The sequence below is a fragment of the Micropterus dolomieu genome, linkage group LG06 (assembly GCF_021292245.1).
Source record: "Micropterus dolomieu isolate WLL.071019.BEF.003 ecotype Adirondacks linkage group LG06, ASM2129224v1, whole genome shotgun sequence".
NCBI classification, from domain to species: Eukaryota; Metazoa; Chordata; class Actinopteri; order Centrarchiformes; family Centrarchidae; genus Micropterus; species Micropterus dolomieu.
In genome coordinates, this window is record NC_060155.1 from 16,452,404 (window position 1) to 16,524,492 (window position 72,089).

The window sequence follows — 72,089 nt, forward strand, 5'->3', positions numbered from 1 at the left end:
TTTCAATGTCTAAAACTACATTTTTGCAGGGTGGTGGCCAGACGTCACACCAATGAATTTTGATTTGTTTACTGAAATCAGCCACTTTGAAATGGTTCACTGAAACGTCTAAAGGTGAATGTTAATGTGACAGCCGCAATGGAACTGGTGCACGGCACAGGAGTGCAAACACAGTAGGAAACAAGAGCACAGAATTTCTCAATCTGTTTGTTCACTCAAAGCAGCACTGCATGGGGTTTGCAAGGCCACTAAATCTGGTACATTTATCCAATAGGTTGCCAGATTGCGTCTACTGAAACGCTAAACTTGTGGAACATGTATACTATTGTTTTGTTTTCTTCTTTATCAATTTGATTAGTATATGATAACAGTTACATGACTGTCATTAATTTTTATGTCAAAAAGCAGTTAGCACTTGAGGCCTGTGGCACTGCTTCTGTATGTGTGTGCTGCCACCGAGGAACGAGGAATGAGTCAGTTACAGCATAATCTGGAGGGTATTTTAGTGCCTTTATATCTGTTTAGAGTGCATTATCTCTTTGTCATATTTGAATAATGTCTCAATTTATGGTTTCATTTCTCGTCTGAAAACTGTATTTGGTTACCCCTCTTTTGAAGTAGAGGCAACTCTGTAATAAAAGAGAGGCAGCCCTGTGTATTTACGTTGTCAAAATGGCCTTTATTCTTATTTTAATCTATTTCCAACCATTCAAATGTGTAAACAGTGGGCGGGTCACACTAAAAAGTCAATCTGATAGCAAATCAGATCACAGTTAACATTTGGTCAAACTTCTCCTGTAATGCAGTTGGTAGGGATACCTGTGAAGGTAGGTTGTTTGGAATCTGCGCGGCTTGGGGAATACTGGGAGAGATAGTTGAATATGCATCGATATGACAATGCTGTGATCAACAGTGTGGGTTGATTGAGACTAAGTTTCTCTGATAAAACAATCAAGTTGAACCATAAGGCACAATTTGCCGTCGATGCATGCATCAATGACAGTTTCATAGGCCAATGACTTGGTTTCAAAGTGACCTAGTTAAAAAGGTCCAAGGAACTGGGGTGAAGACATATCAGCAGGCCTTTTGTTAACTAATATCTCCTTGTTATCTATTCTCTTCCTCTCCCTGGAGAAACAAAACAAGACTGTGAGGAGGATCTAGGATGCCGAGCATCTGTATTATGGAGATTTGAGCCACCAAAGCATTCCCTCAAACATGCGTTGAGATCACAAATTCCAGCCCCGCTCACTGCATCACAACCTTGTATTGTCAGGGCCTCCCTCCTTGTCTGCAGTGTTACCCTTCTCACTTACCTCCACTTCCCAATTTATATGTAAATCCCCTCTTCCTTAAACAATGAAATATGCACATCTATCCTTTAGTGGGAGAGACCCAAAAACCTAAAATAAACAGCCTGAGCCCTGACATAGAAAGCAGCCATGTGAGTCACTGCAATTAAGTACTTTAACTGTGGCCTTGTGAAAACACCTAATGGCACTTAAGAGTGTGCATTTTCTACCATCTGCGGCAGTTTGTGACAAAAAAAAATATCACATTGTACATGTTGAAACAACCAAATCTGGCAATATAAAATAAATAGGAACACGCTCTTACTTCCTATTCATCCATCCATTTTTGTGCTTAACAAGTGCCAAGTACTGTAATGATGATCTCACCCCCTTACATTTCTTTGACAAATACAGTTAACAGTACTATAACACTATGATGGTGCACCAGAGAAACACACCAAACATGCAAGAACACAAGACACAGAAGCAACTGCGCTTAGTATGTGTATATGCATTTACACACATCCACACAAAAGCATTCACTAAGGGTTGGCAACTTCATGAATTCCCTATATTTTCCCTCCATGGAATTCTCTACTGTAATGATCAATTACTGATACTTTCATTAAACATTTATCAACATTAACTAATTGCCATTTCTTAGTTTTTAATGATTAATGACCCCACATTTACATGGAATTCTTTGTTTGATCACACAGAAAAAGTCGGTGTAACGGTGTCTGTTAAAATTTCACTTCCATAATCAGCAACAAATGTGCCTCTTAATGCATTTGTTTTTTCTTTTTTTATTTGAACACCTCTGTTTTCCAGAGAGGGCTTTTAGTGGAACTGTCCAAAAAAGAAAAGTACATTAAGTATTGGCAAGATAACCCCATGCTGAGGTTCAGGGCTTTGAGAAAATAAATTGATAAGAACTTCTAAGACCTTGCGAGCTTCATTTGATGCCCTACTGCTGTGAGGTGAATGGCCAAACAATATTCTGACAGATATGTTTTTAAACTTTTCACTTTGGATAAAACCCTATAGCTCAAACTGCAGTGTCTGTCAACAGATGGTGGTCAAAAGTGTTCATCAACAATTGTGTTTCACCACTTCCAGAGAAGATGCTCACTTTTAAAGTAAGGAGTGTAAATGTAAATGCTCCGTACTTGTATAGCGCCTTTCTAGTCTTTTCGACTACTCAAAGCGCTTTTACACTACATCTGCATTCACCAGTCACACACATTCATACACTGAGCCTAAGTGCTCAAACGGAAACTAACATTCACACTCACTCATACACTGGCGGAATAGCCGCCAGGGGCAAATCGGGGTTCAGAATCTTGCCCAAGGACACTTCGACACGCAACCAGGGGGAGCCAGGGATTGAACCGCCGACCTTCCGATTAACGGCCAACCCGCTCTATCTCCTGAGCCACAGCCGCCCTGAGTGTAACTGTGGTAATTATTCAAAATGTGAGTTAAGTTCCACTTGAGCCTAAACTTAATGGTTGTGTGTGGATTTATAGTCTTCATTTACATGGTCATCTTGACCACAAATATCAAACCCAACTATATATTCACATGATGTTGTGCAATTTAAGACCTCATTTACACTTGTAGAATATTTGAATAATTGGCTGAAGAGCAGGGACTGGTGTGGTCCGGATGCTCTACGGAGCGTTAAACGATGTTGAGAGGGTCTGCCGTGGTGTTGAGCTAATACAATTTGTTTCCTGCGCCTGTGCCGGTTTGCTATGCTGGATTAATTTTCTGCTTTCACCGCACTCCCTCTTTCCATCTGAAAGGGGGTAAGCCTCCAACCACCAACAGAAACGCAGAGACCAGTGTCGGCTAGGCTCAGCAGTCTGTTTTCACACACTGTACGAACACATGCGAGGGCACGAGCGCGCGCGCGCGCACACACACACACACACACACACACACACCTCTGCTGTGTGTATGGTAACCGATTTGCCAAACGCTCCATTGCTCAAGCACAGAAAAGGATTAATGTGTTGGCAGCTGGCCCTCTAGATCTCAGTTCACAACGCCCACCTCCCGTACCCTTCTTTAATACAAAAACACATTCTCAGCATCATCTCATCTACATTTGCCTCTTTGTCAGCATTCATTCTTAAGGGCAGACAAAGAATTGTGCAGCTCAGATGAGGAGAGGTGCAAATGGATAATGCAGGCTGAGACGTCAGATAAAGAATCAAGAGCTGCACGGCGGAGGGGGATTTAGCAGGGGAAAAATTCATGAGTGTGTGAAAAGGGGAGGGTGTGGGGACAGGGAAGCGGTATCGACTTAAAAAAAAAAACGAGATGAGAAATCAGGGGTAGGTGGACACAGATTCAGACGGAGGGCTCACAGATGAGGTGGGCCTCTGAGAAACCAGGCTATGGAATCAAGGTGAGTGTGTGGGACAGAACCATGGTGAGCGGGTCAAACCCATTTACCTCTTTGTGCCATCAGAGGAGGCTCTTGTGGCACAGACGGCAGGGGGGGCAGTTATCAAATTGCAAATCTTAAATTCACTTTTGAAATTAACAACTGAGGGGATATTATTGACGGCACCAACCACTCCATCCCATAAAGCACTGATGTAACGCACCTCTGGGGATCAGCATTGGCTTTTCCTCTATGAAGTATTCCCAGGGTGATTTATGACCAATTTATCATCATATTTATACACAATATTTTACAAAAGTATTTATTTAAAGATTATAGCAGTAGAGATTAGGGGCTTTTATTGTAGAATGACTTACCACTGGCTATACACTTAAATTATACAGTAGCACCCCCTGTGGCTATAGTAGCTCATACAGCTCGATTACTGTTTAAGTGCACCAAAGCCATACAAAATGCTAAAAAGCCAGTTAACTGCTGCTCAACACAATATAATTTACATCTCCTCTCCATCAGGCTGATATACTATTATTTTCTTCTTTCATATGGGTTTAAATAACCACATATTTCTGTAGTATGTAGGTGTATAGGGCCCATTTCTTGCCCTAACTCCTCACTGAGCAAAACACAAGTATTTCTCCTTGATTGCTACTCATTATCATACACTTATGGGTTGAATGAAGGATGGAGAGAAAAAGAGAATGATTTGATCCTGCTGGATACCTCTACCTTTAAAAGGCTACTTATGTGAGATCACGCTTTTTGGAGTCTTTTGACATTCAAGTAGCTGGGTCTTTTTCTTCCTGCCTCTGCTCTACTACTCTCTAAAATACATTTCTACACTGAGCAGCTGACTAAACAGGACCCACACATAGATGGACCCAAACACACAAAAATATCATTCGTTAGTGCTATAAATTACTCCTCTTACCTCTTTGGCTACAATGTTTACATTTGAAGTTCAGTTCAAGGATACCAGTACACTTAACCTGTAAATAACAGCAATGTGCAAGCATCACACAGGCCTTTATCAGAGCTTCAGTTTGCAGTTGGGCTATTTTATGATGCCCACAAAGTCAGTAATAACTAAAATTGCATATACAAATATGTTGTATTTCTCTAAATGGCTTATTTTCCCGTTACTTTGAAAAGTCTACTGAGTGTAATGCATTGTCATAACACACTAAAAATACCTACAGCAATCATCACACATCCCTTTATAACATATATCCAAGAGCTCAAATCCAGGATATTCCCGTATCTGTGAGCCTCGATGGGCCTTTTTACACATGTATCCATTGCACTCCAAAAGAAGATTGAAATGGTGCTTTAAACTTAAATTTTGCACTTTGCTCCTACATTTCACAGGTACTCAACCTCTTAGCTAAGACCCAAGTTATTAATGTGCTGTGCTCAGCTCGTCACACACTCGCACATACAGTTTTGTGTGAAGGACGTTTCATAAAGCAGTGCATTATTGTTATTAGAGAATGGGCGCTGTGCCCAGTTGCTAGTGCTGGGTTGAGCGGAAGCAGTCATTAAAGTTAAATTGAGCAATATTTTCTTTTGATGCTTTGGGAGCTCATGTATGGTGGATTCATATTGGCTTGGCACTACTCATTTATTTGTTGCATAAACTCAACTTTATTTGCTTCACCCATCTGAATGAGTTCATCACTGGGACACTTTAATAAACCTGATGCATGATGCTAAATTGCTAACTTATTAACATCCCATTGAGGTTTATTAGTTGAACGTAATTTCCGATCTAAGGGTTAATTAAAGGTTCAGCTGTATTATTCAACACAGCAGAGGTTTGAGGAAAACCAAGATAGTTTGAAAAGTAAAACAAATACATTGAAATCTGCTTCCACATGAACATAAACTGATGCAGGGACATAAGTACAGGTGTACTGTATGTGTGGAAACAGCAGCATCGTCCGTAATCAAACAGTTCCTACAATATGTAAGTTTTCATCATGAGGCAGAAATGTGTATTGTTGCTCTCCACCTCCTCCTCAGTTGGTCAGGTTCACTCTCCAACACTTGCCAATCATGCTGCTGTCTACTTTGAAATAGTCTATAGCCTGAGGCAGAAGTAACTGGTGTATCTAAAGCCACCACAGGCTCTGACAAAGCAAGCAGACAGTCAATACAAGCAATTGTAGTCTAAAAAGAAATACCAGTGCTCACCTACATTTTTGAAAAAGCATTGTCTGGGACACATTCTGCTGTGCTGTAAAGCCTTTTTATTATTGCTTGGAATTTCAGTATTGTGTCTGGTTGAAGTGCAATCTTGAGTTTTTTGCATCAAAAAGTTTACATATGTACGATCTTTGAAAACCTATGTACTTCTTCATTTTATACTCTTTTAAAAACTTTGAACAACAAAATGTGAAAATACATTTAAACATTAAAATCTCATGGATGCAAAGAGGTTTCAGATTTAAAATAATCCATCATTAATGTTGCAATATCTGACCTGCTAATAATACTAATAGCATCTTCTTCATAGCCACTATAGACATCCAGAATATCAAGGAATCAGAGAAAAGCATGTTTGTATGACAATAAAAGATCTGGATACAATGTTCAAAGATGATGTCCTGTTCATTCCAAAGAAAGTTGCTCAGCCGGCGCTTTCACCTTTTTAGGCCCAGAGCATGTGCATTAGAAACCTTCCCTGGCTGAACAGAAAATAGATACTGCCAAAATAATCCACTGATATAATGTTCTTTATCTGTTTTAAATTTTTAGTAGACATAACAACTTAGATTTTAATAATAGTATTTGTGTTTCTGACACTGACAAGTACATTTTCATGACTGTTAAACAGTGTTTTTATATTGCTGATACAATTGCACTATGGCCACTCTGTCAATAAAACTGCAAAAGCCTGGTGGTTCCCAGGGGTTTAGTGAAAAGTAAATTTCAGAACACATGAAAATGTCCTATTCATCAATTTTCATTTGGATGTTGTGTATTGTAGGTTTAAGTCTGCTTTGCTGTTTCTTATATGCCAGTAGAATGAGGGATCACCTCTCCTATTATCCATTCAGTCAAAGACTGGCAAAGCAGTTAACTGCATGGCTCCTCTGCCCCTCATGCTTTGATCTTCCCTTGGCATTCTCTCAGCCTCAACCCTGTTTTCATCGGTGTGCATTAGCTAACAAAAGAGAGTGAAGAGAGGATAGATATCTCCCTGAGAACGGAGAGATCTCCACCTAGGGACTTCAAAGCAGGCTTTGAAGTTGGGCAGGAGACAGCAGCATCCACAGAAGAGAGGAGACGCTCCACTGTCCTACTATGCTGCGTAATTTACTCTTGACTGTTATTCAGTCTACTTAGTTATTGAACGAGTTGTGACTCCTCCATAGTGTTTTCCGCATGCTGATAATGTCTTTACTAGAACCTGATTTTCTACACAGGGTTGTCTTTAAATTTGAGCACCAATCTCGAAATATGTCAAGGCTGCTGTCATTTCATCAAAGAATAAAGAGTAGCAGTGACAAAATAGAAAACTTTTTTTTTTCTTAGTTTTTATTTATAATCTTATAAAGCAGTTTGAAACAAAAGTATTTGATTCTTGATACCTGAAAAATTAACAACATTCCCATTGTTTAGAGCTAATCAGCAATTGTTAGCATGCTAACATAAGCTAAATTAAGATGGTAAACATGGTAAACAATATAGCTGCTAAACACAGATATTAGCGTGGTTGTACTCTTATAGACTTGAAACTTAACCGTATTAGCTAAATTATTTATTGGAGTCACTTATTTATTGTATGTAAAGCAGTAAAACAAGCAGAAAGAACACTCACTGATACATTTTCACTAACTTAGTGACTGGCATAGTTTTCCGTCTCCCTTTTGACCTCACGTCTCCCTTCCAACATTAATTCAAACACGGCTAAGACAGTTTGTTTTTATTCTTTGGAAACCAGGTATAGTTTTCATAATGACCCTGAAGATGACAATGATGGTGATTACTAAGCAGTTGTTGATGCTCTGCCAGAGGTCTATAATTAACCTGGGCATTTTATTTCAACGTTTCGTAAATTTTTCTCTGAGTTTAGTTTTTATTGGAGGTCTAAATCCAAGGTGACATTTTTATTTATTGTTTTACATGCTGTTTCATAATGTGGGTTTTTTGTCAATCAGTTTTATAAATGCATTGTGTTGGTGTTGCCTTTTCTTGACAACAAACAGAAAAATATGTCTAATCTAACCTTTGGGCCAAACACTAAAAACAGATCCAGCACCCAGGTACCGCTGGGTTTTGAATAACCTTTGCTGTTGCTCCGTGAGAGTGTTTAGGGGTTCTGTTTTAAGTAAAGCTGGAAAATAGCTGAGGTGCCTCCATAAACCAATCCCAGAGGATGTCTTTCTTTCTCTTTAGCTCTGGTTCCACCTCCACCTTTCTCCCTCCTTCCTCTCTGCCTTCCTTCTTCTCTCTGTCAAAGCAATAGGGCAGATATTGATTACCTCTGAGTGTGTGCTATACCTAGGAGTCATATGCATCTTACCATCTTCACTTTGATTTACCACACATCCCTGTTTTATCATCAGTATCACACAAGGCAAGACATCTCACACAGAGATGTTTTCTTCTTTAAGGGAAAGGGAGTTCTGGCTAGAGTTATATCGCGTATACACAAAACTGCCAGTCTAATGTGAGGTAAAACACTTTCGTAATTACAGCCTAAAGCCTCAATGTTATTTTATGCCCTCAAATTTTGGTAATTTATTTGGAAAATGATGGTTGAATCTGCAGAGGAAATACCTGTTTGACACCTTTGCAAAAGGATTGCAACAGACGCAACAACCAAACAAAACAACAATACAATAACCTGATGGAACAAATTAAAATTACATTGATAAAATTAGTCGAAATCAACAGCTAAGCATGTTTGCACTTAAGCCATTCAAGCCAAATAACACAAAAGAGCATTTTATCTTTGAATTTAATTTAGAAGTTTGGAAGAAGCAGAAGTGATTCATGTTGGTTCAGTGATTAACATGGTCGTCTCACATCAAAAAGGTCCTGGGTTTGAAGCCACTAGCCAGTATGAGCTTTCTGGTGTACTTGCAGGTTGGGTGGGCTGGATACTCCAAATTACCCATAGCTGTGAATGTGTAGTCTGTTTATGTGTTATTTCTGTGACAGAGTGATGTCCAGCATTGAGGCCAGGTTACACCTGCCTTTCACTCAACACATGCTGGGAAAGGCTCCAGGCCCCTGTGACCCTGGACAGAATAAGTGGCATAGAAAATGTGCAGGTGGATGAAACAGAAAAAAAATTGTTGGTGGTACCCCAAAACCACATAATTATTGTATATCAGAAACAAGTATATTTTTAGCTTTCTTATATAAAGTGTTTAAAGATACTGATATTTCTGTTTTCAAATATCCAGCATGAAGAGATTGTGTGCATTTGAAGGGATAGTGGAAACAATAAAACCTGGATGTCCTTCTTAACAAGCAATAAGCCCGGAGAATTAGTAAAGATTTTCTTTCGTGTTTGTTCTGAGTCTTATTCCCACTCGGACTACAAAGACATGGTTGGTTCAGCCTAGGTGTTGATGAGCCATGTCATCCCAATTAGGCTAGCACCAAAAAGCAATCTGTTTTCAATTGTTATCTGAAGAAAATAAGGGTAGAAAGGCAAGACAAAGCACAGAGTGAACCAGAAGGAGGTGTTGATAAGCAGTGGACTACTGAACAGAGAATCATTCATCTAACATGTGCTACCACACAGTGTAATTATGCTGATTGAAGAAAGGAGTTTATTTTGCCTGTGCACAATTTGTTGTTGAGTGTCAGTATTTTGAATATGGCCAAATAAAACATTCGACATTTCTGACTGTTTCAGAGGAATAATCAGCTGGCTGGCTGGTCACCTTTGGCTTTAAAAACATGTCTTTGACACTGTAGTATCTTAATCTAATGTTAATGTAATGTGCACTATTATAGTGAATATTATTAATACATGTAAGATGAACAATTTCCACTTCATTATTATTAAGGGTGCATCAATCAATATATTTTCTATTAACATTGTATGAAAGGACTATGTTGTATGTGGACATGACAACATCCATCTTGTGGTGTCTTTTAAAAAAAAATGTAAAACAATAAAGTAAAAGGACATTGAATGACCTGTGGCCATGTCAACATGTGAAATGGTATTGTGCAGCAAAATATCAAAGAAATATCAAGAATGTGTATGGGTCAATATGCATCTTTATCATACTAAATCACACTTTATGAACTAAAAGAAATCAAGTTTCAATTAGTTCAATCTGATATATTTCAGCTTCAGTTCCTTTAAAGTCAGTTGGTTTTCAGATCATCCAGCAGACTTCTAGGGCTTAAAGGGTTCCATTAAGTGTAAAAACTTTTAACAGCTCCATCAATCATCACGCAGATCTGATGGAACTCATCAATCAGAAGCATAACACATCAATTCATTATTTCCACTATACGTTCTATAGAATATAGAATATATAAAATAGCTTCTTGTTGTCTTTTAGACAACAACGCTGATAATTGGCATGAAGTGAATATCCCCTCCTTGAAATCTAAAAGTATTAAAATAGTGTATGATCATGATAAATGTAATCCTTTTCATCCAGTATTCTTCTGTTTTAAAAGAGGTAACATGTTCTTTACTTTTCCTGCCTCATTTTATTGTTGTTACTGTTTCTTTGGAATGGTTGGAAATTTGCCTGCTTAGAAATGGAAAACAAAGTGACCACTGCCGTTTCCTTCCATATTATTTATGTACTGTACATGGCTGTATATATTTTTCTATCTTTTGAGAAATGTCCTTGTATTTTATTTTCAACCTTGGTCTCACTTGCAAACACAGAAGCAGGCCAGATGGGTACTGGCAGGATTAGGTTTCATTTATGTATGTGAGCCATTTCCACTTTGGCCTTGACTAAGGTCTCCAAAGATTATAAACCTTCAGAAATAGACAAAAGATACACTCACGTTATGCACTGAAATTAATTACAAAGTCATTCTGGACGGTTGCCACTGCACTTCTGTGAGTGTGTTTTTAATTTCTCCTGTCCTCCTGGCAGAGTGGAATAACAAATAGACAATTTTGCATTCACAGCTTTGCTCCCTGTCATATAAACATGCACAAATGCACATTTTAATAAGGTAAAGGACAGGTTAAAATGTTGTATGCAGAAACCATATACAGCATGCATAGAGCAATAGCCCTTCTCAAGAATTACCCAGTGTCTAAAGCCCTAAGGTAAACCAGAAAAATATGCATTATTTTCTTTGAATTAATAGTTTGTAATGCATAAACAAAGACTGTGTTGAAAGAAATACGTCATTGATGCCATATTGCAGACACTCATGCTGATGTGCACTTAGTGGGACCTCAGAAAGCCACAACCTTGAATATGCAATCTAAGTGTAAACATAGAGGCACTTTGTACCAACGCTAAAGCCTAAACAACACTTGTCACCTTCCTTCCAGACTAAGCAATCAGTCTGTACTTGAATGATACAGCAGCCTTTAGAAAATGCCTCAGGTGTCACCTCCTTTCTGGACAGTTTTAGCGCATATTTTGGGTCTGCCATGAATAAATAATGCAAAGCTTTTATGACAGTGACAGCGAGGAGTCAACCCATGGTTGAGGGGAGAATGGGAAGGGTGTATGTATGTATGTGTGTGAGAGATACAGAGCATGCATGTTTGTGTGTGTGTGTGTGTGTGTGCGTGTGTGTGCGTGTATCTGTGCATGTGTGCGTGTCTGTGTGTATATGTGTGTGGAGTGTTTAGCGGATGCAGCTGGACTGGATGTATTATTGATGTGCTGTTAGCACTCCCAGGGAGTTGCAGTCTCATCAGAGTTTGCCAGAGGATTAACAGACTCAAAAAATCAAACCAGGGAAACAGAGAAAAGGCACGGAGCATATCCCTCATCCGAATCCTACGCCCCCCCCCCCCCCCCCCCCCCCCCCACAGAAATGAGCCATCATTCAAAGGCAAAAGGCATTATCTTCATATGAGACATCTGGCTGGGTCCGACACAGTAGAACTACCGATTAGTTTTGATTTTAGTTAACAGCCTGCTACTGTGGTACAGGTTTCAAATGAAGCCACATTTGTAAGGACTTTCCACATGATTACACATTTGGCACACTTATGGTTAACCATTTCTAGTTGTATGTGCCTAAATCTCTTGTCCTACTCCAAACAGCTACGCAATATGGCTGCACACACACACACACACACACACACACACACACACACGTACAATCAGTGATCTACAGTACAGATCCAGCCAGTGTATCAGTGAAGGCCGCGTTCCCGCCCTGTTTCCTGTCATCTTCTATTATGGTTTCATTAGGCCAGAGAGAAGCACAGCCTGTGCATGGATAGATGGAGCATCACCATTCCTTTTCTAACTCACCAATCAGGGCCAGACAGGATACCAGAGGGACTCATACATCCACCTGCATCACTCTCTCTCTTTCCTTTCCCACTTTGCTCATTTGTCTCCCACACATCCGTAAAGCCCCTTGTGATTGTGATTTGTAATATTGGGCTATATAAATAAAATAAACTTGACATCCCCTCAATTTATTTCTGCATTTTTATTTTACATAAGAATCCTGTTTGCAAGCCTACAATACATATAGATGTTTTTTTTGTTCATTTGGTGGCAAGTAATTTGATGAGGAAATATTATCTTTGTTCACAGTGCAAACTTTGCAATTTACAACAATACTGCAGCCGTGCTAGCATCTCTGTGAGGCTGTATTGTGAGCTGCTCACAATGCTCAACATGACAATGCAGATGTTTAATAAAAATTATGTTTACCATCTTATATTAGTGTGTAAGTATGCTAATATTTAGTAATTAGAACAGAGAAGGAAGTGCAGCTTGGGCTAAAAGATATTGACATTATCATCATCATCATCACCTCATGGTGGCACTAGAGGAAAGGTCATAAGATCACCAGAGTCAGTAGGCTTCCTCCTGAGTGAAACATAAATGCCTGTACAATTTATCATGGCAATCTTTTCAGTAGTTGCTGAGATACTTCAATCATGACTGAAGTGGAGGACTGCATGGTTAGAAATGCTTAATTTGTCATTCTCTTCTCTTAGTTTTTGTGAGGGGGTGGATCTACCCTACCCTGGTAGCTGACTAGTACCCTGGTGATGACCTTGAAGCAGAATTTGTGTATCTAATGAGAGATGATCAGGGCTAGCAACACATTGTTTTTCTTAACTCGTATTAAGCATTACCATCAGTTATTTTTTAAGATACTTGCCTGTTTGAAATGTATGTGCGCATGTGACGATGTGTGTGAGAGCATATATATTTGTGCACACACACAGGCAAAAACACCCATGGACAAAACTGACTGTGTGTGTGTGTGTGTGTGTGTGTGTGTGTGTGTGTGTGTAAAGCTCCAAGGTGTCTCAGCACAGCAGGAAAAATACATTCAGTGCGGGGGCACATTCAAAAGGTTGACACAAAAGGCAGATCTCAGCCTCCTGCCAGGCCCAACTCAAGTAAGCTTGGAAGACCGAAAGACTTTAGAGGGTGGGGTTCAGTGCTGCGAATCCATCCTGAACCCACATTAAAGACTGACGATGCCAGACCGCACCAGCCTTGAAGATCAAATAGAGCAAAGATGCAAGCTGTGAACCAAGAAGGTTTTGCCATGCTAGTGTTTAATTATTGACATTTCCAGCCCTGCAAGTCAATTTTGTCAACTCAGCAAGAGAAACACACTTATATTTTGCTTTAACCCAATTAGTTTAATCAGACCAACTGCAGTTTGATGAGCTAGCTGTAAGTAAAGTAGAACTGCAGTGATGTTGGATGAAAGATACTAACACTGTATTTACATATACTTTGAAACTATGAACAAACAAAATGGAGGAAAACAAAGTTGTGTGTGGAATCCTTTTGATAAGCTGTATTCTGTCAGTCAGAGTACTTAAGTAAGATATTGCAGCTTTTGTGAAATAATTCTCCATTATGAATGATTGAAATGGCAGCGTCAGAGCCTTGGACACCATAGATGCGATGTATTTCCCTCAGTTCTTTTGATGGACAGCTGACAAGGGTTTCCTCACAGTCTAGGGGTCTAAGAAGCCCACACCTGGGTATCATAAATGTAATATAATTATCTGAGCTGTAAAAGACTGTTGTACTCTAAAGCAAATCCCATTAAGGTGCTATGCGTTTTAGACGTGTGCCTTTATCCCACCATGCAGGCTCAGTATGTGGCCAGCTCATGTGTCATTTCCCATAGACCGCAATCTGACTGACACCCAGGGAGATGGCAGTTCCCTCCCACAGCTACTTTTCCAGCTGAGAGCAATGGGGAATGGAGCTATAGAGCTATACTTCAGTTGTCCCACAATGAATGAGTTTGCAGCAGCAGTGGAGGAGTTGGGAAACGCATTACTTCAAAAATGTTTAAAGACCACGGCTAATAGGGGACTAAAAGAGAAGGTCAAGCAGGATAAATATATCTACAGCCTGCTTTGTCATGAATCTTGTGTCAGACCTTGCTTCCTATGCAACCATTAACCACGTTCAACCATTGAGCAAACTGAAGATGTTTGGGTTTTTTTTGACAAGTTCTGGATCTTTAAAGCCACTCATATACCATTGTATATGGTATAAACCTACAAATCACCATCAATGTAGGGATTCCCTGGCAGGGGTGCCATAGAAAGGACATTGACACTGGTGGTAGGGTGGTGGAGGCAAAGTGGCATACACTGGAATGACAACACAGATACCTATTACTGTTAGTAAGCTAGTCCCTATATTAAAGTTATATTGAAATACTTATATTGCTACTGCTATATATTATCCGGAGAGAGAAGTTAGTCGTTTTTCTCTGATTAGCCCTGTGTTTGGCTCCTATGTGTATAGGTGTCTGCCAGCTATAACCACCTATAAAAGGAATCACATATCACAAGAGATATATGTGAGCAGAGGGGCATGGGCAATGTCTCTCTTACCATGGGAAATACGTTGGCTAAATATCAGCAACAAACTAAACAGCTTCTATCTATTAATTCCTTCTCATGGAAGCTTCTAGACCTCAGTGTATATGGAAGCCTCATTCATCAATCAAAGCATTCTTAAACAAGCATCCACAAAGAGTAGCATCTGTTCAACTGAAAAACTCAAATTCAACTGTGATGAATGAATGTTTCTAAGAAAATAAGACAACAATCTCAACCGTTTGGCTGAACAGAGTATGATATATCTGTTGAGAGTAAATTGCTTAGTTTTGTTCACATTTATTGATTAGATCTTGAGTTTTACAAATGACATTGATTTTATTTGAACAAAGGCAAACCCATTCTTATTTAAGTATTTCTGAGTTGGTTTGGTGTCATTATGGCTGTACTACAAAGAATATATCTTAGTCAACAGACAGCATTCAAATATTGATTCTTAATATTTGTCCATTGTTAAGCAACCTTGGCAAACAAGTTGCAGCAGTATTTTGACACTGCTAGGAAAACATTTCACAGCGGCTGTCGGACTTACATGATGTAACCATATACACAAGGGCTCAGGTAGTGAGCCACAGTTGTCATTTCATCCATATCTAAGGACACAGTGTAAGAAACCTTTATCCCTACAACAGTTAGCCATCTGAGCAAAAGCAGGTTGCCTTGCTCTTGTGTATAGGAACTGAGATATGTAGGCAGGTGTGTTTCACTCTATGGTATTATGCTCTGTTTTCATGCATCTGCTGTGATGGACCTTACTGTCCCTGAAGTGAGAAAGGGCAAATTTCCAGCCATCATAAGACTTACAAGTATTCTTCCCTATAGTGCACTGTTTTCTGAAAACTTCGCAGGATCTTTGAGCATGATAAAATGTATGGGCAATTTCTTTAATGTAAAGACCCCTATAGTGAACTCTGTAGCTGTCCTTAAGATCAAAATAAAAAGAACCATTACAAACCATCGATGGAAACGTCCATTTACTACAGCACGATACCATCCCACTAGAAGAAGAAAAGGCTGACAAATAGCCTTCCAGCTAAAGCATGGCTTCTGTTGAGAGGACACTTTCTATTATTTTCTTGAAAGTTGAATGTGTGTTGTTCTCAGCCATATAAACCAAATGAATCTTAGGAGTCAGTCATATTCTGAGAAAATTCTGGCCTCCTTCTCTGTGAGAATGTCGTCGTCCAAGGATATTGCTGCCAAGAAGGATTTCAACAAATATTATTTGTAAGTCATTCAAAAGAAGTCATATGCTCAGAAAGACAGTGTGTGCTGTTATGTTAGGTGGTTAACATGACTGTCTCATGCACTTCTTAATACACTGTAGATGACTGCAAGTTTCAATGTGTATCATTGAACAACTAGAGTGCTGACAAAACTCTGTCATTCTCTGTGGATTATATCTTAAAAGACACATTTGTGGTTCAGTCTGCTATGAGTCAAATCAATACAGGTACAGTACAAAGGTAAGCACTGTGTTCTCCCTCCGTGACTTTATTTTCCTCACCACCAACACAGCTAGCAGAAAAAATTGAAACAATTTCACAGACAAAAAGGTCACCTTCAAAGTATTTACTGTTGTTGCAGTGCTACTGATTTTGACCAGTCGATGCGGTTTCAATGTTTGGCAACATAAGCAAAGAAACTTAATGCTATTTATAAAAGTTGAGAGATTTACTGTGGTTTATCGCCCCAACTACAAATGGCTGAGTTAGAGAAAGTGTGCAATCTAACATGTCTCTGGGGCTTTTAAGGTGACTGTTCAGCTATGCTGGCAAGATAACTCATCCATGCTAACCACATGCTTATTGTCAATCGGACAATGTTGCAAAAAGGAACCTACTTTTGTATTTGAATCACTGCCCCCATTTTGAACCCGAACTTTAATGTGTTTGCTACATTTCTTTTTGTATAACCCTGCACTGACACCAGTCTATCAGTTTTATATAGATTAAGTTCTGTAAATGTACTCATGCACTGAAAGATTTACAGTATGTTCCATTAATGCAGTTTGCTATTACAGTTCACTGCTGCTACTGCTACTTGACACAAATCAGCCTCGAAAAACTGGAATCATAGAATATGTTGCAGCTCAGTCATGACAATACAGTGTATATTTGGTTTTATTTTTCTACCTTTGCCCATTTTGCTATCCTCCTGAAAAAAGGAAGAACAAAACTGTATAAGAACCTTCCAAACTGTCAGACCTTAGTGACCTCTATCCATGCCAAACTGTTTATCCTGCATCTGCATCAGCTTAACCTTGTCAGTCTCCAGCCTTATTATCAACTCTGCGTATTCCATACATTACTAGTGCATGCAGATGGAGAATGTTCAGCAAACTCAGTCAAGCATAACTAATCACTCTTGCAGATTGGTTCTTGGTTTTGACAGGTAGCTCTGGTGGCTTGAGTGTATGATTATGTGCATAAATATCAATGTGCGCACAGGTTGCCATTGTCCTCACTGGTTCTGTAAAAACAGACTCAGAGGCAAGGTCATGACATTAACCCTAATTTTTTTCCTACCTGCTGGACATATGTTTTAAGTTTCCAAAAAACAATGTGAGAAGTACTGGAAATAATAATAATAATTTACCCACCTCCATCCTCTCTTTATAGGAGATTTACAAAGACTTCTAGTGTTTAATGTTTTAGGAAGTAATCATTTAATTCAGCTGCAGCCCAATCATCCAGCAATAATGCTTGATTCTCAGATATCCAGAGTAAAATAGGGGAAGACTTGAAAGTAACAACAGTTAATCTTTTTTATTTGTTGAATTGATTTGATTAGACACAAAGTGATTGTTGAGGGACCTTTTCCCAGAGTTTTGTGTCAAACACCCAAACCCAGATGCAGATAGAGTAGAGCTGTTGTCATAGATGTCTTTACATACAAGATAGAGGCTGTTGCTGTCTGTCTAGTCTTAGGCAGAGACTCTGTTCCAAAGAGAGACATTAGTCTGAAAGTCCGTTTTTCATTGCAGAGTGGCTCCTCTTAGTATGGCTCCAGCCTGACAATTCAATCCACTGTTCATTTTCATTCACTGAGTTTGGCAGCAAAGCCACATCTGAATGCATGGAGTGGTTTCAGCAGCCCAGACTGTAAATGAGGCCCAGACATTGGTGTACATCACACAAAGACCACTGGGAGAAAACTCACAGATTTCAATTATTAAAATGCACAAGGAATTTCTGAGGTCTCATACTTTTGTATGTGGGTGTATCTATTTACAGAATAAGGAAGCTTGGTCTGCCAAGATTTTGTAAAAAAAAAAAAAAATAGTCATGGGTCTTTGGCTCCTGTTATGTTGCAAGTCAAATTGATATTCTTAGACTGAGAAAGTATATGCCTTACAACATTGTATGTTCTTTGTTTGCCTCATTGTAATAAACTTTTTTTTAAAAAAGAAAAAGAATACATCTTTTCTTGAACAGAGCTCCCTCAGTGCCTTAATATCACAGAGATAATCTTTGAGTGAATTTGACCCAGTAACAGGTCTGCTGCTGCAACAACATAACAAGACCTTTTCATTTCCTTCTGTTATTCAGCTCTTCTCTCTTTTACCAATCTTCAATATATTCTCTAACAGCAGTCGATTTTCGATGTGACTTTAATCTTAACTTACTTAGCTTGTCTGCAGGGAGGAGCCAAAATAGACAAATAGAGGAGCTAATGTGGGGGTCCTATCATCATTACACTCCCCCTGAATCCTTATGCACTACTAGATGTAGAGGTATGGCTGAGTTCTCTGAATGCCCTAAAGGTAATCAACAACAAAGTGCAAGATATTGTCAGTCACCTGCCAATATAGAGCTGGTCAGTCACATGGAACTGTGATTAAACAGTGATTTTCTTCATGTTGACCAGCCATGATAACAGCTGATTTGCAGCATCAAGCAAACTGATAATTTTCTGCAATTTTAAGCATGGCTGCCTTATGTGATTACTATTAAGCTGTACATATTAGTAGTGCTGGGCAACGATTAAAATCTTTAATTAATCGATTAATCGCATTGTTATGCGCAAAACATAATAATGCTTTCTAAAGTAGTGTATTGCCACTTCTAATTTAAATGTACTGCTATATACACAAAAGTGCAATAACATGTGGTTTGCAAACACTTTAAACAAATAAAGTTCTGTTTATCAGCAGTATTCCCTTTACACATTAGCAATAAAATATTTCTTGTAAATCTCAACTTAAACATTAATGTAATCAAATCAAATATAAAACCAAAGCTATTTGCCACTGCCAGGGCATTACCTTTTATAGCTGGGAACAATGGGAGCAGCATAAAGAGTCTATGTTCAGGAGCAAGTGTCCTGTAGAATGAGGTGAAGTGGTCGCCCACTGCCGAAGTTGAATTGTCTTGAACTTTTTGTATGCGGAGAGACTGATCCTCGCTATTTGTGAGTTTCCAGAATATATTACTGTTTACTAAATAGGACATCAACAGGAGGGAATTTGCATGGCAGAGCAACCCCCGTAAAACTAGATGAAGGTCTATCAGGTAAAGTTATGTAACGTTGGCCTATAATTTTAATTTAGGTTACAGCTATGTAGCAGACAGAAGCCGTTGCTGTTCACTTGCGGAGTGCTGTCTGATCACCGGAGCAAAGAGCAACTCTGCGGGGCCAAGTGTCTACGCTGTGATTTTAAGAAAATTACTAATGTTCCTAACATTCCTAATTCCCCAATACTAATTTAATTTAATTTATTTATTTATTTGATTGGGACAGTACATGTTAATGAACAAACATGGAATACATGCATGTAAACATGTCGGATTGTAGCTACAAGCTAATTTCCATCCGTAGTCCCACATCAGCATGCAGTGTGTAGCTATCCACTTCGCTATGGCATTTGATTGCTTTTCTTGCTTTTATTTATCTATTTCTCCCACACACTGCATCCAGTGTAGTCTGCCGAAGCCTCCTTCCACTGCTTGTTTGGGTGGGTGATTTGCAGGCTGATCAACATCCCATCCATCCTGTGACCAATTAGTTCAGATTAATTAATGCATAATAATGCAATAATAACGTGTTATTATGTCTTTAGATTATTGGTGGTGTCTGGGGGGAGGGGTCCCCAATAATGTGTGTTTTTAAATTAAAAACAATTGTAGTGTTGAACTCTTGTTTTTAGGGATGGGTATCTAAGATTTTATCAATACTGTTATTGGTTCTTTTTCATTATGGAACGTACTGTTTTAAAAATATATTAATTAAACTAAAGAATACATTTAGAACAGGATTAGAACAGAATATTTTAAACATAACTAAATGTTTTTTTTCAAGAGTAGCAACAGTAATGTTTACAACAGCAAAGTCTATTTATATTACATATGCTTTCTACATGTTCACATGCTTGTTCAACAGGTGTACTAATCAGGTATGGGCTTTTGTTGCACTTATTTACAGTAATGAGCGTAGTTGTCGTCAACTCGAATAATCTTCACATGGTTTACTGTCTCCACCCTTCTGCTGCTGACCACTGACTTTGCTCCATGTTTGTGTTTATGTGAGCTCACACTGAGCAGGAATTTTATGATTTTAGCATAATCACGGGAAATATAGGGTGCGTCGATAGTGAGTTTACTGCGTCCTTTCAGATTTGAATGTGTCAGAGACGCAGGGTGCGTGGGCTACCTATGAAAATCACTCAGATTCCAGCATACCTGTAGCCGCATGACAACGCTGACACAGAAACGCTGCTTTGGGGACTAGTATCATGGACCATGCAAAGCCTCTCTATGAGCGGTAGATGAGAATCACATTTAACTAGGCGTGTCACGGTTGTGAGGTATTGGTACTATTAGTGTTTTGTGCTTCATGTTTCCTGTTTGACTTTGTAGTTCTCTGCCGCTAGTGTTCTTGCCTTGTTTTACTTCCTGTGTTTGCGGCCTCACTGATTGTCTGGTGGTTTCACTTGTGGGTCATTATGTTCTGCTTCCTGATATATTTAAGTGGTTTGCTCCCTTCACTCTGTGCTGGTTCATTGTTTGTTACATACATTTCTCTCTTGTCTGTGAAGGTTCTCAGTCATCCAGGTTGTAGTTATCCAAGGGTGGATAAAATCAAGGACTGGACTTGGTTGAAAATACGTTTCATTCCTCATCAAAGAGACTTTTTCAGTTCTGACTGACTGGTAGTGAAACTCAGCTGGAAAGTGTGTTTTTCCTCTGTATGTTTTTGGCTTTACTTTTCATGGACTACTCTCGTTTTCAGATGTGGATGTGTTTATTTGGACTGCCTCCATCAGAGCACTTGTAAGTTTCACCTGGTTTCCTAAAAAACCTCACTAACTGCACTTCTTCTAAAACCTCTGTTACCTGTGTTAAGCACTCAGCTGAATGTAACAGAAAAGCCCGGACTGTGCTTGTGATTGTTTACTTATTGTGTCGGTCAAAATTCGTCCATCTGTTTCTGAGTTCATAAATGGCCCAAAAAAGGGTGACGTTGACCTTTGACCTTTTGGGTAAAAAATGTCAAATCACATCATCGTATCCCATTAGACATCTCTGAAAAAATGTTCCATAATTACAGCATCAATTCTTGAGTTATGGCCAAAAATGTGTTTTGTGGGGTCAGAGTAACCTTGACTGTTGACCTTTTGGGTTCACCCTTGAGTCCAAGTGGATGTACCTTATTTAAAGGCATTCCTGAGATATCGTATTCACAAGAATCAAACAGATGGACAGACAACCAGAAAACATAATACCTTAGGACACGGCTGTTGGAGGCACTATAAAAGCAAAAAAAAAGAAGTTTGTATTTGTATAAATAACTCAGAAGTAACTTGCCAACCATCATGATATTATGGTAATTCTAATTTAAACATGTAAAAGTGAAAATTAGCTTGATTTGCTCTGAACTGATGATTTCAGCTGTAGATCATCTGCTTGTAGGTGAAAACACAATCAGAACAATAAGAATAAACTGCACTAAACGATGAAATCACTGATTCACTAGACTGGACAGTCAGTCACAGTACTCTCTGAACAGCCTCTGAAAACTATTCAGCATGCTGAATCGGCTGGATTGCCTTCAAAAGGCTTTGTGAACAGTTCTGGACACCCTGCAAAAACTCCATAAATGGTAGGGCATACATGGTCCATTGTCTGACTGTGGCCTGATGTGTCAGGGCCATGGACATATTAAGAAAACGGAATACTGTGTTCCAAGATGTTTCCTGTTCATTCCTGTGAAAGTGGTTCATTTGGTTCATTCACCAAAGGCTTTCAGGCTTCTGTAGGTTTCTGCAGTTTTCTGTATTGTTGGGCCCACGGAGCATGCACACTAAAGTCTATTCCCAGCTGAATGGCTTGAGAGCATGTGCGTTAGTGACTTCCTCTGGCTGTGCAACCTGACTTCTTGTCGTCTCCCCATACACATGAATGGCATGAAATAAGTCAATTTGGTCTTTTGGTGATGCTCAGAAAATGTGCTTTTGCAACCTTTACTTTTGTAATGCGAAAACATAGACAGAATGAAGTATTTGATAATAAAAATGGAATAAACTGTAAAACACGGAATATTGTGGAATCTGCCAAAATGTGGAAGCAAGTTATAAAAATTGGGGCTTTCTCCTAGCATTATAAGCGTTTTCTGTACAGCACTTAAAGGGGCATTATGGAGTTTCCAGCGGCCACTAGCAGTGCTGTTTTAAGATTGCTACCAGGCGCTCGCTTGAACTCATGAGCGTGCATAATCCAAGACACAACCACTTTCATACAGAAATCCTGCAATAAATGCAGGAACACCAGCATGCAGGCTGTGGATTTTCACTCAGACATGTTCAGGCTCTGTTACTTCAACGTTCCCATCTCAGAGGCAGATCAACACCGGCTCCGTAACCTTACTTCCTTCAGCGCAGCCAGCCGCATATTGGCACAATCCTACGGGAAAAAAGGCCGGACAGCAGCTGTAGACAGGCAGGTAGACTGCTTCACACAATATACTGGAAACTCAGGTAAACCACTACTGCAGCGTTACAGTAAGAGTTTTATCAACTGTAGGTTGAACTAATCCATGATCGTTACATGATCACGGTACATTTACTGCATTTAGCTGACGTGCTACATTGGTAGCTCGCCTGCTGCTTTCAGTAACTATCTTTACTATCTCTGTATCGGGTTCACCGAGGGTGGGGCTCAGCACCTCCTGTGAGCACACCAGCACGCACAAACACACCGTCATATCAAAGTCGGTGCGCAAGCAAGAGCTCATCACTCAACAGGGCAACCACATCGGCAGATGTAAGGCACGGGTTCGTTGTAGACTTAGCAGCTGTGAGTGATACGTGAGAGTAGCCTACATTAGACCCACTTATTACAGTGTGTTCAGCAGCATGGAAGCTATACTGCAGAAGATCTGCAAGAAGAAATGATCAGTAATCAAATATGATAATAACCTATTTATTTTTACGATTCTGCAACAATGAATGAGGCCACTACGCAAGAAACACGTCACAACCCAGTGCTGTTCCTGGGGCTGGGGTTACAAGTTATGCTGGGGAATAACAGTATAGTCAGTGTAGATCCTTACAAATACTGTAATACCGGCCTGTTTGTTTGTTTGTATGTGTGTGTGTCTGTGTGTATTTATGGGAAATCTATAAAAGCAAAGCATGGCACTCTGAGGAAACCTGATTAGGTTTGAGTTGAGCTCAGAAATCAAAATTAATTTAGGAGATGCTCCAGCTCTCTACCATTACCTGATACAGGCTTTCTATTAGTTGCTAGTGCACTACTGATGTGAGGTTGAGGTATGTGAAGTGATTAACAACCATAGCTGTATCATGGGGAACATTCCTCATTGTCATGGTATCTGAATGCAGGTTACATGCCGTATAGCTAAATAGGACATTACTCAGGCTTTAGCGAAAAGGTCCAGACAAAAAAATATATTCTATAGACATTTTCTTTTTTAAGCAATCAATGATTGTAGTCTGAGGTTATATGTTTTAAAAGTTAGTCATTAGGGACTAATGGATATTCATGACTCTCTGCCAGTCATTCATTAGCCAGACATAAATCCATCTGAGAGCTGTGTGTGTGTGTGTGAGTGAGTGTGTTTGTTTGTGTATATGGATGCATGCATTCACATATGCACTATACTGTGCTTCTGGCATGCCGTGACACATTTGCATTATCCCATTTCCACACAGGAACTGGGTTTGAGAGAGACATGCTCCTTTGTACTTTAACACAAGCACCAATGGGACTTGTGTTTTCAGCAATTCTCTCTTATCTTCTTTTACTCTTTGTGATGGCATGTAGAGTGACATTTTCATTTGCTAAACTTACCCAAGTAGCACAAGGATATAGCTCAGGTGTTTTACAACAGGTCAAATCCATAAAAAAGGGTTAGAGATAACTATGAAAAAGGTGATCTTCAAGTCCAGTTGCCCTTGACTTTAACCTTTGTTGGGTGACATTGTGATATTTATTTTATCAAGTTAAACAGTTATAGTTCACTAATAGGGAACTAAAACGCCTCAACAACCTAAGGCTTGTGCTCAGCCAAGGACAGTTTGCCTTTGGACTGGACTGTGTTAAATAAGAGCAACTTGTGTTGATGTTCTAGATAAAATAAAATATTTTCTTTGTAAAACTCACTTTCTACCAAGGTTTATGCATGACACATTCTTTGATTATTTGTGGGCTTAGGCAGACATAAGTTTTGAGCTGTGGCCAAATATCCCCTAGCCTTAACATTAAGCTCAAAAAGCCAGTCTTTACTCCAAAGATTCATGATTTTCAAAATCAATCTGTTCAACTTCTCCAGTGGGTATAAAATGTAGTTAAAGATGGATGAGAGATAGCCATGGATATGATATAGAGGGATATTCGGCCAATCCCAGGACACCCATTTTTCTTTTTTTTTTATCAAAACACGAACAAAATACCCGTCTCCCACTGAAAACTCACAATATTATGTCCCATGTGTCACTCACCTTCAGCCATCATTATCCTTGCACCATCTCAAATCCAAACCAGTGTTATGACCTGATGGTTTCCATTCCAAAGTAATGTCCATTCAGCAATATGCTATAAATCTCCTCTGGAACATCCAGTCTATATAAATGACAGATCATTACCATTAACTTCAGAACTAATCCTTTCATATGGAAATGTATTAAAATATCTCTCTACCACGAGGTAGATGAGGGGTTACCTAGATCCATTTAAGCAGAATACATTACTTTACCAAGCAATTAATATTACAGACAGGAAACTGACACATGAGCAAAAAATTCAAGAACAATAAAGTTGAATTTAGGGCTGAAACGATTCATCGATTAAATAGATAAAATTGATTAATAAAATGCATCGACGCAAATTTTTTGCGTCAATGCTTCGTTTAATCCATTTAACTATACAGCACAGTGTTTCACAGGGACATTTATTACTGTCGCACATCGCGCTTACACAGTGAACACAACGTGATTATGATGGAGCTGTTTGCAAAGTGGAGGAAGAGACGGAACATAGCGAGGGACAAGTGTCCAAAGTATGGGATTATTTCAAGCTAAAGAAAACTCTGTAATGTTACCGTCCATCCAACGTAAAACAAAACTTATGCCGCCTCAGCAACAGCACGACGGGACCTGATCAGAAAGCCCCGAACTGCACCTTTTAACTCACCTCCAGCTCTCTCTGTAGCTCAAACAATCCTCCCAGATTCTTTGTCTTTATAGTTGCCATCTTTATAATAACAAACAGCTGTTTCGTGTGCAGGATCGCTCAGTTCCCGTTTCTCATTTCCCGTATGTTTTCTTGACAAATGTGGTTTGGAGACCAGCATTGGGTGACACAGCCGCTATCAGCTCCTGTAGTGTGTGACCCCCTGTCACCGATCAGTCACGTAGTGTGAACACCTATAACCTATAACTTGTACTCGGGTGATGTTTTTGTTTGTAAAGCAGCAGTCTGGTTGTTGGTCTGATGTTTGCTGTATGACACTATGAATTTCCGAGCAAAAGTACTTCTTAAACGACGCATCACTGATTCATTGAAATAATCTATAGATGCTTTGAATACGAAAATCATCGTTAGCTGCAGCCCTAGTTGAATTAAGAAGAGAAGAAGTCTGTGTTAGTGTGTTTGGTAGGTGGGATGGAAGTGTGGACTGGAGTGAGGTGGAGTGAGATGGAGTGAGACGGTGGGAGCAAGAAAAGTTGTGGAACAGCAAATTTGCAGTAAGCTAATGAGTGTACCAAGGGGCACATTAGTTATTTATTTCCTGAGCTTGTTTCGTTAAGAGAAGGGCACAGCAATTAGCTTTGAGGAGATGACATCCCTAAGCGCCCTTGTGCTCGGCTGCGAGGCAACACAAGAGCCCTGTCTGAAATGCTAAACAACCTGTAGGGTCTGGTGTGAGGGGGACGGGAAATAGCGTCACACATGTGACCTGGCATCTCTAAAGCAGCGTGGCCACCTGGAGCTAAATTATGTGGGAGTGAGAGAAAGAGATAGTGGCTGGCTTGAAATCCACCGCAGCTGAAAAAGAGAAAGGTTATGTGGATGGTGACTCAGCTTTGCATATGAAACAGAGTCTGACATTATTTTTTCTCATTTTTACATTTTTCTCTCTCTTCAAATCTTTAAATGAATCTGAGTTCAGTTGAGAAAAAACGCAATTATGTTTTCTATTAGCCTGTGACTTTTATTTTCTTAGCAATGAAGAAAACTATTAGTGCAGTCTTTTAGATTGCAATTACTGGCTCCAGAAAAAATATATATTGCGATCAATAATATGTCATTAAAGGAAAAGATGAGGTTTGAGGAATGAAAGTAACAGAGCCGGAGCTGCAACAGTATGTGTAAGGTCCCATTTTCAAGCAAGCCCTTAGACACCAAGGCACATACACACGCACATTTCCCCAAAATGCACTGTCGTCAGGTCCATCTTGTGAATGCCATCAATAAATAATCTGACTCTTTTTTTAACGCATTTTTAAGAATACCAGGTGATGATATTTTTCAAAGGGAACACATTCAGTGCACCTGCTGATACACACAGAATATGCCAACATAAAAAAAGATCAAAGGAAAACGCCTCTTGTCTTCCACAACAGAAATTCCTATTTGTGCACCTTCATTAAAGGAGGCGATGTGCTCCAAACAAGAGAGGATGGAGCCTCGTTTGAAATGTCAGCCTTCTAAGATATTAATTGGAGCTGAGGCCCTCCAATCAAGAGAACAAAACAGTGTGTCCACAGAGGTGAGTGGTAATGAGCTGTGCTTCTATGTGGGGGGAAGTCTGGCTGATTGAAATTACACAGCAGTGTCTGACCAGACCGTAAACATAGTCATTTAGTCCATAATCAGTGCAGCATCATCCTAGTTTTCTCTACAGTGGGATTCCAAGATAGGGAGGTTTAAAATAGTTACAGTACATTTAATATTAAAATCATCTCTCCCAGTACAGTAAAAATGTATATGGAATTATATTGGTTTGAATTGTTTTGTTCAACCCAGTACATTTGAATAGCTGGCCAATTTAAATGAACCCTTGCTGCGTCAGCCCTAACTAAATAACTTCTAATATTGTTCTAACAGTAATTCATGAAGCACAATTAAAACAGCAGTGTTCAAGAGGTCTAAATGGAGACCAAATCATTACGACCTAAAGGTGACCCCTGGGACAACACATCTATAAATTACATTTAGTTAATAATGCTAAGCTTTTAAAATGTGTCACTTCAAATGTACTGCAAAGAGCGAAAAGTACCCAATATCCAGTAATCCAGTAGTAAAAGTGCTTTGATTTGATGATTATCGTTTTCCGGACTTATTTATTGAACGGGCTGCATTTGTTTCATGAAAGCAATGATCAAATAGGAAAAATTCCTTCCTCACTCAAATCCTCAAGACAATCTAGTGCTTTGTCCTTGTGATTGTTTTTTGGCTTTTTATTTAGTCATAAAAATAAAGGAAGAAAAACTCTGGCCTCATTACCAACTTTTACCAAGCATGCAGAATGCAGCAGTGCCTGGAGGAAGTGGATTGCACACACGCTGAAATTAAACAGCCTGACACAAACTCTGAGAATTACCTGGACAAACAAATGTACAGGCTTCTTGTGCTTACAGGTAAACTTTTATGCGTGCTGATTAAAAATGATCTATATATGATGTGTTCGCCTGTGTGTTTGCAAATTTGACTACATGAAAGATGAGATAATCTCCTGAGAGGAGTGGTGCTCCAAAGTGAAGATGCCGTTCCTATGATTCTGTTGGGGATAATGCCCTGCCTTATGAAGCAATATGCTAATGGAAGTATAAACACACAGGAGCATATTGGCTTGTCTCATGTAAAGAACAGTGACTCTTGCTCTTTTTGAGGTTTAAAAGCAAGAAATTTAGAGAGTACTTCACTTCTTTATTTCTGACTCCTACTGTATGTGTTGCATAAATTCTGTGTGGCAAAAAACACTATGCCTGAGCAAAATGTTACAACTGCTATGCAATATGACAGAGAGTCCAGCCGCCCACTCAGCCTAACAACTTCAGAACACAGTGCAACAAAACAGAGGTGAGAAAGGAGTGAAATGTACTCACCAAACTTTTTGATCCTTAATTGGCCACTAATAAGTCTTGAGTTTACTTAACAATTTGCGTTCTTGTAAATGTGAAATTACACCACTGAATACAGGTTTTGCTCATAAGTTGAAGAAGATGTGCATGCGACAACAAAATATATATTTAAAAGTAATTTATTTTGAATGTGTATGTTGAATATGTTTTTTGCTGATTTTGCTCTTGCATGTAAAACACCACATGCAAAAATGTGCATCATTTCTAGTGAAAAGACTAATTTCTGATGAATTATTTTGATTGCTTATTTTTGGCAAATGGTATACACATGCATGGTATAAAATGCATTGTTCACTCAGACACCCTTCACAAAGGTAATGCAAAATAATAATAATAATAATAATAATAATGTCTGATGGCTACATTTTTCCTTGTAGGCAGGGTAAACAACTACCAACACACATCTTTTCAGATAAAACTTCACTTTTCTGTGTCTGTTGGTTTCCTGTTTTGTCTGCCCTTGGTGTCCTGGTATTACTTTAATTCCTGTCTGCATCTTCCCTGATGATTCCTAATGTGTCCCACCTGTGATTAACCATGCATGCTTTTCAGTCTATACATTTTGTCCTGGTGTTCCCTTAATGTTTGCCAGTCAGTCTTTTCTCTTTGCATCCGCCTGAACCCCTGCCTGTTTGCCCGCCGTCTATGTGTCTTTGGATCAGAGCGGGTCCTGACCTCCCTGAGGCCCTAAGCTAAATTCTACTATGGGGCCCTCCTACCTGACTTGTGAGCCATGTAAACAATTTGGCATTGCTGCACAGTCACACCTGACACTACAGTGCTCTCACTACAATCCCCCTTCTGACCCCCTCTGAGCTACTCGCATCTGATGCTGGCTCTAAATCTCTGGCTGTGCTCCTACCGGATGAGGCTGCTTGTATTTCACCTTTGTCTGTGGGCTAAAGAAGTCTGTACTGGGTCTGTGATAGTACTGGCTGAGGCTAGATTTGGATCAACTGTGCTTATACTACGATTCAGCATTTACTCTACTGACAAACTTAAGCATAGCCCCTGTAAATTATAGATAACAATACTTGCTAGATATTAATGTTATCAGCTTCATCAGGCCCATTCAAACTGGCATTTTCAACACATTTTCAAGTATAAAATACTATCTAGGCTACTGTGACTTGACTGAATACATACTTATTTACTGAGATGTGCATTCATATTGCCCATTGCTTTCCATCCTTGCAATCCTTGCATTAGTCCAGAGTGGTAACAAAACCTTGACTGATAATTAATAATAATAATAATAATTCTGTTGTTTTAAAATGTGCGCCTATGAGGAGCACAATTATCATTTCCTACTTGACGTGCGTAGTGAGCGTGTAGGATGGCGCAGCTGTAATTTAGGTTATTATTTCTCATCTGCCTGGCACCCTGTAAAATTGCTTGTTCTGTTTGTCTGTGGACTTTGGACTTTATGTTGCCCTTTTGGATTAAATGTTCTTTGTTGGATTACCCTGTTTCAGCTGGGTTGCTACGTCTGGATTGTCTTAATATTACAACAGTAAGTCGTACACTTTCTGTTTTTCCAATTAATAAATCAATAAACTCTACTCGCAGTGTTTAGTGTCTAAAACCCGTTTCCTGCTTGAGCTCTCAGCATCTTTTGTGACACTTTTCACCAGTGATGAGGGTTTGAGTGAAAGAACATATCATTTCTTCGTGTGGACTAGACTTGATGTCGATCGGTGACCTCCTTGGGATGATGTGTCCTTCTGTGTCAATACTTCATGTTCGGAGATCAACCTGCCCATACTGTCAGGTTGTGAACTCCTTTGTTTGGACCTCCATTCCCACCATTATCGGTCTATATTCTGACTTCCTCCTGTACCATTAGTTGCCTTTCATTAGGACGCTTTCAGCACAGTCTCTCCTATAATGAAACAGCCGTGTGTTTAGTTTTTTTCTGCTGCCTCAGACCAATGCAGACATGTCATCACCAACTGCTGCTGCCTGGTCCAAAGTGTCACAGTTAGCCTGCCTGGTGTAGACACAGCCTGGAAGTCTAACGCTGAAGTAGAGCAGCAGCATTTTAAATATAAAAAATATAAAAACATATATTCAAAACTCTAATGCTGGAACGGAATATTTCTTCTGTTTGTATCTCACCAGTCTAACTCTTGTTTTTTGTTTTATTTTACGAGAACCATGTTCTGTTACTAGCCAAGCCCCACGTGTATGTCTGTGGCATTTGATGCCATCTGCATTCATGTGCTTGTGTGTGTACATCTGCACCTGTCAGATAAACACTGCGGATGAAAATGTTTGCCATTTTTTTACCCTGTTTGTCAGGGTTGTTATGGAATCTCCGCTACACTGGAGAAAATAGAAATTATCTGTATTTTCTTGGCTTGTCAGGTTCTCGTGTATCTGTGCATGTGCCTGTGTGTGTGTTGTGTCTTGTAAGGGGGATATCTATGTCTTCTGAAAATGTAAGAACTTTCACCACACAAAATCTGTAAGTAGGACCATAGCTCTGCTGTTGTATAAGTAAAAGCTCTTATAATAACTGACAAGCAGTATCAAGCAAAGATTTGTATCCCTGTAATCAAATGTGTTTGTCCACTGATGGAAAAATCATCATTTAGCAATTTGAGAGGCACATAGGTTGATTTTAAGAGGAACACACGTCACATGCTCCTAGTTTTTGTAATTACACCAACAGCCCTCTGCCCCTGGTCAGAGATGAAGGAATACTGAAGAAGGGTAGACAGACTTTCACACATACATAAAATGTGGTCTATTGTGCATTTACAGCTGTGTGCATGGGTGCATGGCCTCTAATCTTAGAGGACTTTGTTTTTATTATGTAGATTTTTTTTTTTTTTTTTGCCTGCGCCTGCTTTTGTTGAGTTATTACTGGGAACAACCATGTTTAACATCACAGCAAGATGATTCAACTTTCACGTCCTCCTAACACCACATTGAGAGCAGAAAGGGAGAACATAAATAGAGGGAGAGATGAAGGTAAGATGTGGAGGCTAAGGTAAGTAGTGGACAGAATCACTCCCAAACACAAAAATGACTGATACAGGAGCAGAGGAACAGACAAATAGAGTAAAGAAATCATGGGCATGTAGTGCTAAACACTGATGTGTAACATATATTTTAAAGCCTACCTGTTGCTGGTGAGCAAATGGCAGCAGATTAAAAGGACAGGAAAAAATACATGGTGCTGTTGCTTGCTTGATTAGATGGCACCTGGCTGTGTTTGCACAAGTATGTGCTTGAGTACATCAGGTTGCATACTAGGGTGAGCACCAGACCCTCAGCAAAGGAGATCCGATGGTGTGTCTGTCTGCCTGGTTAAGTTTTTGTCGTTGTCTTTGTTCTTTGCTTCAATAAAGTTTGCCATCAAAGAAAAAGGCCAAGAATAGTTTTTTTTTTCCAGCAGCACCCCCCTGCTGCGAGTGGTGAAGAAATTTCCTTTTGAACATATTTACTTCACAAATAAGATGTTGCTGAAAACGACAGTCACTGACAGACTTTATATCTGAAACTGTGACTCATTGGACTTCCCAGGAATTGCGCCATATGCCTGCAGGGGTTGATTGCAAGAGCACTTAGTCGTCAAGTATACAGTACACATGTAGCTCTCCATATCATCAACCTCTAGATGTTAGAAACACGGCTAATTCATATTCTGCAGGGATTTCAGATGCACTTTATTACTCTGCTGGGGGAAAATGAATAGAATGATTGTATTCAGTATTACTGGCTAAAATTAAGTCTGATTATTTTGATGTTCAACCCATTCTTTGTGATAATTCATTTATTTTTGTCCTTTGCGTGAAATACTTGCCCAATTTTTCCTCAAACAAAATTGTCCTCCAACCATCCTCTTATCGCAAAACACAGCTTATCATCCTCTACGCGAATCAATTACGCACAGACAGCAAAGACTTTGGCAAATTTACACAGCAGGGCATTAGCTTTGATGAGGGAGCCACATATCCAAACTATTTACCTCTGTAATGTTTACCCTTTCTGTTCATCCTCCAAAATACATTACCCAATTTTTTCTTTACCCTACCCATCTCCAATTCTATATCACCAGAGCATTACAAACATATTTCCCCCACTGTATACATTTTCATTAAAATGCTCTTTGCCTTTTCAAAATGCATGGATGTCTTTAATTTAAGTGAAGAGGCAGTGAACCGCTGCAAAGCTTTAATTTCAGTTTCTTATGAATCCCCCCCACCACCACCCTTCCATCTTCACACACTCTTTATTCCCAAGGGACAGACAGAGACAGAGAGGGGGAGAGATTTTGGTGCTTCAAGGCACAACCTCAGCCACCCAGAAAAAGCTAACAAACTTCAGCTTTAGAGCATGAAGAGGAAAGAAATGCTTACATTTGTATAAATTAGCATGCAGTATAAAAGGCAAGGTCAAAAAATGTTGGCATTCACTTTGGGTGAATGAAAAATCAAGGTGGGGAGATGGCAGTGGTATATGTGAATTTAAATCAGATCTGCCTTTTCTCCTTCCAGACACATTATACAGGCTATGTGGCTTCACCATCAAAATGTGTCCCATCCTATTTTCTGCTCCTGTCCTTTAGACACCCTCCATCTGCCAAATACATGTCAAATTATTTCTACTTTCACTGTTCTGATGTCATGAATACACTGGGCTCAAGCAGAAATGTACAAAGTGCTTTCAGACATATTTTAAGAATAATTTACACTGTGTCTGCTAGTTTGCATGAGATGGGTAGCAATACCAACCCATTAATCATAGTCAGGTCTGGCGTTCTTATCTCCCTGTCTCCTATCATCTCAGCCAAGAGGAACTAAGACCATCTCTGCGGACCTTTCAATCAGCCACCTTTAGACGGCTCTTTGAATTAAATCTTAGAGGAAATTTATGGACATAAATTCAGAGCCGGGTCTGACCATCTAATTTCATAAATACAATAGCAGCGACTTGTTCAACATTAAAATACCCCTGAGGCAATAAACAATGCAACAGTGGTTCTGGATCTCTTCAAAACAGATGGTTTTCATGGTGTTTGGCAATAAGGAATTGTCAGAAGAACATCCAGCAGTGCAAAAATGAATATTGCCAATAAAATAGGCTTGCGGATTACTTTGGCATCAGATTAAAGACTACATACAGTATATCTGTGTTGAAGGGACATGTTTATAGCACTGGCTGTTATTAGCAGGGCACTGCCTTGAGGGAATTGGATTGGATATTGTAGTTGGTACAACATTCTGTAATGAGAAAAAGAATGAATAGCTCAACATTTTAGGAAATTTCTTCAAGAGTTAGATCAGAAGATTGATACCATTCATGAAGCTATGGCCAGCAGCCAATTAGCTCAGCATAAAGAATGGCAACGTGGAAACGTGGAAGTGATGGCACCTGGCCAAGATTTCCCTTTTTGTTTTTACAGTTTGTATGGATTAAACAAACAATATATAATGTGTTAATTAGTTTTGGTGTGCTGGTGCTGGTGGGTGGATTTTGTTACCAATGGACATTGCCGGACTAGATTTTTCCCCGTTTACTGTCTTTTTGCTAAGCTACACTAACCGGCTGCTGGCTGTAGTTTCATATTTACTGTACAGACATGAGAGTGGTATCAACCTACTCATCTAACTCTCGGCAAGAAAGCGAATAAGCTGATGTAAGAGCTTTGTTTTTGTTTTTTCTCCTTAATGTCAACTGACCTGATAAAAACAAGGGTAGCAGAGTCGGCGTGCACGTATCACAGCGTATCAGCAGATCACTTCAGCCTGCCAAGCACAGTTAACATCAGATCATGTTTGATTCCTGTCAGCATCTGTAACCACAACCCTTGCTTGTTGCCAACTCGTCCCCTTTAGCAATCCTACCAAGGCTGTCCCTCACTTGACCCGTAACACTGTTTGGGAATGTGCAGTCATAACATGTTATGTCCCAATCATAACATCTGTGGACAGAAGCATATGGGAGAGCTCTTGTTATGAACACTAATGACAGCTGAAGCCTTGAACTGCAGAGGACGAGCGCCTCAGAAGAGCAATAATATGCACATTGTGATTTTTATTTCTCTTCACCGCTCAGGTCAGCTGTTGGAGTTTTAGAGGTTTGATTTGGCCCACATAAATCTGTCGCCCCAGTGGGCAGCTGTTCAGCGCGGCCGCTTTTTGTATCTCTGCAAGGTCGTGTGGGAACTAAATGGCAGGGGTGGGAGCCCAACTCTTACTTTAACGCTATGGCATGTAGACACACCATGGAGATGGGAGGAGAGTTTGTCCTCACAGAGTCAATGGATGAGGAAGCTTTTATAGCTACCCATTCATAGTCTCTCCATTTCACTGGGTTTATGAAGTGCACCCGACTTCACTGCTATCTTTAGATCTTGTGCATCTTGATAGTTTTATACATTTTTATTTTACTTTCTAGTGTATGTAAGTATAGACTTTAAATAATGACTTTCATCTAATAGGGGTAATACTGTAGTCAGTGTTTGATTTGCTCCTTTCGGGTGTGTTCAATATAATCAACATGTTTTGCTGTTGGATGGCCACGGTCCACTGAAAATGGGCTGGGTCTAACTGTCTGTAGATGGTAATGTTACATTTAAATACAGATTAATCATAAGAGCCTAATTCATCACCATGACAGCTGTGAAAACATCCTGCCAAGCCCCCAATCCACTTCTTCCTCCTCTCCGTCCCCTCCGGTCTTTTCAGATTCCCCCTTAAAAAGAACCACTTTTTGAAATCCCCATGCATGACTGTAGAATATGTATGGCTATGAGGATATTCATATGCTAATAGCTTTAGAGCTGAGAGTGCAGATTAACCAAGCTTGACAGAGGCCCATGTGACCCCGAGAACATTTCAGGAGGCCAGGGAAAACATCGATCATGTGACACCGGCACCGGTTGAGGCCGGACAGGGCTCGGTCAAGATGGATGCTCTTTCAGGCAGCACATATAAATCTCCGGGAAGGTTTGAAAATATTGAAATTAGAGCTGAATTATAACAAATAACGTTGGCTGCCTCTCCGCAGGAAATGTGTCATCTATCCTCTTGACTCTCGCTATTTGCCTGTGTCAGAATGTGTGTGTGAGAGGGAGAAAAAAAAACAAAGACATTGTGTTTTGTGAGACATAGAGAAAAAACAGTTTGAACATGTGCGTTTTCAGCTTGTGTGTTCAGTAATGTGACTCTAACAGGGGTCTGAGTCCTGAAGTACTCACTGTAAGATAGGACGAGTGCTGTCATGACCAAAATGTGAAAGAGGACCCTGCAACTGATTCATATAACCTGTGAAATGTGTGTGGGAGAGCAAGACAAACGGAGCAGGAGCCTGTGGTTGTGTGACCTCACTGAAGCCAGACAGCATGTGACACCCCCCCGACTCTAAATGCTTTCAGGTAATGGCATTTGTGTGGTGTGAGGGTACAACTACAGACCCAAAGAATCTGCTTCAGACAAGTGCTGTACAACAGCAGCCCCTAGCCTCGCCTAGGAGTGAAATGCTCCATTCCTATAAGCACTACATTCACACATGGCAAATTGATTCATGAATCATTCAAATCTCTCCGCACCTACCTGGCAGCGGGGTCTGAAAATGGCCTTCTTTAAGATCAACTCTGCCGTTAAAAGCATACAATGCTTTTGATGTAGAATAAAGTGTATTTCATCATCATACTCTAGCAGGAGCGGCAAAGGTGTTCTCGCTCAAACATTTTGGTTTCATACCAAAAGTCGACAATTTGCAAAACATCGAGACAGTATAATAGCTGTCTTCAAAGGACTGCTGAGTGAAAATGATATCCTGTAGTGGTAGAGTGTAATGTCACAACAGCAAATTAGTCTGTTAAGTGCTTACACAGCCTAATATCACTGCAGTACTTTCTTATTGATGATACCAAGGAGGAAGTCTACCTTTTCTATTTATTCTAGTGTTCACCCTCTCAACAATACAGATTGCACTTGGTGTGAGCAATAGCCTTTACACAGAGTAGGAACATCATCAGCTTGTTGGCTTTGTGTGTGTGTGTGTGTGTGTGTGTGATGTACTTGTGTGTGCCACATGTGCTGTGTCTGTGTCCATGCATGCACTTTCTGTGCGTGTAAGAGGGAGTGAGATTTGTGCATCCCTGGCTGTACGCAGCATCAGCAGAATATAGATCCCCTAGCTCCCCTGTAAAGGCAGGTTTATCAGTGGCACAGATGCATGAGCTGCATTCTTTACAGCCCCACCACACATACTCTGTGCCCTAACTTTTGTAGGCAAGGAAAGGGAGTATGCAGGAATGTGTCTCCAAATGCATGCGTTCAAGTTCCCATGTAGGCTGTGCATCGTGAGACGCTGCGCCTATCATTCCATAGAGTGCAGTTTTTCACTTCTCTCAAAATGAATGCAACTGTTTAATTTTCCTGTTTGCAGCAGTTGGGAAAAAATCCGGATATGGTCGCTCAGGTCCAAACGTCCCCACTCTTATCACAGCAAGGATGGCAGGAACAATTTATTTCCTGAATGCATGGTTTTACTCAGCTATCACCTCTATTCTCCTGATATTTCCACTCTGAAGGCAACCGAATAAGACAAAACTGTATATGGGCAGGTATCTAAATGTGAACTGCGCTGAGCGTTGAGCATTCATTTTGGCCACCTGTATACATTTTGGAGGGATCCACTTCAGCCCCAGGTGTGTCCCCAGGCATGTACTTAATTTAAAGATAACTTCCTCAAACTCCTCCATAGAATCTAATGACTGTGCAACTAAGTAACTTGGCGTCTGAACAGGGGTCAGCATAAAATGTGTGTGTTTGTGTGTGTGTGTGTGTGTGTGTGTGGGGGGGGGGTATCTCATCCTACACAGTTTTTATGCTTCTTTTTTTCTTTTTCATTTTTACAAGACCACCACTTTCCCAATGGCTATAACTGTCTAAGACTGTCTAAATTTACTTCAAATGAGTCCTCACACAAAGGTTTACATTAGGGGGTTGTTATGTAGGTTTGTAACGTCTGCAAACAGTTCAGCTCTCATTCACACCACTGTAGATGAGCATTCAATGTAAAGTGGCAAATATATATATACACACACACACACACACACACACACACACACACACACGCCACAATGGTGACTGGGTTCTCTAAATTGAACAAACAACAGGTCAGTGTAACCTTGATGCCACAATGTCGCCTATTCAGTTTGCTTTTCCGGCTCCTATCTGCATGGAAGTCTCATTAGATCAGTCAGTATGACAGAGCTGCCCAGGAAGACTAAAGATTTTGTCACAAACTTGATGAATCTCTATGAACACATCATCAGTGCAGTCAGAAAGTATTAGCGCAGTGAGACATTTTCTGTTGTTTTGGCTCTGTGCTCAAGTGGGTTTGAAATGAAACTGAAACTGTAATGTTAAAGTGCACCACCCAACCACCCACAGTCAGGACTTTTACCTGCTACTCATTGTCTCATTTGAAATGCAATGTGCTGGAGAAAAAAACAAAACAATGACACAACGAAACATATCACTGCTGTAATACTCTGACTTCACTGTATGTTTGGATGTGGAGCAACATTCTCTCCATACACAATGCAGGCTTACGTGTATATCATCTACTGTTTGGTTTGTGCCGTGTGTCAGACAAAGGCCCAGTTTTCAAAGACTAGTGATGATCATGTCATGGGCAGCCACCAGTAAGCACCCAGTAGTAATTGATGTATAAACGGGCATTAAGCCCTGCTTCAGAGAAAACCTCTCACTGCCTTTCCATTGCACTGCCTACCACGGAGCCAGCTCAGTATTTATTGAGACACCTGCAAAGCAATCTGGGATATGGCAGGCCCAGATGGCTCCTCTAATCCAGGTAAATTATCTTTGAACCTTTCTGAGTAAACAGACGTGTCATTCTCCTGAAGTCTCCGCTCTTATCGACATGAAAAGATGGTGGTGGTGGAGGATGCGGGTGTGTATGCGTGTGTACACCATAAGAAACTGCAGAGCCACAAACATTGACAGTGGCTCTGTAAATGACTGTGTATCGTCCACGGTTATTATTAGGGATGAAACGAGTACCGGTTTAATGGTAAACCGTTCCCGATGGGTATTATTACCGTACACATTTTAATTACCATGATAACCGGGTACGGTTAACCGCGCTGTTATAATCTCACAGCAAACACTGTCCAGCATCTCCCATAAGCAGGCGCGCATGCGCAGAATGCAACATGGGTTTGTTTGGGTCAATTACAACACGACGAAAGACAACGCTGCGGAGATTTTTTAGTCACTCTGAAGTCCGGTCTTATTTTAGTTTTTATGAGAGTGCTGAGGGAAACTTGATTGAAGAAAATGACCTTACAGTGAACGCAGGGTTAACTTTTAGCTTTGGTTTGTCTCTCTGACTTGCTAACAGTGTGTAAACTGAAGCTCTCAGTGTTGCTACTCTTATATAAAACACTACACGTTGTTCTGTTGCTGTGTGCGTCGTGTGTCGGCTGAGTCTATTCGTCCACTGCACATGATAACACGTTACACAGTTTAGTCAACCAACCAGCATATCTAGAAACGCTACAGACTCCTCTATATTTATGTCAGTTTTTGGGCTCATTACAATTACTATCACTGTCTTCTAAAGACTTATTTATTTCATTCATTTATTTCATTCAATATCATTGTATTACCTTTATAATACAAAATATAAAATCTTGATAATGCACACTTGATGATTTTCATTTGTTTACAAAAGGTATTTGCTGTTATTTTATTTTTTATGCAAACAAAATGGCAATTGTATTTGTAGTTTTCAATATAAAACCTGTTGAAATGGTTTCAGTGTGTGTATCAGTCGTCTTATGAAATTTTCATACCGTTTCATCCCTAGTTATTATTGTGAAAATGTTGGTCAGTAATTCTGAGGAAACTCGAAGCATCTTCTGTTTGCTGCCGGCAAATGTTCAGCACCGGAAAGGATGAGACTGATGAGACTTCTGTTTTAGATGAATAATCTAGCAAATCTTGTCTGTGAAGTCTGGGCTTTAGTAGAGGTAAAACATAGCTACTGTCTATATATGTTCACTGAAAAATTTAATACATTGCGCTTGCATTATCTGATTGGCATCTGCTTCCATGCTCATTCATCAGCTGTTTGGCTACTGGGTGACCAGTGATCCAATCATATCAATGTGGGTGTACAGCGAAGCAATTCTAACCTGATGCTCCTTATTACTAAGCTGATACACTAATGCAGATGCTGTTTGCTGGAGTTCCCTTTACATTCCTTCCGTTTTTGCTATTTTTATGTTCATTTATGTGTTTTTTGAGAGCTGCATCATTGAGCAGCGCCTTTTCTGCCCAAATCTATTTGTTAACGTGTCTCTGACTGTAATAAAATCTTTATTTGTATATGTATTTAGATGGAAAATTTGGGTGGGTGTTCATAAATACATTTATATTGTCATCCACCCAAACATGGAAAATATATTTTTTAATAATTTAGAACATCTATGAAGAAGGTAGTACATAGTGGTACATAGTGTTAATCCATACCAGTAGTTGTAGTTTTATGAAGCAAACATAACTGAACTGAACTGAAATTCTCTCCTAGGTGGCTGAGGCAAGATCCATTTGAACAGGAAGAAGTCTAATGTTGGCTAGCACAAAAAAATCGGTGTTTCTGCACCTTAGAGGGATGAGGCAGATGATGCTCTGTAGCTGTGTCAGTGCAAGATAGAAAGGGCAGGACGAAAGGGGTTGTCTAAGATGGAGTTCAGTTTAGTCCTCCTCCTCTCCTGCGCTAAGGCCTCCAGGGTGTTCAGACTCAGCCCTGCAACAAAGACAGCCTTTATCACCAGTTTGTTTGTCCTGTCTGCATCCCCAGCATTGATGTTTTCGCCCCAGCACACCACTGCACACAACAGTGTGTTAGCCACCACAGATGAGTAGTCTGAAAAATCTGGAGAAGACACACACAGTGTGCACAGTGCCTCCATGTTATCTGCACAGTCCAGAAATGTACTGAAATAAATGGAAAAAGGTTCCAAGACGTCCAGCACTTTGTATTGTAGTTGTGTAAAATTTGGATCATTGGGATTTACCGGAGTTATACTCAAGTCTTATCTGACCAATACTGGAATGAAACAGTGGGTTTAAGGATTGTCTGCTAAGGATTTTCTGCTAAGTGTGATTAGCAGAAAGGGCAGAAAACACTAATCTAGGTCAGGATACTAAAGTATAATCTGTTTTTCTATCTTAAACCAAAAATGAAAAGAGTTTTTGTTTTTCCGGTTTAAATCCAAAAGCGAAAAAACGGGCCCATTTACCATATTATAGGATGATTCTGACAGCATTGTCACCCTTTCATTCCTATGACAGTAGTAGGCAACTTCCACCTCATTGATGACAGAGAAATGTATATTTAATCTAAAATGTTTATCACACATCTCTCGATGCAAACACTCAGACACATCATCAGTGTTGTATCCTGAAGTCATTGGGTGACACCCTCATCCAGGCGACTCGACCGAGGTTGATCAGACCTCGGCCTGTGTCCGAGTGGCATTCTACTGGCCCCATTTGTCACCCCTTTTCAGCCAGAGCCATCTGGATGCTCTCTCCGCCACCTCTACGTTGTTGTTAATGGCTCTCCTTCTCCATGCTCCCGTAATGCCCAGGGTTTCATAGGCCTTACTGAGGGAATGACCTGCAAACCCCCGGCTGCCTACCTACACCTGGTCCTCCACCCATTCCTGCGGCAGTCCTCCACCAGCTCCTGGTACTTCGCACTCTTCCTCTCTTGTGCCTCCTCCATCCTCTCCTCCCAGGGCACAGTCAGCTCCAGTAAGACGAGCTGTCTTGTGGCCTCAGAGACCAAGATGAAGTCTGGTTGACTCGGCGATATGTGGTGGAATTCTTATCTGCCTCTCCAGGTCAACAGTCATCACCCAGTCTCGTGCCTTGGCAAGCAAACCAACAGAGCAGCTCTTGAGTTTCCTTGGCCGCTCTCCCCCCTTCACAAACACTATCGTCCTAGCCACTTTGTTAGCATTTCTGCAGTCGTTAATCCCATTGTGGATTGCCTCTGCAATGGACTTGAGGACCTAGTCACGTCTCCAGCGATAGCGCCCCTCACCTAGTGCTTTTTGACAACTGCTCAGGATGTGTTCAAGGGACCCTGTCTTGGAGCAAAGGGGGCATGCGGGTGTTTCTACCTTGCCCCAAATGAACAGGTTGGATGGACTGGGACCCCCTGAATCAAGAACTTAATCCTTTGCGGATTCCATCTCCAGATGTCCTGCCAGATGACATTCCGCTCCATAGCCTGTTCCCACTTCATCCAGGCACCCTGCTTTCTCATTGCTACTGTTCTGGCTGATCGCTCTTCCTCCACTGAAGTGCGCACCTCTTTCTGCACCAACATCTGCCTCTCCTTCCCGCTTGCTGTGTCGTACCGGGGTAATGCCATTCTCCCAAGTCCAGCCCCGCTCTGTACCACACTCCCCAGAAGTGCCTTGTGCTTAAGCCGAGCTTCTGCCTGCATGACAGCATCAGCTGCCCTCCACTTCCTCCCTGTCTTCACCACAATACCTGCGCCGGACACCTTTGTGTGCCTTGATCCGGTGTACTGCATGTGTTCTCGTGATCGTGCCACCATGAATTCCTCCCTGACTGAGCTGAATGGAAGCCTGAGCTTATTGCTGTTCCCATACAGCCCAATGTTGTTCAGGCTGCGTGGTAAGCCCAGCCATTTGTGAAGATAGCTGCTCACCTTTCGCTCAAAGCCCTCCACAGCTGTCATGGGGACTTCACAGATTAGCAATGGCCAGAGGATTCTTGGGAGGACTCCATGCTGGTAGACCCAGGCCTTGAATTTCCCAGGGAGCCCAGATCTGTCCAGAGCTCTCAGCCAGTCCTCTAGGTCAGCGCTGGTAGCCTTGATGGAGTCAGTGTCTTTTAGGCTGCAGTTGAAGACCTTCCCAAGACTCTTCACAGGTTTCTCTGTGACGGACGGGATCTGTTCCTTTTCCTTTTCACGTAATAATAATTATTATTATTATTATTAAACTATTTTAAAAAATGCAAATGTTAGAACCTTAAGAGTGGGTGATGGGGATCTCTGCTGGAGACTTTATAGGTGCTCTTTATTTATTAGTGGAGGATGGAGGAAGGGAGGAATAGTGACAGTTTACACAACTCAACTTAATATCACTATATCACACTAACTAGCTAACTTTAGCTTAATCTGAAGCTACAGGTAACCAGTTTGTTCACAAAGCGTTTATTTTTTAACTATTTTTAATTTTTTTACTTCCGGTTTAGCCTCTCCCGGCATTTCACTCACCTGTGGTCTTCAACTTGAAAGGGAAAGATGGTTAGCCATTTCTTCCAATTTGTACCACTTCATTTTCAATGTTCACTTTGGATTTAAAACAGAAAAACGAAAAATGGGCTTGTTTTATCGGGGTTCTTTTGTTTCGTTTGTTTTTGGATTAAAATGGAAAAATGAGAGGATGCATCTTTCATGTGGTCCGAGATCGAGTCTGAGGTCAGTTTCACTGATTAACTCACAGATGGATAAGTCAACAATGAAAAGAATGTGTGACACTTGACAATATTTCAAAGATCATTACTGATACCATTTCAGTACTGTTCAGGGCCTTGTTACCATGTTTTCTCTTTTCAGTAAATGGGTCTGCAATTGTTATAATTGACTATATTCAACTGTGATGGTGAATTCCATTCATAGATTAGTATAATTATTTTTTGTACTGTAGATATTACACCCAATATTTTTGGACATTTTATACTCCCACCTCTTTCACTGTGCTGTACAAAGGGTTTTTTAAACTGCAGAAGTAGCTAAGTCATTCATCTGATACTATATGGAGGACCTACTCCATTTACAATGTGTAAAAGATGAGGGCAGAGTTCATGGTAAAAGATGGCTGTCCTGGTGTGTGTTGTGTAACTAACGGCTGTAGAGATGAGTGGTCCTGTGATGAATGGTGCCGTCATGCGCAGCTATAATCACGCCTACGCATGGCTTCCTGCATAATTGATTTTTAATCCCCTAATAGAAAGTAAATCACACGAGCAAAGCCTGCTTTAGCGCTGCCCCGGAAAAAAATGAATAATAGCAAAGAGAGAGAGAGAGAGGAAAAAGAGTTGGAGGTAGAGGATGAAATGAAAATGAAGAGTAAACATATAAGGGTGTGAAATAGAATGAAATATCTTTTGAAGCTGTTGAATTAGAGGCAAAACCCCCAAACAGATTTACTATATTTGCTGCTACATTGTATTGTGCTTTACGAAAGTAGCCAAACATGATATCACTGGGACTGAATGTATTATGATGCCTTGGTAATCTCAGCCAAGAAGATATTGTTTGGAAAGAGTAATGAGATATAGATTGACCCATCAGCTGATACAGGGGCAGATTGCATCTGTCATCCAAAATAAACATGGCTGACACACCACTCATAGGCTGGACAGTGCACTGCCAAGGAACTGTCATTCGGACAGAGAGAACAGCCACAGAAACAAATTTTGCTCAGTACACAAAGGTGAAGCTGAAAGTGGGTTTTATTTGAGCTATTTTTTTGTATTTGAAGAGTGAGAGTTTCGGTAAATATTTGCAATTTGCAGGTGTCACATTAGTATTTTGGTCAACATATGGTTTTCCAGTGCTTACAGCTCCCCTGTTAGGATGTGTCATCATTTAGTTCACTGGGGAATCAAAAGAGGACAAATGCTTCACCACAGCAGCCAGAGCTTTAGATATGGAGATGAGCTGGTATCGACCACTTGGGATTTGGATTTACATCTAACTCATTTGTCCTATTGCGGTCATGGGGCTGATGACTTAAAATTGACCAACCACTCTTACTGTAAGCAAGAAGGAAAAGAAGGAAGGACAGACAAATAATATCAAAAGAAAAATAAGTGCAGACACAGCTCTGGTGACTGTCTGCACACGCTTTTGATATGAAAGGGAGAGCCAGTTTGAGGGGGAGCCATGGACTTGCTGTCACTAGACGTGCCAGCCACCCAGCCTGAGGAAGATGGAGGAGATGGGAGGAGAGAAAGACAGAGTGGAAAAAAGGCACAAGAGATAAGAATGAAACACTCCAACAGCTGTCTCTCTGACTGTCTCCCTTACTGATGAGATTAGGGCAGCCGTGTAATTGCCTCCAAAAGGTGAGAATTATAAATGGCATTATTCTATGGACAATGTAAGGACATGTCACAAAAGCACCAAAACCAATATCTATATTTAACTGACAGAAATAATGGATTGAAATAAATTGTATCAATAATTCAGTTTTCAGGGTTAGGGTTTTATACGGTGTATAAATATATCTGGTAATGCACTTTAGAAACAAATTAATTTCAAGCTGAAAGAAGAACACACATTTAAAAGTTCAAAATGTAAATTAATCTATGATCGTTTTGATAATGAGTCAGTCATTTATTAAGAACATCCTTGTTCCAGTAGGTGAAGATGTGCTTCATTTCTTCTGTTTCATATTTTAAGATTTTGTATAAGCAATTCCAGGATCCAACGCAGGGCTCTGGCAACTTCACAAATTTAGATAGCTTTACATGTTAAGTTACATGTTATTACCTGTTCAATAAGTTGTATTCGATAGGGTAATCCATTTTTAAAATATTAATTGCATGTTCAGCCAACATAAGTTTGTTGCCACCGATTGGTTTGAAAGATTCACTACATGTCACTCAGAACACGAGTGCCACGTCAATAACACTTGGTACTCATTCCTGTAAAGCGTGTTTTCTGTCTTCGAAGAACATAAGCACAAAAGGTACTGAGACCTAGGGTCTATTTCAGTGAGCCCCATGGTGCAGCGTGTATCACAATCAAGTGTGCTCTGCCAGTGTCTTGGCTGGACTTGGCTGGTGCATCTACCAGGGTATATACAGGAATCCTGAAGTAAAATTCAATACCTTTTTAAGACCTTTTCAAGACTTTTTCAACATATTTTAAGACTGCTGCGCCACTTTGAGCTGTAACAGATTAAATCAGCCACACACCTTTAAAAGGGAGGTTTGAGGTTTTAAAAGGAATTTAAGTATATAACATATACATATAACATATTTATTGCCTATGTGTCATCAGGTTGTAATGCCACCTAAAAATTGAGCCATTCACCAACTTTCTCAGTTGCCTATAACAGCCTGTATGGGCCAACAGTTTGCTATGTGAAGGACTGGTCAGATTTCCTGCGAAAAGCAACTGTCTTACATAAGCTATGACGTTTATGTACGTAGCATTACAGAAAATCATGTGAACCACACTGTAATTTTGTGTTTTACTTGGTTTAAACTAGATAATGTGAGCTTGCCTGCAATGATATGTGTGATAACTTTCATCGACCACTTGATCAATACAACAAAATTCAAATAGGCCAGGAGGGAACAAAGATGAAGAGCATAAACTGAGTGATGAATTACGTAAGTAATGTAGGCGGTGCAGCACAGGCACAACCTGGAGGAGGAACTAGTCTAAATGACTGTATTAGTATAATATTATAACATTAAATTGAAAGTATGTTGTTAATTTAATAGTAAACTGTAAGTCTGATATTAATATATTCATTATGTTACTATATTCAATATAATTTCATATAATAGTATATAACTTACCACTAGTATAATATTAATTCAAATTACAGCTGCTTCAGTTTGGGGTTGTTTTTTATTCATTAACTTTGTGCAAGAAAAATGCTCTAGGCTACATGATATTATCCAACCTTGATTTTGGGCAGGCTACGAACTCTTCAATAATCAGAACTGTTTATGCAGAACACTGAGTTCAACATTTATAAAGTTTGTTGCAGCACATCAAGCTTTTTTTTTAATCCCGCTCAATCCAGGCTGTGATTGATTTGTTCACAAAAAGTGACACTGACGAGAGCATCGGCTTTATGAAAAGGTGAATTGGTTTCAATAAAAAGCACAGATTTAGCTAAATAGCCAGCTAACTACTACTAGTGATCGCCACTCTGACTATGTTTTGGACGATTAACATTGCAGGTCCGGCGGGGTGGGAAATTACGGTTGGTTGTGTTCGTGAATCATTTTCCAGTTCGCACGGATCTATTTTTTGGAGCGCTTAAGAGTGAAATAGGCGCTCGGTAGATCGCTGTGCTACTAATTGCCTGTCTAGTATTTTTGGCTATGCATTATAAATACAGTAAATACGTTCACCTACACTTTTAGTGTAGGCTATGCATTATAAATACAGTAAATACGTTCACCTACACTTTTAGTGTAGGCTATGCATTATAAATACAGTAAATACGTTCACCTACACTTTTAGTGTAGGCTATGCATTATAAATACAGTAAATACGTTCACCAACAAACTTTTGGACAAACAGGAATTTCACATTGAAAAAAATATCTTCAACATTTAATACCTTGTTAAATGGCGATTAAGACTTTTTAATACTTTTAAATGGCCTTAATTTTCGCAAAATTGATTTATTACCTTTTAAGACTTTTTAAGATCCCGCGGACACCCTGATCTACAGTGCAGTTGGATACAGGGTGGGAAAGAGACTGTGACAATCTTGGCTAATCACATTCTTAACTTTCATTCCCAAATACAAAGCTTCCCTGTCATGGCGCACTGAAGTTTGGAACTCCTGTGGAGAGTTCTTCTCACAGGAAACGTGTCGATCAGGGCGTGCAGAGTTTCAAATATGAATACAGCAGCTTAAATATGCTGTGAAGAGAAGATGAAGAATTCACTTTTCTTGACATGCTGTAGATTGGTGGGGCACCATATTTTCCATTTGCCATCACAATGGTCCATAAAATAACCATTTCCAGTTAAATACCAGCATAGTGCCATAAATAAAATGAAAGAAGAATTAAAAAAAACAACCTAGTTTTTTTCATGTTGGCTTTTTTATTTCCATTTTTTACTCGGTTTGATTTGACTGTTTTGCATGCAAAAATAATAATTAATAATTGTGATCCACAAACAAATAAATAAAATTTTAGATCCGCTAAAAACGCTACAAAATTCAAACCAAACAATCATTAACAGTTAAAATGGAGGACTGTACTGGCTGACTGAATGTTGACCATTCGCTCCAGTACATCGGTTAGAATGCAGGTGACAGGACCCAAGTATTCTTTCTCTGCACTTTATTGATTGATTGGAGGCACAGCAGAGCACAGGACATTTAAACTGACTGTAACATAGGTTGGTGAATTTGTGTGAAATAACAACAAATATAAATAATAAAGTTTAAGTCATATGCATAACAGAATATTCCCCATTCTGTACATGGGTTTTTTCTCAGGTTGAAATATTCATAACAGAACAAAGTAAGTAGTTTAATAATTGGCTACTCAAAGGTTATAACAAGTGCCACCATAGTAAACAAACACCAATAATATTTAAGAACACTAGTCATCCATAAGCAGTCGGGTATGACCACTTATATAGACTACATTCACATCAGAAAACATAATCAAAGTGCACCACCTAGTGGTAAACAGGGGCATTAAATGGCGCGTCTATATTACCGTCCAAATACCATTAATATACATATACTAATTACTCTAACAGCTGAGTTAACTAGCAAAGGGGAAACAAAACATGTTGAAACTAATAACATAACATTTATTTCCACAAAGCCACATAGGTAGGCAATCAGAAACGGTAAGACAATGGGTTGACATCTGAACATGAAATTAAATATCAGGACAATATTACGATGTCACTCCTTACCACGGGTCCATGAAGGAGACAATTATTCAGCACTTAATTGAACATGGACGCACGTGAACACAAATAAGTCCACACTGGATTAATTGGGCCGCATGGTTTGGGGTGTGCAAGTCAGATCGCCAGGTGTGTGTGCTTCGTGTGGATCTGAAAAAAAAAAAAATTAGCGGACAGAATTCCCGCCCTATGCTGCGGCGGTGACGTCACTACAGCCCACCATAGGAGCGCTGCCCATTATTATCATGCCTTTTTACAGCCGCCCCCAAATACTGTGTATTTGTTCCAAAAAAGGCTGATATTTAGTTCTCATTGGTGTCTGGGATCTCTGGTAGTATCACAAGCCGTGCAACTGGTCATGTATACAGAACCCCTTAACTCGAATTTCTGCTGACCGAACCAGGTTGTCCTTACCTGGGAACACCCTAACAACCTGACCAATCGGCCAGAAAGCTTGCGGTAGTTGAAGATCGAGTATAATTGCCACTTGGCCCACCGAAAGTGGCGCTGTAGTACATTGCCACTTTTGACGGGTCTGTAGGCTCGGTAGGTAGTCCCTCACAAACCGTGACCAGAAATGGTCAGCCAGGACCTGGCTGTATCTCCAATGACGCTTGCCTAGCTGCTCTGAACTGTGGTAAGTCACTTGGGGAAGTGCACTATCTCGCCGCCCCATCAACAGGAGGTTAGGGGTGACTGGATCAGGGTCAGCCAGGTTAGAGGATACATACCCTAATGGTTTGGCATTAAGAATGCCCTCTATTTCGATTAGCACAGTTCTGAGTACCTCCTCTGTGACAGTTTGTGTCCCAACTACTCTGTGAAGCGCAGACTTGACCCGAACAGATTTCCCTTTCCCACGCCCCGCCCCCGGCTGGTGGGTTAAAGTTGAATATCCTGCTCTCCTTGTGTGTGTGCTACACAATTTAGCAGGGAGTAAACTGAAATACAAATGAAATAGCTACAATTAACTTAGCATCATTAGCACCATATGAATGCATTCCAACACACACCCATTAGCATTAGCATACAACAACCAAAATCTCCATCTATAGCAAACATTCCCACAAAATATACATAAAATATAATCCTGCAATTCAATATTAACAAAACTTACAGATGGTGGTGTCGTTGGCACAGACAAAAAGCAGATGTCGGTGGACGAACCTCACCACATGTGGCTCATTAAGAACTAAAACAAAATGGCTGACTTCCTGTCACTTCCTGAAAACTGACTTTCAAAGTAAAACACATTTCAAAATAAAATTAGCTCAAAACTGTGTCCATACTACAATAAAATTAAGGGCAGAACATTGAAAGATACCTGGTGTTTAGCCAGTTGGTCTTTCAGGTCTTGGCTCAGGTTGGCAAAAGCTTGTCTCAACTCTTTCTCCCCAGCCTTGAAGTTTGTCCCCTGATCAAAGTACAACTCAACGCGTGGTAAGGCACTTGAAAATAATTCCCCATCGTTTTTCATTAGGTCTGCCAATTTTAATCTGGAATGGACCAAAGCAATCCATTCCAGTTGAGTAGAAGGATGGTCTGGCGAGTCTTAGCCTGGCAGGTGGTAAATCTCACTCCAAGTACTAAACGGGGCCTTGTCAGGCACTGCTTAAACTCAGCAGTATCATCTGAAGGAAGGAGTTGGTTTGATTGGCCATTCACTGGGTGGTCGCTGCAAAAATGCAGGACCTTGGCTCCATCGATTAGGCTGGGCCAAATCTGACAAGCTCTTACCTCTAGTGAGGTCATCTGCAGGATTGCAGGCAGAATCCACGTACCTCCAGGCCTGTAGATCTGTTAACTCTTGGGTCTCTGCGACCCTTGTGCCTACAGAGACCTTGAATCTACATGACTCCGACTGGAGCCACTTGAGTATGGTCGTGGAGTCGGTCCAGTATATTGTTTGTCTGATGGGTAAAGAAAGCTCGTTCCTGATAAACTTAGCAAGCTGAGCGCCTGTTACTTCAGCACAAAGTTCTAATCTCGGCACAGATTGCTGTCTCTTGGGGGCGACTCGCGACCTGGCCATGACAAAGGTGACCTTAATGTTAGCTTGGTTGTTCTCAGACCTCAGATAAGCCACTGAGCCACAGGCTTTCTCTGAAGCATCGCAAAAACATGTAAATCTCTGGCAACTCAAGTCAGGTCCATGTCAGCTGTGACATAGCATCTTGGCATGTTAATTTGATGCAGACCTGTGAGCTCGCTCTGCCAACTGATCCAGTCATGCAGTAAGTCCTCTGGGAAGAGTGGGTCATCCCATTCCCGCTGCTTAGCCCACAACTGCTGAACCAACACCTTTGCACGAGTGTTGAATGGTAATATGAACCCAAGAGGGTCATACTGTGAAGCAAGGACTCTGTACACATTGCGGAGAGTGGGAGTCCCATGGTCTATTGGGCAATGCTTGAACCCGAGGGTATCATCCGAGCACTGCCACCACAGCCCTTGGGGATCTGCATGATCGTGGAGCAGCCACAGTTCACTGCTGTCAGATCTGGCCTCCGCTGGTAGAGATTTTACCACACTTGCATCATTACTGGCCCACTGGCGTATCTCAAATCCACCTGATCCCATAAGGTCTCTCAATTTGGTGACAAGTTGTTTTGCCTCTTCCTTTGTGGTGACACTCTGAAAGCAGTTGTCAACATAAAAGCATCTTTCCACAGAGAACCTTACATCATCTTCCAGCTGGCTATGGTCGACAACGTGCCTCTGAAGTGCATATGTAGCACAACATGGACTGCATGTCGTACCAAATGGGAGAACCTGCCACTCATACACATCTGGTGCAGCAGTAGTGTCTGCTCCACGCCACACGAATCTCAGGAGGGATCTGTCCTCGGGGAGGAGACGAACCTGGTGGAACATCCTCTTTATATCACCACTGATGGCAAAGGCATGTTCTCTGAATCACAGAAGTACCCCTAAAAGGGAAGGACCTAAGACAGGCCCTGGCAGCAAAGACTCATTCAGGTTCAGCCCCTTGGATTGGAAGGAGCAGTTGAAAACAATACGGGGTTTACCATTATGCTCAACCAGGTGATGAGGAATGTACCATGACTGGCCATCCTGCATGGCCTCTTCGGTTGGGAGCTTCACCACAGATCCTGCATCCACTAGCTTCTGGACCTCTGCATTGTAGACGGCTGCCTTCTTTTGGTCTCGGGCCAGACGTCTCTCAGTGTTGTGCAAAAGTGGCATAACAGCCTCCTTTTTAGCCTCAAATAGCGGCATATTCTTTCTCCGCAGCAAGGGCGTTGCGTAACGCTGTACACCATACACCTCCACCCGAACAGTCTTGGTCTCCAGGATGTGAATGGCTGTCTGGTCCTCTCTACACCTAGTCACCAGCTTTTCATGGCGGTATGGCATTGTGTCCACTTGCCATAGTCGTTCAACGTCTTGCCGCAGCTGAGTAGACAGTGGGTCCACCGACGTGAGTAGGCACTGCTGAGGTGGGAGAAGTTGTTCGACCAGCCTTGTGGGACCCTGCAGAACCCAACCGAGCCTGGTCTTTATCGCAGTCGGACCTCCTGGCGGTCCTAGGAGGACAGGTGCAATAGGCGTCACAAGGTGGGGATGGTCCGCGCCTATGAGAAGTAAGGGACTAGCATGCTCAAAGGACTGGATGGGCAGGTGTTGCAGGTGTTTGTACCGTTTCTTCAGAGCTGCCATGGGGTAGGAATTGTCAGCTGGTCCAAGGGTCATAGCAGTGAATGCCTCGTTAATTTGGAAGCTCTTACTGGGCCATGCAGCAGATGAAACCCGGAATGAAACCGTGGATCCTTGCACAGTCTGAACATCTTGTCTTATCTTTCTCAGAGCCAGGTCCTCAGGTGTTCCCTGCAACCCTAGTTTACTGGCAGCGGCGGCTAAGGATGGTACACTCTGAACCATCATCCAGAACAGCGTAAGTATCCAGCGAGCGGTTGCCATGGTGCAGGTGGACACGAACTACTTTCAGGAGAACTCGGCTACTGTTTCCTGGTCGGTTAATGTAAAGGGTCCCAGGCAGGGAGCTAACAAGGCAGGTGCCTTGGTTTTGCAGCCGAAAATTCACATCATGGAGTATGTTGAGATTCTTTCCTTGGCAGATAATGCAAGCCCTTTTCAGTGTACACTGGGCTGCTTGGTGAGCTCGTCCACACCTCCAGCACTTCTTGTTTTCCTGAATCCACTTGGTCTTCTGATCTGTAGTGAATGTCAGGAAATAAGGACATTTGCTCAAGAAATGTTCCTCTGTATTACAAAAGGGACAGTATGGTTTGTATTTGTTCCCTTTCTTTCCAGTTGTCTGAGTTTGGGTGGTTGGATGTTTGGCAGGCACACTAGGTGGCTCCTCTACTCCATGTAGGATGGAGGTAGACCTTGGTGCCATCCTCTGTTCCTTTCTTCTGTCAGGTCTGTGGTTCAGTCCATCCCTGAGGCCTGTATTCTTAACCCCTTCTTCGTCTTGACACCAGGACTCGTATTGGAGCCAGTCTGAGAAGTCAATGAGAGTGTAAACTGTTCCAGGTTTATGGTACATCTGGTGGCGGAATGATGATCTCAGCTCAGGTGGCAGTATACTGAATAAGCGTGCAATGTGTGACCCACACCTGAGTTTCGCGTCATCATCAACCCCAAGGGTCTTGAGCATGCCAACCAGAGCCCGAACTTGAAGAGCAAACCTCTCAAAAGCTTCAAAGTCACCTCTGCGGATATCCGGAGCATTCATCATTGCAGCTATCTTGTTAAGCGCAAGCTGGTGAGGCTGACCGAATTTTTCGTTCAGCACAGTCATGGTATCTGTATAAGGAGTGGGGGAGTAGGTAATCAGTCATTCTCTTTGAGGACTGTTGGCTAATCTCTGGCTCCCGGCGAGGCTTGGGCTGCCCCTCATGTCCACTGGTGGTATGGTCACCTCTGTTGCTGGGTGAGTGCTGGTGTTTAGGCTCTGTGAGCTTCGTACGTGGGGCCGGGACGCGAGTGGGTTTTGCAGGAATCCTGTTTATTGATCAGGGTGACAGCACAGGTGGTGTTGTGGTATATTGGTTATTAGACACAATTGTAGGATGTAAAAGCCCTCCTGTTGGCTGAAAACATGCAGAGGCAGGAGAGTCGAATAAGTGTGGTAACACTGTGGCCTCTGTGGCGTTCTCTCCTTGCTCCTGCTGTATATCCAGACACCCCTGTACCTTGAGCAGCTGTTGTATCTGGACTTGGATTACCTCTGTTCTTTAAATCCACTTGTAACTTACGCAGAAACTTGTCACCATATATTTTCTGCATGTCCCTTAACTCCTTATAGTACAAGTGGAGCTCACTGGGTTCAGATGGTGAGCTCCTCCCACTACCTCCAGAAGAACTCCCCGAAGGGCTTGAGGACTGCGGAGAGGTGAGGGTGGACATCATAACCGTTCCCTCTCCTTCATGTCTCTGTGCCTGCTGTGTCCTAAGGTTGCTGCCTATGAGACCGACATCAAAGTCCTCAAGATAACTTGGCAGTTTTGTCTGACGATGGGGGCGGTCCATGTCTCCAGAGTAAATGTTCATATGGCTCGAAGGACCTAATAAAATGGAGGACTGTACTGGCTGACTCTAATGTTGACCATTCGTTCCGGTACATCGGTTAGAATGCAGGTGACAGGACCCAAGTATTCTTTCTCTGCACTTTATTGATTGATTGGAGGCACAGCAGAGCACAGGACATTTAAACTGACTGTAACATAGGTTGGTGAACTTGTGTTCGTGTAGGTGGTTCTGCAGAAATACAACAAATAAAATTATAAGGTTTAAGTCATATGCATAACAGAATATTCCCCATTCTGTACATGGGTTTTATCTCAGGTTGAAATATTCATAACAGAACAAAGTAACTACTTTAGTAATTGACTACTCAAAGGTTATGACAAGTGCCACCATAGTAAACAAACACCAATAATATTTAAGAACACTAGTCATCCATAAGCAGTCGGGTATGACCACTTATACAGACTACATTCACATCAGAAAACATAATCAAAGCGCACCACCTAGTGGTAAACAGGGGCATTAAATGGCGCGTCTATATTACCGTCCAAATACCGTTAATATCCATATACTAATTACTCTAACAGCTGAGTTAACTAGCAAAGGGGAAACAAAACATGTTGAAACTAATAACATAACATTTATTTCCACAAAGCCACATAGGTAGGCAATCAGAAATGGTAAGACAATGGGTTGACATCTGAACATGAAATTAAATATCATGACAATATTACGATGTCACTCCTTACCACGGGTCCATGAAGGAGACGCATGTGAACACAAATAAGTCCACACTGGATTAATTGGGCCGCATGGTTTGGGGTGTGCAAGTCAGATCGCCTGTGTGTGCTTCGTGTGGATCTGGGAGAAAAGAAAAACAGAATTCCCGCCCTATGCTGCGGCAGTGACGTCACTCCAGCCCACCATAGGAGCGCTGCCCATTATTTTACAATAGTTCTGTATTGGAATTTAAAATGTGGAGCTTCTGGCTCTACTTGGTGTTATGGATGGAGAAACCAGAGGAGTACTGGCAGAACAGATGGTCCTGAGTGAGATAATAAGGGAGAGAGAAGTTTTAATTGATCTATGATTCTTCATGGAACTGCGTGTGAACTATTTTTAAAGGCTCTAAAGGCTTTATACATGATGTATCATACCATGCAAAGAATCTTGAAGGTTTTTCTTTGTTCTCTACCTTTTGTTTTGTTCATGTATTGTATGCTCACATTACCCTCCACCGCACACACACATTTCCCACTTTTACTGCACTTTCTTAAAAGCAAAATCTTTCTGCCATTATATACAAAGATACTGTATCTATTCACTTAAAAAATCTGGGGGGGACACCTGCTATTCATGCATAGAAGCTAGAGACTTCATCTCATTCATGTAAGTAATATTCATCAATTCCTCAATGAGAAGTTTATTACATCTTTGTAATTCTTACAGATCTTTGGAAAGAAACTGTCACTCTGAAAGACTCATTTGTAGATGGTAAATTAACAGCACCATTCCACAGGCTAGAGCAAACACCATGTATTCAAATGTAGACGTCATAACGTGATGGTGCTTAATCTGAGCCCTTCGCATTTGGGAATGCTAAGGAGATTTCCATCTGTCTTGTTTGGGTTTAATCCTTCTGTTGACACTATGCATTCTGCACCCAGATTAGAATAAATAGCCCTCTGAACCAATTTGCTTCAAATATAGCAGTGGTGAAATGGGTTGGCTGGATAAATTTTCATGTAATGTTAAATATTACCCAAGTGTACAGTGTTTTCTGCAAGTATACCAAAGGAGGCATTCACACTCTCAGCTCATAGTAACTTTGTAAATAAAAGTGTTGTTTTATTTGGAGTTCATTTCAGCCAGGGTTACTGTTTTATTGACTTCATGTATTTTCACATTTCCCACACAGGAAAATAACCACAGGTACTGTTGAGAGACATTTCTAGCTTCCTGCAGTAACCTGATTTCTTAAACATACAAAGGAGAAACCTAGTTTCCTAAATCAGGGTTAGTCCAGTTAACAAGATCTATTTCTTATGGAAGAAAAGGTTTCTTGGCCATGTACATATGCTTAACTAGGCTTTTTTTTTTTTTGTAAGAGCGCATGTGTATGACAAAGACTTCAAACAAGGTAGTTTTTACTGTAGAAAAAGAAACATTGTTCATTGTACATCCAAATTACATTCAAAGCCAGACTGAAAGTGAACACCAAACTAAAATCAGTCTAAATACATTGTTTTCCACAGGTGAACAGTAAGTTAATCGTACAATCTGAACATACTTAATTTGCAATCAAGGAAGAATAACCACTCTTATGTAGGTAACAAAGGCCCTTGTTCAACATAAAAGTTCTTGTATTTCAGTGGTTTTGTACTGCATGTTGTTGCTGGTTATGTTTAGACAGCTATAATTAGTGTAAAGAATTAGTTACTATCACAGCATGTGCATTTTGTTTTCTCTCTTACTTCACACACATACACTCACATTCTCCTTATTCTGCAGGAACTTCCAGTTGGCTTTAATGTTAAGTAGGTCTTGCACAGGTTAGCCGTTAGTATATTAAGGAAGTGCAAAGATGCTATCCTGTCAGTGACCAAAAATAAATAAATAGGAGGTTACCCTTTTTCTCTAAATGTATACGTTACAGCAAACATACCTTCACTAAGCTGGCATTATCCTAGCTTCTGAAAGTGCAAAGACAAGCTACTTGAAGTAGCTTTTCTTTGGAGGGCTGAAGCCCAGTTTGTACTGAATCGGCAGTGAGCTATATCTACTTAACTGTTCGCTAAGATCCAACCACTGTTACATGCTACATCTGTCAACCATTCCATTCTCTAGTAGCACACAATGTAGTTTACAATGATAACAGGCACACACAACTCAAAAGCAGGCCTCTGATTTCAAGCCATCAACACAATCTCGTCTGTAGCCTGAAATGACAACTGTAACCTGTTTCAGCTGCAGCTACTTAGCTTGCTAATTAATGCTAACTCTGTGAGTTGGTTTAAAACACTGTCTCAGGCCGACTTCAATTTGAAACTCATGGCACTTCAGTTGCTTCATACTCTTGCTTAAAGATCACAGACTGTATGAAAGAAGTGGATGTAGCCACCGCGACGTCACCCAGTGGTTTGTGGACTACCGTTCTGATAAGGAGGGTGGCGCATTTTGGCCCTCACCATCTTGGTTTGGAACATACCTGTCAAGTATCCCGTTTTGGCCGGGAAAGTCCCGTATTTTACCCTTCTTTCCCGCCGTCCTCCTGTATTAGTATTTTCCCGTAAATCTCCTGTATTTTAACCTGCTTTGTTAAAAAATAATAATACCCCGGGCCAGAGCAGAGTAAAAAAAAAAAAAAACATTCCCGATCTGAGCTCTGTCACTAGCCTTGCGATGACTGCCACCTGCAGGTACTGTAGGTAGCAGTTGTCGCGAGGTTAGTGTGTGAGGTCAGATGATGAGTGACAACGCGGGGAAAAAAAAAACAGAGACGGATGATGGACGCTATGACAGAGACGGAAGGCATTCCTGCCAAAAAAACAAAACCCTCATGTAAATACCGCGATCAATGGGACAACAAATTTACTTTTCTGAAGAGGAGCAGGGTGGGGGACAGTCACGCGTTTTGTAAGTTTTGTAACTGCGACTTTAGCATCTCACACGGGAGAAGGAATGATGTATGTCAGCACGAGAAATCTGCCACACAAGCGTGGGCTACAGGCACAAAAACATGCCCAGGCGATGTCAGCATTCGTGACGAGAAATGCCACCGAGGCAGACCAGGTCACACGTGCAGAGGTAAAAATGGCAATGCTGTGTGCCAAAAACAACATTCCTTTCTCCTTCCACGACGACTTCAACAAGTGTGTAGCTGACATGTTCCCGGACTCTGCTATTGCACGAAAATACTCAACAGGAAAAACTAAGGCTACTCAAATCATCAAAGGTAAGTTAGCTAGCCATATAGCTACCTATCTTTCTTACTGCTGGGCTACTATACGTTTGCTAAAACATTTGAGCATTAACCCATGGCATGCATGTTGTAGGCTAACTTACTAGCTAATTACTGGACACTCAACAGGTGCCATAGCAGCAGAACTAGAGGACGAGTTGGCCAAAACATGCCGATCTCAGCCCTTTTCACTGATGTGCGACAAATCGAACAACAGAAAAACAGACAAAGAACTCGTCATCCTGACTAGACTCTACGATGAGGCCACTCTGCAGGTCGCTACAAGATTCTTGGAGATGCCTATATGCAATGTAGGAAATGCAGAAAATCTGTATGAAAAGCTTAGTGAAGCATTAAGGTAAAGGGAACTGAACTGTGTTGTTGACATGTTTAGTAGATTGCATTTAATTAAAACCTTACATTTTGTCTGAGAAGTTTTGAGGCATTTTTTCCTGTATCCAATAGAAAAAGTGGCATCCCATGGGATAACCTGATTTCCTTTAACTCTGATAATGCGAGTGTTATGAAAGGCCACCATAACTCGGTCATCAGCAGACTGAAGACCAGCCAGGCCCACGTCCAGGACCTTGGCTGCATCTGCCACCTGGTATAGCTGGCCACTGGCTGTGGCATCAGAGCAGCCCAGGTACCAGTAGAAGACATCCTTTGATAAAAGGTAAATGTATACATATAGGCCTGCTATTTCTCTTGCCTAATGTTGTGTGTTTTACAATGTAACAACATTGCATGTGGCTAACTCATGAACAACGTAACCTAGTAGGCCTGCAGTTCATATTCTTTACACACACACTCACTCACTCACAATTCCAACCACTAACAGAGTAATTTTCTATCTCTCTGTGCAAAAAGATGTGAAGTCTACAAAGAGTTTGTAGACGTCAATGATTCAGACCACCTGAAGCTCCTCAGGTACTGCAGTACCAGATGGCTGAGTCTGTTAACCTGCATCCAGAGGGTGCTGAACCAGTGGGATGCACTACAGGTAGGATGGTAACTCCACTCAGCAGATATCTACACAGTTTACTATGCTATATTTCCATTTTAACCATGTATTGCCCCCCTGTATCTCTATGTACAGTAGGCCTACTTTAACAGTCATGAAGAGGTGGAGAGGAGTGTTAAAGTGCGTGATCTGGCAAGCCATCTGCGTGATCCAATCGTGAAGACCTACTTCCTGTTCCTGAGTGCTGCCCTTAAGCCTTTACCTGAATTTAACATTGTCTTTCAAGTGGGTGTCAATGATATTGAATGAATGAGTGAATAATAGTATATAATTAAATGTTTGTGCTTATTGTAGCATTCTTATTTCACTGTTATTTTGTTGTGACCATTGATATTATCTGCAGTCAGAGGGAGTACAAATTCACAGACTTGAAGAGGAGATGTGCGGGCTGATGAAGAGGATCCTGGGCTACCTCATACCAGCCAGGGCAACCGTGGGTGTACCTCTCAGGGAGGTGGAGTATGGAGATGGACATCAGTTGGCTGATGAAGATCTCTTTATCGGAGCAGACACAAAGAAATTCATGAGAAGCGCTGAGCTCCCTGTGTCAGCCGAGAAGAAAATCTTTCAGTGAGTATATTACCCAGTAGTTATATTATGATATCATCTTTTGACAGTATGAGAGTATAGGCTGTAGTATGCCTAAAAATATTACCACTAATGCATTTTTTTCACTCTTATGCTGTTGTAGAACTGTGAGAAGCTTCTATGAGGCAGTTCTTAAGAAGATGTTCTCCTTTCCCCTCGACCATCCACTCCTGAGGGACCTGAAAGTGCTGGACCCTGCAGCTCGTCTTAACATAACACCAGGGACAGGTAGATAACAGAAACAGTTTCCAATAGGCTTTATGCCCAGTTCCCCATTGATAACCAAACAAATAATTGGCACAGTATACTTGATACTTGTTTAGATCTGCAATGTTCAGTCAAACACTTGTTTTGCTTTAAAGTGGAAAGGCTAGGGGCCCTGTTCCCTCAGTTGAGGCTGAAAGAGGATAAGATGAGAGAGGAATTCACAGACTGATAGATTAGGTGACAGATAGTAAGCAACTCCCCCAAGAAGACAGAATCTACAGATTCCGGGGCCTGGTAGGAAAGGACATGAGGTTCAGTGAACTGCCAAAACTTATGAAGGCTTTACTATGCATTCCCCATAGCAATGCAAGTTCAGAAAGGGTGTTTTGCATGGTACGAAAGATTGTTACAGAGAATAGGATGACGTTAGACAACAGAACTGTTTGCGCTCTACTCTCATGTAAAATTAACCACTCTGGCCCAGCCCACAAATACACTCCTCCCAAAACAGTCTTAAAGAATGTAAAGTCTGCAACAAATTTGTACAGTAACTCACTAAAAGAGTAAAGAAAAGTTATGTGAAATTAAAAGAAAAACTTTAAATGAAAAGCAATATGAAATGAAAATAATGTGTGGAATGAAAATAAAATTTAAATGTAAAGACAAGCAATGTTAAATGAACAGAAAATAAATAAGCATTTAAATAAATGCTCTTCATATATACCCTTTTGTGTTTTCATTTAGGCTATAACACCTGTCTTAAACTGTAAGGGATACTGGAGCTTGGTTGGGGTGGTGGGACTGCTCACGGTGGGCGCCGGAAAATTTCCCTTATTTTCAAATCCAAAACTTGACAGGTATGGTTTGGAACCTAAAGCAACCATATGTGGATGAAAGGGTGGAGCTAGCCTGTCTGGTTATTAAGGTAAGCATCCATAATTCACGTTAACTGATATGAATTGGGATGCTAATTTTGGCTAGCAAGAAACAGGCGTAAAACAAAATGTACGGTACCTACCAAAAAATTCTGTGACTTTAAGTATTTAACCGAACACTGTACACACATTTTTAGGCGACCAAAATGGTACTATTAACTTTCATGAACTGAAAATACACTGTGAAAGGGACAGAATTCTAAGACAAAAACACAGAGAGGACCCAGAAAAAGTTAGTTAAATGTACACACTGCAGTGGATATGATTCACCTTTATCTCGATTGAGAGGTCGCTGCTAGCGACTTGTCAATCACAAGGGTAGCCAACCCTAAAACATACCCTGCTTTATTGTCCATTTTACTCTTAATGGGACTATAATTTATAAAATGCACATTATGCTGTATTGAAGAAGGCTTGAAACTGGCAATTGAAAACATAAACTTAGCATGAAAGTGTCTACTGAGGTAATACATCTTAATAATACATTCGCTTCACTTTTTCAGACCTGGAGGTTGCCACTTGTAAAACACTAAAGCTAAAGCCACAAGATCCTGGAAAATACTTAGCATCCTCAGATGATGGGTCATAAAAGACAGAAACAGCATTGTCATTGCTCAGCAATGTAGAGCCCATTATTGTACGTTCCATTTATATCAGAACTCGGAAGTCGGAGCTGGGAATGATGTCCTCTGACCTCGCCATTGTTTGCAATACCAGTTGATAATGACGCATTGCGTGGTATTTTGCACATAGAAACACTGTAGCAACATGTCTACAGATATAAGTTGGACAGAACTGTTTGTACAACTGATAAATTGAGACACAAATAAGACAGTAGAGTGATAAACAGTATTACTACAGCTTTCACCACTGCTGATTCCGAGAGCAGCCATCTTGGATTTTGAGGTTGGGGTTGGTGACGTTCTCCCAACTTTCCGAGTTGGAAATCCGACTCATGGGGATGTTCCAATTAAAATTTTGGACTTGGAACTTGGACGTCCCATGACAAATGTAAAGCACCTTTATCCCTGGTCTTGAAGTATGATAAAGAAAAAGTAAGATCAGACTTTTATTTCGTTCTAAAATAATCTCTGTTTGGATGCTTATTAAACTATAGAAAAACATATCTGGACAAGTAGCAGAGGTTTGACTTATTGTTGGTAAGTTTGGCAAAACATATGGTTATTTCTTATAAGATTGCTTGATTGCTGGAGCGTAAACGTCCCCAAATCAGGTAAAGAGCAGGACAGGGCGCTTAAACTCTGATATAGTAGCATCCAAGACCATCTAGCACGCAGTGGCAGTTCCAGTCCTGAAAGTGCTTTTTCTAGCATTTAGAGTTTACACTAGAATGGAATAAAAAAGTATATGCAGTGTCTCATTTATTAGAGCCCCATGCACACTGCTTCAACATGTGAAGAAATCTAGTGTTTGACAGGCCTGCCATACCTAGTTACGGTTGCTAAGTTATGACCGACCAATCGCTGTCTGAGTAACAAGCTTGCCATGAGATGATTCATAAGTGTGTTTTCTCACTACAAAGCCTGTCCTCTCACAGAAAAAAAAAAAACGGTAACACTTTCTATCAAGGTCATCACTATAATTACTTATGCATACATTTATAACACAATATATTGCGTCCATAAGACATTATAACAATTGCTATAATCACTTACAAACATGCATTAGGCGCTATAGCAAAGTTCCTAACATATTATGACCTTTTGATTTAATGTTTTATAACTCAAGAATCTCCGACAATGTTCCATAGTACGTTTCTAGAGGAGTCTGACAACTGGTTGGTAAAGGAAGAACACTGGTGACCAGGAAGAGCTGAGGCTAGTAAAGTAAATAAGGGATGTAAACTAGTCCTTTTAAGCAATTGAGGAGATGTTTCTTTTGGATTTTAATGTGCAAATTAAATGCTTAGTAATTAACCAGAAATCACATACAAAAAAAAGATGCATCAAGATGGATCACCGCCCCCTGAATTGTAATCAAATTGAATCGTGAGGTGCCAGGAGATTCCCACCCCTACTGCCCAAACAGTATTCCCATTCAATTACTTTAAAGTGTCCTTTTATACATTTTGTTAAGCGGTTGTCTCCAATTGTCCACTGCATCTGTTAGGGCCTGTCCATAGGCTCGCCATTCATCTGTGACAACATCTGAGCCTCTTCTTACATGATGTTATATGGTCGGCAACAGGTCTTCTCTTGAGTGATCTCTTGCCACCCTGAGAATGAATGTCCATGATGTAATTATGTTGTGTTTTTGTGCTAAACTGCAAAATGTTCAAAATTCATACAGATTGCTCATAAAGTGAAGAAACATAAATAAAAGTTGTTTTCCTGCGCAAAATGTGTGTCACTTTACTTAAAGCAAGTTATATAAGTTATAAGGTCTTATAATGAGTTCATATGGTATTATGTCCACCTGTATTATATTATACAGGGATGGATATTTTAACACTTTACTTACAGCAAACAAAGACATGCTATATAAAATTAAATATTACTATAAGCTATTATTCCATTTCATATCACTAATTCTAAATTGTGACTAAAGTGTATTCATAATGAGGCAGAGTTGATGGTTATAACGTACTATGGAACATGGTCGGAGATTCTGGGCGCGCATTATATAGTGTTATAAATGTATGCATAAGTCATTATAGCGATGACCTTCATAGAAAGTGTTACCAAAAAAACATATTCATGCACATAAATAAGCTACACTGAAAATACAGTCTAAGTGTAAAAAAAAAATAGAGGAGAACTTGCAGAGGAAGTGAAATGGTTCCTTTCTGTCCTTGTAAACATAGTGAATCCCTTTGTTAACAATCTCAGTTCATACACAGTGGTGAAAGTTAAAGCCATCCTCACTTGAAAGCTTTGTATTAAACTGACATAAACCCAATGGAACAGACATCAAGTGGGTCCCTCCCACTTACTGCTGAGTCTGGTTAGTCATGAATGTCAGAATGCAATCACCTTCTCTTTTTTTAATGGAGCTGTCGAGCCAATCACAAACCTATGCCGGCCAGAGCAGCTGAGGGTGTATGAAGAGCCACTAAGTCGGCTGATGAGCCCTGGAGGCCTGATCACTTTGCTCATAAATTCGGCATGCATGACATTTCGCATGTGGGGGGGGAGACATTGCTGGGGGGAGAGCAGGAACATGCAAGTGTGTATATGTATGAATGTGAACTCTTGGTTGTAGGAAAGTGTGGGTATGTAGTCAAGGGACTATGTGAATGACTGCTATATGTGTGGATTGACTGTGTGCCTTTATGTATAAACATGCGCCTATAATACACAAAAGGGTTGTCACTCAAATATGTCTTTTTGCTGGTGTGCAGATGACATGGACATGTCACTCATGATGGTGTAGTGATTGAGTGGCTTAAGGGGATTCTAATGAAATCCTATGAAGAAGACATCAACATCTCTATGATCAGCCTTTCGAGGTAGAGGGCGGTGGGATCAGACAGCAAAAATTAGACTGGGAACATGGTAGAGCATGATATGAGCTGACATTACTGGACTGTATGAAAAATCAGAGCAATCACCAAGCGAGGATACCTCTCAGCTCAGTATATCATGGATCAGATTATACAGCTGTGTTGGACCGTATGAGATCCTGTCCAGAACACCTGTTATGTTATGATTAGATTAAGTGCTCTCGATAAAGCTGGGGTCATCTGGTTTGCTCTGATATAGGCAGCAAAAAACAATAATAGCTGTATTTAAAACTACAAGATAAATGAACGCTACATACATAATATAAATATTAAAAGGAGATATGCTAATGAGAATGACACAGAGAAAAAGACAGAGGATGGTGCATGAATCACATTTCAAAGGTTAATTATCAATAATTAAAACCACTGGTGTTTTATCTGGTGATTAGATAAGAGGACAGAGCCCATATAACCTTAGGGTTACAATATTCTTGCTTCAGTGGAAAAAATTAATTTTGTGGAATGATTAAATCTCAAGATGGAATAGGAAGTATTATAATTAAAGGATGAGTCCAGAATGTCTTGTATAGTTTATTCTATTGATTGCTAGGTAAGGTTCCTTTTCAACGCATTGAAAAGACACCAGTTTTCTTTTTCTACAATTTTTTTTCCTGCATGAGCCCTGATTGATGTGAAACACAGAAGTGACACCGGCTCATTATTTTCTAATCATAGAAATTATGCCAAAAAGATACTGCACTAACAACGGATGACTGGATTCTGCACTGGATATAGCAACAAATAGACTAATTTCTTTTGAAGATGTGAATAAATTTCTCTGCTTCTACATTACCAACTTAATTTCTATATTCACACAGTTTCTACGTGTCTCATAGGAATGATAGATATAGCTACACATCGTCATTAAGTGATATCAGAGCTGTTGATATGTGACATCCTTGTATGCTTTTAGTCAGTACAAAAAGTCAACATGCATTTTCATGGACATAGTCCCTTGGATGATAATACGAAGGCCCATCCCAACAGAGAATTGTCTGATCTGAATATCAAAGGATAGGGTTTTTCAAATGTATTCAGCATGTGTTGTCTCCCAGTGTAGCTCTGACCCTGCAGTAGGAGCCTTCTGTTAGGATTCACACAACCACATTGCAAAATTCAAGTTGATGCCGCCCATGGGGACTGATATCAAAGACGTCAGTTTCTACAACCAGATTGCATGTTTGTGCTGTGTTTCCTACCCTTTGAGCTGAGGATCAGAATTTAACTGAGGAAAATACCATTTTGTTGCAACTCGCTCAAAATGAGGAACCGAAAACAATGACAAATATGGTCCAAACGCAAAGGTTATATTCATGTAGTTACATGTCTAACATATACTGTTTGATGTCAGTGTCGCCCTTGATGGAAACAGAGTCACCAGCTGAGGATTGCACACAATTACATTAAAGATTTCTAGCTGTGTGCTGCAGCACAGGTTTATGATAATATATGGTGTGTTTTGTGAATGTATTGTTGCAATCTGCACTGTTTTATACCAGTAAAATGTGCATCATCAACAAGACAAAATAAAAAAAATGTATTCTTTTTTATTAAACCCTTATTTAACCAGGCAGGACAGTACGAACAACTTCTTATTTACAAGAACAGCTTGGCAAGAGCCTCTTGAGGGAAGGGGGAAATGGGTACAGGTTTAGACAGACAAAAAATTCAGTGTATAGGAACAAACAAGGCAAAACCATACAGAGGTAATAACATACATAGGTACATCCAGGTCCACTGAAACAAACTAATAGATTACGAGTACTATTCACCCTGTTCAGCAGGCAGTTTTATAGTGTTTCTAGAAGAGCTTTGTCGAGTCTGAACATTTTTTAAAAAGCTGATGATGTCATCAGGGCTACACTGGGACAAAAAATTGGCCCTGACATTTTTGGCCCAGGCAGCCCACCAAAATCGGTCAGACAGCCCTCACCAATATGCTTCCATATAACATGTGTACCTACTGTAATATTCCCCCCAACCAGCTGAGTGGTATGTGCCGTGGATAAGTGTACCAGTGCAAGTGAATCAGTGTACTCATTCACACTCATTTACTGACTCCAAGGTGATCGGAGGTGGCGATGGAGCACACTACTCATACTCAAGTACAGGTAGCCTACAAGTAATTTCACAGCAGTGTGGGATTAGCCAACGCGATGATGACAAAATAACCTCACTTCAGCCATTACGACAGTTAGCCAAAATTAAGCCTGCAATAGGAAACTATGCTAGCTACAAACACAATGTCAAGTAGCTTATGCACCATCTGGGTTTGGTGAGGGCCACACAAATGTGGACAAGTGGGTGGAGCTAGCTTGTCTGGTTAGTAAGGTAAGCATCCATAATTCACATTAACTGATATGAATCGGGATGCTAATTTTAGCATGCATTTTGGATTAGTGACGAAACACTTAGCCCACGAGACGTGACATTGCACAAGATTGGGGTCATGAGAACAAGACAAGGATATATTTTAATACTATTTAGAAAAAATATTTATTGATGTATATGTTTGAGGTCTGGGGTTTTCTCCCCCAGTAGACTTTAAGCATTAAACACTTAACTTCCTGCATTCTGGAGACATTTACTGCACTAATTTATGGTGGAAATGTCTTTATATAGGGGGGAAGCACAAAATTCAGGTGGCTGATGACAATTCAGAACATAAAAATAGAACAGAATATAATACAGCAATCAGTAGCTTATTATTTTTTTTAGCTACTTTAGTTTAGTTTTAGTTTCTTTTTTGGACAACACAGATGTTTCTTTTATATTAACATTGCATTGCAGGTTTTCGTATTGTGCAAATAAACCTTTCTTATAGCATTCACTTGTTAATTAACATTTCTTTCTCAAGCTTTTTTAGAACACTTAACAAATGCTTTCAAAAAGTGATGTGGACAACATCTGCCATTTCAAATAGGTTCAAACAGGTCCCTACAGGTTCAGCTACTCCATGCTTACCGCTTCACCTCCATTCTCCTCCTGCTCACTCTGTCCCTAGGTGACGCTGTACATCTGCTTCGCCTACACACGCCTCCTCCTCTGCCTGCCAGTGGCCACCGCTCTCCTGAACTCCTTCAACTGCCTGTGCCTGCACTATGTCGGGTACTCTGGCTGATGTTAAAACTACTGCAGCCCCGGTAGCAGATTCCGAAGCCTGATAACGCGGTGCCTGACTGTTAAACTGACAAAAGGGACATTAACCAGCGATTAGCATTTCCCTGAACAGCCTATCGGAACTCTCCTTGGAGGGGGGCAGGAAATCCTAAACTGCCCCCCTACACATGTAACCGTGACAACTGACCTTGCTCTGTTTGACCAGTGAGGTTTGATTGTGGAAAATATTTGATTATAATACGCGCAAATAGATTTTCTTTTCTTTTATAGACATTAAAAGTTTAGAAAGGCAGTCCCTCGGGAAACCGGAAACGCCCCCTGGGGGAACCACGCCCCAGACCACAAAAGAGCGACACACGACGTCGCCTGCTCTCCTCTCTTCTCTTCTCCTCGTGCTCTGGTCTTCCGCTCTGCTCTCTGGACGCTTCAGCACACATCCGGCGTGCCTCTCCCGGCAATGCACTAAGAGTTCGACCAGCGCAACGAAGCCTTTGTTCACTTGAAGCTACACACGCGAAGTGCCGCAACATTGATTTGTCCCTCAGTTCCAGCAACTTTACTTGTTTTATTTTCCTTTCCTTCTTTTGTTTTGTTAAAGTTATCAGTCCGTTAAGTTACACTGGTCTAATTCAGGAACGACCAAGTTCCCTTTTTAAGCTTTTTCATCGAGCCAACTTCACCGAGGTCAGACCAAGCCACGTGGTCTCGCCAGCGGCAATGAAGGAAACCTGAAAACAGCCGAATTGCCAGACAGAGGACAGCCAACCCTTGAGGTTTTTCTTCAGACCCGGAGAACCCCGGAGAATCCCTAGCAAAAAGCCAGGATCGGGAAGCTAGCGTGGGACCCGTGCAACAGGCCAAAGAAGGCCGTCGACAAGTAGTAAGACCAAACAAACAGGGATGTCCCATAATGTTAATATTGTCTTTTTAACGCCTAAACTCATAGCTTACTTTCATTAGTTTTCCGTTGCCGTATGAGTCAAATGCTTCCCACAATCGAACCTCCATTCCTCATTGTTTAGCCATTTTTTATTTTCCCTGTATTTAACCACCCTTTTATATCGCTTTAGTTAGTTAATAAATTCACTGTACTCAAGAAAGTGTGTGTGTTGACTATTTCCACGTCCCTGCCAAGAGAATTGACCCTTTAGATATGAAACTGACTGATTGATTTAAGATAATTGAGCGATTATTAACTAACTGATCACTAGTAAATAATTGTATAGTTATTAAAAGCTACCTAGAGGTCTGGAGACTCTAGGATAATAAGAACTCCGGTGGTGCCCCGAAATGAGAGATTTTTATGATATTTTATGAATATTAAAATTCATAATTGGGTATTAATTCTCATAAATTTATTAAAATTCATAGCTAGTTTTAGACATGCAACAATAGTATGACCAACAATATATTAGATAGATAGAACATACACTGTTGTTTCTTGTGGGTCAGGCCTGTATTATGATGAATTAGGTAGAATTATTATTATGAGCAATGGTGGAAAAGATATATCAAATTATTATAATATGAGAAAGATAATTTGAGTCAAGTCATGGCATTAAATAATATGATATAATATCATCTGGTTGGCCTACCTACAGACCACAAGAAAAACTAACTCACCACAGTGTGTTACACAATAAGCGCTCAATTCAAAACCCACAGTTCAACCACCAATTAATGCATCAAATCTCCTATGAGTCCATCTCTCTGTATCCCAGTAAGCAAAAAAAAAAAAAGTCAGTTTAAGGTTCAATTCAAAAGTTGGCCAACGAAAATTAAACCAAGTGACGCCTCTAGTGGTTAATAGACACGCTTAGTAATTCTCCGACAACACCTGAGTTCCCCTCCCCCGCAGCCTGCCATGCTGGTAAGCGGCGCACCAGGGTAGTAACCCGGGACAGACTGGGCCTCTTTCGGACTTGTGAGTTTGGTTTGAAACACTGTTTCATAGATATTTCCTGAGCTGACTGGTGGCTGTGTGACGCAGGTGCCGATCGCCACAGCACGCTTACCTTGCTACACGTGTCTTTCTGTTGTGCATTGTTCCTGTCCGTCAAAGCCGCAGATGGCCCGACGATTTCACCCACCACCAAGTTACCTGCGGGTGGCAGGTGCTACTTTCATTCCCTGTGTGACACTAAAGTTTATGTAGTGTCAGCTTCTGTCAACCTTAAGGCCATTATACAACAAGAAGGCAATGTACAGCATAACGTGCAGACAAAGCATCAACTTCAGCAGACTGCTTTCCTCTTGGGTGTCATGTGACCAGAGTGTAATTGCAGCCTTTGGGATTAGAAAATCTCGTTTTATTACATTGCGATAATATCGCAAATGCAATTCATCGTTCAGCCCTAGTCTGAAGACTATTTTTTTTGGCCTGCAACGCAAGAAACAGAGGCCACAGGGGGAGGGTGTAGGGGCCAGTAAGAGATGTGATTGGGCCAGCCCAGTGTCAGTATAGAAAATCACCCAATGGGCTGCTGTCTGTGCTCTATGGAGCAGTTGTTGGCAGTTAAAGAAATAAATCATTTATGTTACACCGGCCCCAAAGTGCGCTGGCCCACTGGGCATTTGCCCGGTATGACAGATTACCAGTCCACCCCTGCATGTCATCATGGTTATCTCAGTTTAGGCATGAGGGTTGACATTTTAATAGGAAACTTACGTTATCAGATGGGCTGTAGAGGGCAGTGGAGATCTGGTGAAACATGCTATCCAGTTGGGAATCGTGAGATACTTAAAACTCCGCTGGCACAGACCTGCAATCCGGCTCTCAGCAGACTTTTCTTATATACAGTGCAAAACACTAAGAACACTCCAGTTAGAAAGCATAAGTGATTGTGTAAATGAAAGTGACAACAGGTGCACTGGAGAGGTAACAGCAAGACAAACCAGTGTGTAGGCAGTTCCTGGATGACGAAGGCACTGATGACATTGACTAGCCCACGTTTTGTATGCATCCAATGCCAAGCAGCTCCACAGATTGTCCAGGATCTCACTGATGCCTTGATCCAGGTCTGGGAGGAGATCCTCTAGGCCATACACACATACTGAGTCACATTATGAGTTGCCGTGATGAAAATCACAGAAGTTGGATGCGCCTATGATTTAAATATGTTTACACTTAATCAGGGGGTGATTTTGGTTCCATTGACTGTTGTTGTGTTCTCAATGAGTTAGACAATGTACAGTAAAGATTTTTAACTTTTTCATTCATTGAGGTCTGATTTAAGTGTTCCCTGGATTGAGCAGTATATAATAAGATAAACTGCATTTTTAATCAATATTGTGGTTAAAATACAACAATTGGATTAAAGAACATTTCAAAAATAAAAGTTTACTTAAGTATGGTAGTGCAACAGATAATCCAGGACCATCATTATGGATAATAAATGAGTGAATATTAAAGAAAGGAAGCTAGATGGGTATGTAGTAAGTACATACAAAGTTATTTTATACATATATGTTTTGCTGTTTATCAATATTTTTTAATTAAGCTTAGGACATTCCCTGATTTCCTCTTGTTGACTGCACCTGTTCTCCATTTTGGTCCCCATTGTTTTCTCATTGTATTTACATTTGCAATATGTGATGATTTAGCAGTTTTCCTCAGCATCTGCCTCATCGAGTGCCCTCCTCTGTGACATACTGTATGTACACAGAGACATTTGCCACATTATTTGACAGTCACAAACCAGTGAATCCCCCTGTTTTATTCCAGTGTGTGTATTCAATTTGATTCACCCTGGGAGACGCAGTAGAACACGTGCTATCCATCATCTCAGTGAATCAGAGTGAAATGCAAGCTGGGACCTTAGCAGAGATGTATTTGAAAACAGTTGTTCCAACTACCGTATACACTGTTTGACTTCATTTGCACCTACTAACATTTACTGTACACCCACTCAGATAAATGTATGAGCTGAAGTTAAAGGGTATGTATTATACAAGAGCTAACGAGGCTATTCTAATTCTAGAGCTATGCTATGTGGTACATGTAACGGTGGCTTTGTTTCTGTGAACCCGCACTAATAGCTCAGATGTGAGGAGGTTTACTGTACTAGATGTCACTGAAAGATGACTAATACCCTCACTGATCTGATAAAATACTGTCATGTGTCAAGCCTGCCTTTACACAGCTACTGTATTTGTAGCTTTGATCCTCAGCTCAGACAAAATTATAAATAGTATGAATTTGATTGAAATGTCAAGGTAAAAAAGATCATATTAATTAGCATAGGTAAGAAATTTTAATTTTCCTAGATATGTCAGCATTGTGATTATACACCAGCCTTCCCACGCACTGTAATTTATCCTTCATTTTTTGCTCTGAACTACCTTGATGGGACAAAAGAAATGGGGCCAATGGTGGAGGCAAGTGAGAGAAAGATTCCTCGGAAAAACAACAGACACCATTTTTATTTCTTGAACCATTAACAAATGACCTCCACCCATTTTAAGGTGACCGGTAAGTGCGTAAACTAGTGTGTGAAGGGAGGAAAGGAAAGGTTAGGTCTTGTATAGTCTATCAAGTCTTCTGGCTGTACATTAAGCGTAATGTCTTCACACATTTAAATCCTAAATTTCTTCTTTTTTGATTGGATTGGGTGGGGGGTTAGTGGCCCCTTTTAGGCTTATCCAGCGATGGATCAGGTATTGGGTTTTGTTCGAACAGAACTAGTTCGTAGGATGCATTGACCACAGTGATATCAAAAGTGTTTGGAGGTGGAGTAAAAAGCTGGCCATCACAGAGAGGGAGGAGATTTCAATATTTGGTGGCACATTTTGAGGCAATCACTCCTGAAATGCATTCATAGTTTTGCACTTCGAAGTAAGGTCACTGCAAAACGGTACTCCGCCGCATTACGACAAAACTAGAGGAGTGCGTCATGAAACCAAAAAACATTAAATATAAATTTGTCCCTTTTTGTTTGTGACTTTTTCTCAAAAGAGAACACAGGACAAGTGATTTACAACAGATATTTTTGCTGTAGCAGACAAAAAAATGAAATTTAATTTCAGTTGGACTGAATGTCTTTTCTGTTTGTTATGTTGCCAGTCCATCTCGTTCCTCACCAAAATTTGCCTTGCTTATATCCCTTTCTATCATCTCACAGAAACTCATAAAAGCCTTGCTCTCC

The 72,089-nt window shown here is 40.6% G+C and overlaps 2 long non-coding RNA genes and 1 pseudogene across 2 annotated transcripts; 2 read left to right on the forward strand and 1 right to left on the reverse strand.

Annotated features, from left to right (window-relative positions):
- Positions 1-20,031: 20,031 nt before the first annotated feature.
- LOC123972733 lies at positions 20,032-40,364 on the forward strand. The gene is made up of 2 exons (XR_006825463.1): positions 20,032-20,129; positions 39,921-40,364. It is a non-coding gene; the product is annotated as an uncharacterized LOC123972733 (long non-coding RNA).
- LOC123972734 lies at positions 25,247-27,872 on the forward strand. The gene is made up of 2 exons (XR_006825464.1): positions 25,247-26,965; positions 27,665-27,872. It is a non-coding gene; the product is annotated as an uncharacterized LOC123972734 (long non-coding RNA).
- A 511-nt stretch (positions 40,365-40,875) lies between the features above and the next one.
- Positions 40,876-42,644, reverse strand: LOC123972479 (annotated as a pseudogene).
- Between the last annotated feature and the right edge of the window lie 29,445 nt (positions 42,645-72,089).